The 60,948-nt window shown below is 44.8% G+C and overlaps 1 protein-coding gene and 1 pseudogene across 1 annotated transcript; both read right to left on the bottom strand.

Annotated features, from left to right (window-relative positions):
- Window positions 1–1,442: 1,442 nt before the first annotated feature.
- LOC115467914 (gastrula zinc finger protein XlCGF26.1-like) lies at window positions 1,443–30,776 on the bottom strand. The gene is made up of 2 exons (XM_030203347.1): window positions 30,511–30,776; window positions 1,443–3,698 (listed from the first exon to the last, which is right to left on the bottom strand). The coding sequence occupies exons 1-2, from the start codon at window positions 30,774–30,776 to the stop codon at window positions 2,060–2,062; spliced, it is 1,905 nt and encodes a 634-aa protein (XP_030059207.1). The 3' UTR covers window positions 1,443–2,059.
- A 20,519-nt stretch (window positions 30,777–51,295) lies between these two features.
- On the bottom strand, window positions 51,296–52,686 carry LOC115456467 (annotated as a pseudogene).
- Window positions 52,687–60,948: the final 8,262 nt, after the last annotated feature.

Below are 60,948 nucleotides of genomic sequence, written 5' to 3'. Positions count from 1 at the left end.
AAAGTAATTTGTTGTAAGAATTCAACTTTACAATACAATGTCATAAACATACTGGGATAGCTATGGATGTTTAACATTTAGAAAATCTATTATGAATGAGAAATTGTACATGAAGCAAAGAGAACGTTAATGGTAAATTGAGTAATAACCACTTTAGGTAATAATTAATTGTTGAGATATGATCGTTCTTTGTGAAGGTTTGTTTGAATAGGAACGATTTGAGGATTTTGCAGAATCTAGTATATTCCTGTATTTTTCTTATTGTGGGTGGTAAGGAGTTCCACCATTTGGTTCTTAGGTAAGTGAAGTCTGCAGAGTGGACAGTTTTGTAGATCAAATACCAAATCTGATAATATATAATATCTGAGTATACTATGAGCGTACTGTCAACATCCTCATCTAGGGAAAACTTGTACAAAATAATGTGCTTTCAAAGTAGTTTTCTGGAAGCCAAATAAGATGATGTATTGCAAACTGAATCCGGTAGAGCATTCCATAAAGTTGGTCCAGACTCTCGATAGATGGTAAGCTTAATAAACCTAGATGAGGGTACTTCCAGCAATCCTTTAGTAGCAGATTGTAATGGGATCAATGGGTTGTAATTTTGGATTACGATCCAAGGGTGCCAGTGGGTGAACAAACCAAAATATCCATCCAGCAAAAAGGGATAGTCAGAAACAAGGCCCGGTGATTTGACCCAGGAGAATCCCCCACAGCGGCTGCTGAAGACGTCACATCTTTTTCTTCGGAGTCTTCACAGCCTCCTCTATAGTCTGCTGTTGTCGAAGTGGTGGAGCAACCTGGTCTGAGGGGAACAAAGATGTCTCTCCCGAATGCTGGGACTCTCCCTGCGTCCAGTGCTGAGCTGGGATCTCACCCTCATTTCCTGCCCTCTGCGGGAGCACAAATGAATCCAATTTCAGTTGACCAAGAGGGGTAGAGGTGGCTTCAGGGGAATAAAACCTCACCTTACCCTTATGCTTAGAAGGCACGATAGAGCAGATTCTCCTGTGTCCTCTCAGCCATATTGCTCTGCCCCCCCCCCCCCCCCCATGTAATTTTTCACCTTTGCAGCTGCTCCTCTAAGTTTTTTTTCGCCCTTTTTCTCATTTTATCATAGTCTCCTTTTTGAAAGTTAAATGCTAACATATTGGATTTCCTGTGTGTACTTACTACAGAGCTTATATCAAATCTGATCATGTTATGATCACTGTTATCAAGCGGCCCCAGCACCATTACCTCCTGAACCAGATCATGCTCCACTAAGCACTAGGTCTAGAATTGTTCCTCCTCTTGTTGGTTCCTGAACCAGCTGCTCCATAAAGCAGTCCTTGACGTCATCAAAATAAAAATTGGCACACGTCCATTTTGGGCCTGACACCTTACCGCCACCCATTGACTTAGTGGTAGGGTCTCAAGCGTTAACCGGGTAGTAATGGTGTACGTGCGTAGAATGACGATTACTGCCTGGTTTCCGCCATGCACCAAAAACAGAAATAATTTTCTGACGTGCGTAATAGTCACTACTGATTTTTTTCTCTCAGCCATTGCAGCTTTTTAGTCGTTTCTTCCTCCACTCCTAGAAATTTACATATACCTTCCTGTGTGGATCATTCAGTGGTTTCTACTACTACTACTTATCATTTCTATAGGTTCTTGAGGTTTACGTTCTAACAGAAGCTTTTATTACACTCAGTGCATGTAAATGGCTTCACTCCGCTGTGGATTCTCTGGTGTATTGCCATGTATTTCTTTGTGACGCTTTTGCCACAGTCAGTGCATAGAAATTGTTTTCCTCCTGAATGCATTCTCTGGTGTATGGCGAGTGTTTCACTGTCAATGAAGCTCTTTCCACACTCACTACATGTAAATGACTTCACTCTCATGTGAATGTTATGGTGCCTTGTCAGGTTTCCCTTCTCAGTGAAGCTTTTACCACACTCAGAACATTTAAATGGCTTCACTCCTGTGTGGATTCTCTGGTGTTGTATCATGTATTCCTTCAACCTGAAGCATTTGCCACACTCAGTACATGGAAATGGTTTTACTCTTTTACTCCTCAATGGCTATTCTGGTGCATAGTGAGTGTTTCCTTGTCAATGAAGGTCTTATCACACTCAGTACATGCAAATGGCTTCACTCCTGTGTGAACTCTGTGGTGCCTTGCAAGATGTCCCTTCTCAGTGAAGGTTTTACCACACTCAGAACATCTAAATGGCTTCACTCCTGTGTGGATTCTCTGGTGTTTTGTGAGGTTTACCTTCTGACTGAAGCTTTTATTACACTCACTGCAGATGAATGGTTTCATGCCTGTGTGGATTCTCTGGTGTCTTCTGAGTGCTTCTTTCACAGTAAAGCTTCTACCACACTCAGTACATGCAAAAGGCTTCACTCCAGTGTGGATTCTCTGGTGTATTGTGAGGTATTGCTTCTGACTGAAGCTTTTATTACACTCAGTGCAGATGAATGGTTTCATTCCTGTGTGGATTCTCTGATGTACTGTGAGGTATTGCTTCTGACTGAAGCTTTTATAACACTCGCTGCAGTTGAATGGTTTAATTCCTGTGTGGATTCTCTGGTGCATTGTGAGGCTTGTTTTCTGACTGAAGCTTTTGTTACACTCAGTGCAAATAAATGGTTTGATGCCTTTGTGGATGCTCCAGTGTGTTCTGAGTGCTTCTTTCACAGCAAAGCTTCTACCACACTCAGTACATGCAAAAGGCTTTACTCCAGTGTGGATTCTCTGGTGTATTGTGAGGTTTACATTCTGATTAAAGCTTTTATTACACTCAGTGCAGATGAACGGTTTCACTCCTGTATGGATTCTCTGGTGTTTTGTAAGCTGTCCCTTCTGACTGAAGCTTTTATTACACTCAGTGCAAATAAATGGTTTGATGCCTGTGTGGATTCTCCAGTGTGTTCTGAGTGCTTCTTTCACAGTAAAGCTTCTACCACACTCAGTACATGCAAAAGGCTTCACTCCAGTGTGGATTCTCTGGTGTATTATCATGTATTTCTTTGTGAAGCTTTTTCCACAGTCAGTGCATAGAAATTGTTTTACTCCTGAATGAATACTCTGGTGCATGGTGAGTGTTTGTTTGTCACTGAAGCTTTTACCACACTCACTACATGTAAATGGCTTCACTCCTGTGTGAACTTGGTGGTGCCTTGTGAGATTTCCCTTATCAGTGAAGGTTTTACCACACTCAGAACATCTAAATGGCTTCACTCCAGCGTGGATTCTCTGGTGTTTTGTGAGGTGTCCCTTCTGACTGAAGCTTTTATTACACTCACTGCAGATGAATGGTTTCATTCCTGTGTGGATTCTCTGGTGTATTGTGAGGTATTGCTTCTGACTGAAGCTTTTATTACACTCACTGCAGATGAATGGTGTAATTCCTGTGTGGATTCTCTCGTGTTGTGTGAGGCTTATTTTATGAGAGAAGCTTTTATTACACTCAGTGCAGATGAATGGTTTCATTCCGGTGTGGATTCTCTGGTGTTCTGTGAGGTGTCCCTTCCGACTGAAACTTTTATTACACTCAGTGCAGATGAATGGTTTCACTCCTGTGTGGAATATCCGGTGTTTTATGAGGCTTGTTTTATGAGTGAAGCTTTTATTACACTCAGTGCAGATAAACAGTTTCACTCCTGTGTGGATTCTCTGGTGGTTGGTGAGGTATTCCTTCCGACTGAAGCTTTTATTACACTCAGTGCAGATGAATGGTTTCATTCCTCTGTGGATTCTCTGGTGTTTTGTGAGGTATTTCTTCTGATTGAAGCTTTTATTACACTCAGTGCAGATGAATGGTTTAATTCCTGTGTGGATTCTCTGGTGGTTGGTGAGGTATTCCTTCTGACTGAAGCTTTTATTACACTCAGTGCAGATGAATGGTTTCATTCCTGTGTGAATTCTCTGGTGTCTGGTGAGGTTTCCCTTCTGATTGAAACTTTTATTACACTCAGTACAGTTAAATGGTTTAATTCCTTTGTGGATTCTCTTGTGCATTGGGAGGTTTCCTTTCCAGCAAGCACTTGTACTACTGTCAGCAGAAGTACACAAGCTTTCATTTTGCTCAATTTTCTGGTAGTTTGAGAGGTCTGTCTTTCTGCAAAAGACTTTTTCAGATTTAGTAGTAGTCATTGATTCTTCACCAGTCTGAGCTGTTTTATGATCTGTGAATGTTTCTCTATGGCTGAATTTTTTCTTACATTCAGCACTTGAAACTAGTATCTCTTCTGGGTGGAATTTTGCATTTCTTATGACATTTTCTTCCTGACTGAAGCTTTTGTCACGACTAGAACATGCAGATAATCTCTCATCAGTGTCATTTTTCTGGTATTTTGTAACGTTCCCTTTATTGATAAAGGTTTTCTCATCTACTGTAGTTGTACACACTCTAGTTTCTGTATTATTGTTCTCATGTTTCTCTCTCTTCCTACTGAAATCTTTCCCACACTCAGAACCTATACAGTGTGTCTCTCTTATGCATGTTTTCTGCTGTTGCTGTAGTTCTCTCTTTTGATTGAAGGTTTTCCCACAGTCCGTACCTGTATATGGTCTCTCTTCAGTATCGGATCTCTGATGTGATTTCAGAGTTAAATGATTATTAAGGAATATCTCACATCCATCACACAAACATTTCTGAACTCTCATTGGGTTTGTCTGTTCTTCCACTGTTTGTGTGATATTACTGGTACAATGTTCACACGGAGCTGAGCTTCCTGTTGAAGGTTTTTGTTTATTTTGATTTTTTCCCTTTTCTCCCCAGTCAGAACAGGACGAAGTCTCTTCTTTCTCTCTTTCTGAGAACATCTTTTCCTCTTCAGGCTTCTCACTGAGCTTCCATTTATGTGTCTCTGCATTACTGTTCTTAGGGTCATCTTTTTCTAAATAAATAAAAAAAAGAGCATTGTATAGTACTGTAGGAGAACAGCAGTTTAACGAGTTCAATAAAAAATCTGTATAAATAAATTGTAAATTTTCCACCCCCTCCCTGTTGGGAATACATTTCCAAGCTAATCACTACCAGGGACGAATACAGAATATATGATTATATTCAAGTTGATATTTAAAAGCACCTTTTGGTCTTTGTACATAGATATCGTTTAGCCCTTTAACTGCTCTTTATCAGACAGGCTGCGAGATGCAAGGCTAAACCTTCAGGGTACTTGTTCCCCAGATAAACTAAGTTGGGAGTTACCTGATCCTGAAGTTCACATGAAGAGATTCACAATTAGCCAATCATACATTTGTTACAGAAGCTTAGTTATTGTAAATATGAGAATAGACATCTGATTGCAAACTTGCCAATAATAAGTTATATTTTACTTAAAGCAAGTTCTATTCTTTACCGTCTATGTTCAGGCTAATTTAGTAAGTATATTTTTATGTTCATTTTCTATTATGTATTTTTTCTCTCGCTAGGAGGGAAAAGGAAGGGGAAATGGGACTTGATAGACCGCCTTTCTGAGGTTTTTGCAACTACATTCAAAGCGGTTTACATATATTCAGGTACTTATTTTGTACCAGGGCAATGGAGGGTTAAGTGACTTGCCCAGAGTCACAAGGAGCTGCAGTGGGAATCGAACTCAGTTCCCCAGGATCAAAGTCCACTGCACTAACCACTAGGCTACTCCTAGGAAAAGGCTTCTGATGTTCAGTATACTTAAAGCTTTTGCTTATCGCAATGTCAGCTGCCGAACCAACTTCTTCATTAAACTAAAAACCTAATGAAGACGTTGGTTCGGCAGCTGACATTGCGATAAGCGAAAGTCATTAAGCATACCGAACATCAGGAGCCTTTTCTTCCTAGCGAGAGAAAAAGTACATAATAAAAAATAAACGTAAAAATATACTTACTAAATTAGCCTGAACATAGAAGGTAAAGAATAGAACTTGCTTTAAGTAAAATAGAACTGTTTCATGGTCAACTTCTCAGCCTAGTCTATAAACAATAATAAGTTATACAAGCAAGAGTCTCTTTCTTCCTGTGAGAGGAACTAGACCAGCCTGGAAGCAAATCGTTTCTCAGTGCCAGCAAAGTTCCTGTTTCTGAGGTAAAAAATCATTCCTTTTATTCTTTTATCTAACTGTGTGTACGTGACAATTCTCACGTCTCTGCGGTGCCCCCCTTATCTAAAAACAACATCTGGCTATATTTGTTCCTGCAAAACCAATCTCACGACCCACAGGCACAAATCTGCACGATAGCCCTAGGGCTTGTTTCACCTCCTTCTTCACCCCTCCCTGTTGCTGTGCTTGCAAGTGGAATGTTAGATAAGAACTTCTGCTGGAATTCTGCCTATGAACTCCTGATGACCTTACCTTGATGTATTACAGAGTTGGGGAGACTCTGCTTCACAGATAGAAGGGCAGGAATCTTAGGAGTTACACAGTAGTCCACCATTTTATGGATTGCAAATTTATACAATATGCTGAGCTGGGCTAAGCTCCATCGAGTCTCCAACAGTGACCGATCTGGTCACAAGTGCCAGGCAGATCCCAAAAAGCAGATCTATTTCTCATGATTCATTTTCCAGTGATGAACAATGGAACCCCCAAGTCTATTTATGGGCTTTTCCTCCAGAAACTTTCAAACCTCTGTTGAATCCCTCTATATTATCTGCTTTGACCACATCCTCCAGCAACTGAGTCCACAGTTTAATTATGCGTTGCAGGCAAATGGCAGATGATGTTTAATGTGAGCAAGTGCAAAGTGATGCATGTGGGAAAGAGGAACCCGAACTATAGCTATGTAATGCAAGGTTCTGCGTTAGGAGTCACCGACCAAGAAAGGGATCTCGGCAAATGGCTGTAGGGAGGAGGAATCGCCCTCCAGCACGAAATGCAAGAGAGACAGTGGAGAAAGATGATGCCACCTGAAGCTGATAAGGACTGAACAAAGATTTTGAATAAGTTTTCACTGTAGTAAGTGGGAGTGAAGATGAAACAAGTTGAAAAGTTATATATGTGCTGTTGGGGTAAATGCATATATGAGTTTTAAATAGAAGGGAAGAGGTAAAGCAACATAAATAAGGGAGGGATTGCATATTTGATTAAGGGACCGGGTGGTCAAGCTCAGAAGATGACGTGCTTCCTTAAGGGGAATACTGGCACGAAAGAGTGGTTGCCAGTTGATGGGGAGATTGGGGGGGGTGGGAGGTGGGGGGAACGGGGGAGGACTGAGTAATAGAGGAATACGTATTGGCTCATGGAATGTAAATGGGTTAAATAATCCGGGTAAGAGAAGTATAATTTTCAGAGAACTGCGCAGATTGAACTATGATATAATAATGTTGCAGGAAACACACATTAAGAAGAAAGATGAAGCACTTATTATGAACAAAGGGCTGGGGGAGGGGTATGCATTGGCTGATACGAGGGGAAATAAGACGGGAGGCTTAGTGATTTATGTGAAAGAACATTTGCAGTTTGTTAAAGAGGCTGTGTATAAAGATAGAGAAGGTCGTTGCCTTGCAGTCAGGGGGAAGGTCAATAACCGCAATATCACTTTAATAAATATGTATGCACCAAACAAAGGTCAAGGGAGATACTTTGATACCACTCGGGCAGAACTGATTCCCTTTGTAGAAGGAGTGGTAATGCTGGGGGGAGACTTCAACCATGCGGCGGGGAACATGGACCACTCCAATAAGACGGATGGGAGAGAGGGATATAATGGGCGCCAATTTCTCAGACTGATGCGCGAATTAGACGTCATAGACATATGGCGTTTACAGCATCCGGGACAACGCCAGTATACACACTATGCCCATGTACAGGACACATACGCCAGAATAGATGCAATTTGGGGTAGCCGGAACATATGGGGAGATGTAAAGGAGGCAGAGATAGAGAGTATACATGCCTCTGATCATGCAGCAGTGTGGGTCACACTAGATGGGTTGAATAAGCAAAGATCAGGACAAATCTGGAGACTCAATGAAACTTTATTAGATGGAGAATTAGATTGCCAGGAAATTAGGAACACTATAAAAGAATACTTAGAACTAAATGATACCGGGGAGGTAACAGATGGGACTATGTGGGATGCTTTAAAAGCAGTAGTGAGGGGGGTCTTAATAAAAAAGGGGGCTCACAAGAAGAAACAGAGAGCAGAGAGGGAGGTAGAAATACGGAGACAACTAGCGAAAATGGAAGCTATACATCAAAGAGAGGGGAAACCCCAACAATTAGCAGAACTTAAAAGATGGAGAGCGGAACTGCAGATGATCCAGATGAAAACCATGGAATTCCATAGACAATTAATGCAGCAGAAATTTTTCGAGTTCAGCAATAAAGCTGGGAAAATCTTAGCTAGGGGTTTGCGTGATAGAAGAGTTAAGAATACGATCACTAAAATTAAGGGCCCAAAAGATGTGATTTACCATCAAGATGAGGAAATTAGGACACAATTTATGGACTTTTATAAAAAGCTATATAAAAGGGAATCAACAGAATCGGTAGAAAACATCAGGGACTATATACAGGGACTTGGATTACAAAAGGTGTCGGTACAACAGAGAGATGAGATGGAAGCAGCAATAACATTGGAGGAAGTGCTGGGAGTTATCAGAGGCCTAAAGGGTGGGAAATCACCAGGGCTAGATGGTTATACTGCTAAATATTATAAAATCTTCCAACAGGAACTGGGACCCCTCTTAGTCAGGCTGGGGAATGCTAGCTTTGAGGGGAGGGGATTCCCGACCAGCATGCAGGAGGCAGGGATATCGGTTTTGTTAAAACCTGGGAGAGATCCGACTTTATGTGGGTCGTTTAGACCAATATCCCTGCTGAATGTGGATGTCAAAATCTTGGCCAAAATAATGGCAAACCGGCTGAGTGGGATATTACCATCTTTTATACACGAGGACCAATCTGGCTTCATTAAACATAGGCAAGTGGCAGACAACATTAGAAGGACCCTTAATTTAATCTGGGGGGCACAAAAGAGGGGAGATTCTATGACTTTATTAACAATAGACGCCGAAAAGGCGTTTGATAGGGTCGAATGGAATTACTTATGGGAGGTAATGTTAGCAATGGGATTTGGCAACACTTTTGTAGGCTGGGTGAAAAAGCTATATGACCAACCAAAGGCAAGGATTAAAGTGAATGGGGGGTGGTCAGATCCAGTGAACATACAAAGGGGGACCAGACAGGGATGCCCCCTATCCCCGCTGTTATTTGCAATATCCATTGAACCACTGGCCCAACGAATAAGAACATTGAAGGAAGTGCAGGGGGTCCGAATGGGAGGAAAAGAGCATAAAATAGCTTTATTTGCGGATGATTTGCTGTTCTACATTGGCAAACCACAGGTGACGTTGCCGGTGCTAATAAAGGAATTAAATCTTTTTGGGTCACTGTCAGGTTTTCGGGTAAACTTTGATAAATCTGAACTCATGGGAATAACTGCCACTGATCAGGAAATAGAACAACTTGGGAAGAGACATGGTTTTCGCTGGACAGGCAGAAATTTTCGCTATTTGGGCATAAATGTACCCCGGGATCTAAACTCATTATACTTATTGAATTACACACCGCTTATAGCAGCTATTCGAACGGATCTGCAAAAGTGGAAGGGAGGATTTTTGTCATGGTGGGGTCGTATAGCGGTGGTTAAGATGAATATCCTTCCTCGGCTGTTATTCTTATTCCAAACACTGCCAATAGCTGTCTCTAAAGGGGAATTACAGAAACTTCAGACAGAAATTGGGGAGTTCATATGGGCAGGACACCCAGCCAGATTATCACGGAATATAATGTGGAGAGCAGTAGAAATAGGGGGGAGAGGAATCCCTAATATTACTTGGTATTACTGGGCAGCCCAACTGCGACAGATTGAGGTTTGGAACAGAGTTGACTTTTCTCCGGTTACCCAGTTAGAACAGATATTTGTACAGGAAGGTAGGCTGGATGCACTGCTCTGGGGGTCTATCCCTGAACATATGTATAAAACACTAACATTGAATCCCTTCGTTTCACATTTGTTAATATTATGGGGTAAGCTTAAAAAGAAACTCAGGGGACCACATAATAGATCCACATACGCTTGGCTCACACAAGAACCGGGGTTTCCTGGGGGGCAGGAAAACAAGATAATTGCCTCATGGTATGATAAAGGTTTGATTAGGTTTCGTGAGTTTACAAGAGAGGGCAGAATTAAAAACTTTGAAGAGATTAGTAAGGAATATGATCTTCCTGAGACAGAAATCTATGCATATCTTCAAGTTAGAAATTATATGGTGACAGCAAAATGGAATAAGGGCAACTGGATAGATAATGAAAAGTTTGAAAACCTATGGGGGTCTCTTTCTGGTGGAGGAAAAGGGATCTCTAAATTATATGAACATATCAGGGGCACTACCTTTGAAAAATTACCTTATATGAAAGTTTGGGAACAGGATCTTGAACAAGAATTCACTGGGAGAGAATGGAAGAAAATGTGTATAGAGGTAAAAAAAGCATCTATCTGTGTATTGGTGAAGGAAAACGCTTATAAAGTAATGAGTCGCTGGTATTATACACCTGACAGATTAAAAGCAATGTTCCCTAATGCATCAGATAAATGCTGGCGCTGTGAAGAAGGGAAAGGAACATATTATCACATATGGTGGACATGCCCCATTATACAAGAATTTTGGGAAATGATTACAGGATTAATTACCCAAGCAATAGGGATTCAGTTCATTTGTGATCCCAAATGGTGTTTGTTGGGCTACGGGAATAAGGGAGGGAAGGCATGGCAAACTCGAATAAAGCGAATGTGCTTAGCAGCAGCCAAAACAACAATAGCACTGAAATGGAAACAAAGAATAGGCCCCACGAGACGGGATTGGGACAATAAATTGTACTTCTTGATGGGAATGGAAAAAATGACTGATAGGCGAAAGGGAAAATATAGACCCAATGCGGAAGAATGGGTACGATTAGGTGAGCTAATGGGGGGAGGGGGGGGAGGAAAGGGGGGGAGGGGGGGTTGGGGAATAATGGGGTAAGGGGAAAAATAAAAGGATGTTAACAAAGATTGAATGTTGCAGATGAGTTATGTATAGTAATAATGTTTAAGAGTGTAATACATTGTTGGAATATTAATAAAAAGTTTAACAAATAAAAAAAAAAAAAAAGAAAGGGATCTCGGCGTCGTTGTTGATGATACACTGAAATGCTGCTCAGTGTGCTGCTGCGGCTAAGAAAGCAAATAGAATGTTAAGCATTATTAGGAAAGGAATGGAAAACAAAAATAAGGACGTTATAATGCCTTTGTATTGGTCCATGGTGTGACCGCACCTGAATATTTTGTTCAATTCTGGTCGCTGCACCTCAAAAAAGATATAGTGGAATTAGAAAAGATACAAAGAAGGGTGACGAAAATGATAAAAGGGATGGGACGACTTCCCTATGAGGAAAAGCTGAAGCGTCTAGGGCTCTTCAGCTTAGAGAAGAGACGGCTGAGGGGAGATATGATAGAGATCTATAAAATAATGAGTGGAGTGGAATGGGTAGACGTGAATTGTTTGTTTACTCTTTCCAAAAATACTAGGACTAGGGGGCATGCAATGAAGCTACAAAGTAGTAAATTTAATACGAATCGGAGAAAACTTTTCTTCACTCAACATGTAATTAAACTGGAATTCGTTGCCACAGAATGTGGTAAAGGCGGTTACCTTAACGGGGTTTAAAAAGGGTCTGGCTGGCTTCCTAAAGGAAAAGTCCATAGACCATTATTAAATTGGCTTGGGAAAATCCACTGCTTATTTCTGGGATAAGCATCATAAAATGTATTAAGCTTTGCTGGGATCTTGCCAGGTATTTGTGACCTGGATTGGCCACTGTTGGAAACAGGATGCTGGGCTTGATGGACCTTTGGTCTGTCCCAGTGTGGCAATACTTATGTCTGTTCTCTTAGGCTGCTGCAGTTGGCATTATGATGTTGTGGTTGTCCGTCTGAGTAAGTGGAACAGACGTTTCAGCCAACGTGCTCTGGCTTTCTTCACGGTGACTGAAATGTCAGTTCTTCTTACTCAAGCGCAGCAAGACCCAGATAACTACAATAATAACCCTTTTAACGATTTTTCAATCTGCTGTTCTTTACTTGGTTTTGAGATAAGAAACAGACAATGCATCTACTGTAACTGTTCCTAAACCAATAAAGCTACTAGCTTTGGCTCCGATAGCCCCCTACAGTAGAAGATGAAACAACCACTGACCCAGCAAAGCCTCAACCTCCCCTTCCCCTCCCCAAACATAGAATCATGAATGCAGACAAGGGCCAAATGGCACATCCAGTTTGCCTTTCCTGAGAAACCACTAACTCTTCCTTTTCCTAACAGATCCCACGTGCCTGTCCCATGCTTTCTTAAATTGACAAGTCTTCGTTCCCACGACCTCCACCACCCTTTCCGTAAACGAATGCTTTCGTAGATTCCTCCTAAGCCTATTTCTTTTAACTTCATTGTATGCTCCCTCATTCCAGAGTTTTCCTTCATTTGAAAAAAATCTCACTGCCTCCTGTATATCGACGCCACTGAGTTATTTAAACATCTCTATCATATCCCCTCTCTCTCGCCTCTCTTCCAGCATGTTGAGGTTCATGAGCCTGTCTCTCTATGTTTTATGACGGAGACCACTTACCAATTTTGTAGCCGCCCTCTGGACAGACTCCATCCTGTTTATATCCTTCTGTAGGTGTGGTCTCCAGAATTGCATCCCTCTCCTTATGCACCCAAGCATCCTTCTGGCTTTGACCGTCGCCTTTTCTACCAGTTTGGCTACCTTATCATCAGACACAATTTCCCCCAAGTCCCGCCGAGTGAGCAATTGTAAAAAACAAAGTATAGGATACCCTAAGAATGCCAGAGTCATAGTTATTGAAGGTATTACAGACAGGAATCTAAACAATACTCCAATAAAACTTAAGAACATTAGAAACAGGCCCACCCCAGATACTCATGTCATCTCGTCATCACTCATTATCAATCACAGTGGCTTCCTGTAGTGAGACTCACCCAGATTTTAAGAATCCCTTACCTAGAGACATCAGGATCTCAAAGTTCTCCTTCATCACCTCCCTCCAAAGCTCCTTCTGCTCCTCATCTAAATACTCCCACTCCTCCTGGGAGAAAGAGACAGAGACGTCCTCAAATGTCACCCGCATCTGAAACACAAACCAGAAACACAGTCAGGGACATGGGGAGGTGCTCAGAATGCATTAGATTTCAGCTCCTGCCTTTGTTTTGGGGGTTATAACTGCAGATTTTTTTAAAATTCAGCTTTATCTGTCTTTTTGTGTAGAATTCCCCTGGCATTAACACCCAGCTCTTCTGTTCTCCAGGACTGACTCCGCCTAAGCCGTCTCACAGCTCAGGGTTGATTACCCCATCCCCTCAGTATTCTCATTCTCCAACTAGTATGAACCCCTCCCTAAGAAGGTTTACCCCCCCTTCCACCCAGCAGTTTTCTCTGCCCCGACCTCTACTTCTTTTTTTTACTCATTCCAAGAATCCCATCTCCCCATTCCTCCCAGAGCACACAAATCCAATACCTCTGTCAATCTGCAGCCCCCCCCCCCCCCCAAGCAGTAAAAACACCCAGAGCTCTCTCTCATACTGAACACACTGGTTCTCTTTCTGAAATCCCTCTTGCCCCCAGCACATATACTTCCACAGCTCTCTCAGAATACCCCCCAACCCACACCCTCCACTGTTCTCTCAACATCCTCAGCACTCACAGTATCATAGCCATCCCAACCCCCACCCCCCCAGACACACTGCATATACACTCTCCCCACAGCTCTTTTGGGCCGATGATCAGAAGCAAACGCAGGTGTTAGAGGCTGCTACCTCCCCATGATCAGAGCAACCGAGCGCGTGAAACAACGCGCTTGCAGGCTCTGGGCGCAACTAGCATGCAAAACAGGGCTCTTAGCATAAGTGGCATGCAATACATGCTAAACCTATTCATCCCCAATGATCAGCGACCAGCACGCTAAAGATTGGCTTGCTGGTTGCGGCAAACCCTACACCATTGGGGAGGAATGGTGAACCCTGTCCGGCATGCATTTGCATGCTAGCAGGTCCCCATTCCCCCCAATGCAGCAGCCCCCCGCCCAGCAACTGGGGGCTGGAGATCCAGCGAACCTCCGGTCCCCCGACACCGGTTCGGGGGAGGGGGGAGCTGGAGATCCAGCAGGTCTCCAGCACCCCCCCAGCATCCCTCAGATGTCCCTGGTGGTCCAGTGGGTCGTGGGTCAATCACTCTCCCCTCCACCTGGTGGTCTAGTGGCCCTTCCCTACCCCCCTACCTTCAGTTGGAGGAGGGAGGTGGCCTCCTCTGGGATGCGCTGGGCTTCACACCGCGCCGATGGAAGAGGAGGGAGACCACCTTAAACAAGTGCGGGAGGATTGTCTACCCCATGATCAGAGAGAATTGCGTGCTTAAATTTGTATGCAATTATCTCTGATCATAGGTCCAGTAAAGCCCCCTGCTCTTCCAGCACTATTTTTAGAGCGCTGTTTGGAACAGCACGGGGCTATTGATCATCTGCCCATTTGTGAATATTGCCAATACATATCACCAGCTGTCTCCCTCCCTCCCATACTGAACTCCTCCCGTCCTATGGAATCCCCAAGGTTCAGCCACGTTTCACCCCTGACACCCCCAGCTTTTCCTCTTTGTCCCTCCTGCAGCACCCCCTCCTCAGCTTGCCCTTTTCATCTCCTCTCTCCCTCCACCCCTAGTATGCACCTGCCCTCTCGCTGCACCACCTAACTTAAACATAGTAACATAGTAGATGATGGCAGAAAAAGACCTGCATGGTTCATCCAGTCTGCCCAACAAGATAAACTACTACTACTACTACTTGACATTTCTAAAGCGCTACTAGGGTTACGCAGCACTGTACAATTTAACATAGAAGGACACATAAACTCATATGTGTATACCTTACCTTGATTTGTACCTGCCTTTTTCAGGACACAGACCGTACAAGTCTGCCCAGCAGTATTTCCCGCCTCCCAACCACCAGTCCCGCCTCCCATCACCGGCTCTGACACAGACCTTATAAGTCTGCTCTCCACTATCCTCGCCTCCCAACCACCAACCTCTCTTCCCCCACCTGCTCCGCCACCCAATTTTGGCTAAGCTTCTGAGGATCCATTCCTACTGCACAGGATTCCTTTATGCATATCCCACACATGTTTGAATTCCGTTACCGTTTTCATCTCCACCACCTCCCGCGGGAGGGCATTCCAAGCATCCACCACCCTCTCCGTGAAAAAATACTTCCTGACATCTTTTTTGAGTCTGCCCCCCTTCAATCTCATTTCATGTCCTCTCGTTCTACCGCCTTCCCATCTCCGGAAAAGATTTATTTGCGGATTAATACCTTTCAAGTATTTGAACGTCTGTATCATATCACCCCTGTTCCTCCTTTCCTCCAGGGTATACATGTTCAGGTCAGCAAGTCTTTGCTCATACGTCTTGGAACGCAAATCCCATACCATTCTCGTAGCTTTTCTTTGCACCGCTTCCATTTTTTTAACATCCTTCGCAAGGTACGGCCTCCAAAACTGAACACAATACTTCAGGTGGGGCCTCACCAACGACTTCTACAGGGGCATCAACACTTCCTTTCTTCTGCTGATCACACCTCTCTCTATACAGCCTAGCAACCTTCTCGCTACAGCCACCGCCTTGTCACACTGTTTCGTCGCCTTCAGATCCTCGGATACTATCACCCCAAGATCCCTCTCCCCCTCAGTACCTATCAGACTCTCCCCGCCTAACACATACGTCTCTCGTGGGTTTCTACTCCCTAAATGCATCACTTTGCATTTCTTCGCATTGAATTTTAATTGCCAAACCTTAGACCATTCTTCTAGCTTCCTCAGATCCCTTTTCATGCTTTCCACTCCCTCCAGGGCGTCCACTCTGTTGCAAATCTTAGTATCATCCGCAAATAGGCAAACTTTACCTTCTAACCCTTCGGCAATGTCACTCACAAATATATTGAACAGAATCGGCCCCAGCACCGATTCCTGAGGCACTCCACTACTCACCTTTCCCTCCTCCGAGCGAATTCCATTTACCACCACCCTCTGTCGTCTGTCCGTCAACCAGTTCCTAATCCAGTTCACCACTTCGGGACCTATCTTCAGCCCATCTAGTTTATTTAAGAGCCTCCTGTGGGGAACCGTGTCAAAAGCTTTGCTAAAATCTAAGTAGATTAAGTCTATAGCATGTCGATGATTCAATTCTCCAGTTACCCAATCAAAGAATTCAATGAGATTCATTTGGCACGATTTCCCTCTGGTAAAACCATGTTGTCTCGGATCTTGCAACTTATTGGCTTCTAGGAAATTCACTATCCTTTCCTTCAGCATGGCTTCCATTACTTTTCCAATAACCGAAGTGAGGCTTACCGGCCTGTAGTTTCAAGCTTCTTCCCTATCACCACTTTTGTGAAGAGGTACCACCTCCGCCATTCTCCAGTCTCTCGGAACCTCTCCCTTCTCCAAGGATTTATTAAACAAATCTTTAAGAGGACCCGCCAGAACCTCTCTGAGCTCCCTCAATATTCTGGGGTGGATCCCGTCCGGTCCCATGGCTTTGTCCACCTTTAGCTTTCCAAGTTGTTGATACACACTCTCTTCCGTGAACGGTGCTATATCCATTCCATTCTCAGGTGTACTTTTGCCAGTCCCTCGCGGTCCTTCTCCAGGATTTTCTTCAGTGAAAACCGAACAAAAGTATCTATTTAGCAAATTGGCTTTTTCTTCATCATTATCTACATAGCGGTTCGCTGTATCTTTTAGTCTCACAATTCCCTTTTTAGTCATTCTTCTTTCACTAATATACCTGAAGAAATTTTTGTCGCCCCTCCTTACATTTCTAGCCATTTGTTCTTCCGCTTGCGCCTTCGCCAGACGTACCTCTCTCTTGGCTTCTTTCAGTTTCATCCGGTATTCCTCCCCGTGTTCCTCTTCTTGAGATTTTCTATATTTCTGGAACGCTAACTCTTTAGCCTTTATTTTCTCAGCCACTTGCTTGAAGAACCATATTGGTTTCCTTTTTCTCTTGCTTTTATTTACTCTCCTTACATAAAGGTCTGTGGCCCTATTTATTACTTCTTTCAGCCTGGACCACTGCCCTTCCGCTTCATGTACGTCCTCCCAGCCCATCATCTCCTTCCTCAGGTATTCCCCCATTTTAGTAAAGTCAGCACGCTTGAAATCCAGGACTTTGAGTTTAGAGTGGCCGCCCTCCACTTCAGCCGTTATATCAAACCAAACCGTTTGATGGTCACTGCTTCCCAGGTGTGCACCCACTCGGACATTTGACACACTATCCCTATTTGTGAGCACCAGATCCAGCATCGCTCCCTCCCTCGTGGGTTCTGTCACCATCTGTTTGAGCAGAGCACTTTGGAAAGCATCCACGATCTCTCTACTTCTTTCCGATTTGGCAAAACTTGTCCTACTACTACTACTACTATACCTTTCATGTCCCTTCTTTCCCAATGCTCTACACAGATGAAGAAGCAAGAAGATTGATGCCGGCTAGATCCTACGCCTCTGTCACAATGACTTTGACTGCTGAATTTGAACTGTGAGCTTCTACGGAGTCCCCCAAGGCTCAAATTCAGCAGTCAAAGCCAGTGCAGCAAAGGAACAGGACACAGACGTTTCAACATGCAGATGCTCTCCTCCTTCTGTTTGTGATGAGGATTCTAGGTCAGTTCCGCCTGGACAGTTCCCATCGGACTGTTCCCACCCACCAATTCCCACCACACCGGAGAGGACAATTTCCACGAACTCAAAGAATACAAAACATATAAGGCAAGTAATCTCCCTCTCTTTTCTCTTCCAGATCATACCCTCACACCCCCCCCCCCCCCCCACAACATTATCTTTTACACATCCTTTTCCCTTCCACACATGCAGTTAATGAGGGGGGGGGGGGACAAATGCCCCCCACACCCCCCAAACTAGGTTTCAACCTCATTCATGTTTAATCCGGGATCTAATTGTCATAAACAAATAAGTAAATAAATAAATAGTTAAATTCAAACTGTAGTTCATGTCGGGGAGGGGGGAAATGACCCCACACACCCTCAGACTAGATTTCAACCTTTCAGTCCCTCAAAATGACACGCTGATTACGATTTATAACAAACTAGTAAAAAAGGCCCATTTCTGATACAAATGAAATGGGCGCTAGCAAGGTTTTCCTCGGCTCCCCTGCAGCCACTCATGTCCAGCGAACCTCCTCTCTCCCCTGCCCCCCCTCCTGCCACCCATGTCCAGCGACCCTCCTCTCTCCCCTGCCCCCCCTCCAGCCACTCATGTCCAGCGACCCTCCTCTCTCCCCTGCCCCCCCTCCAGCCACCCATGTCCAGCGATCCTACTCTCTCCCCTGCCCCCCCTGCAGCCACCCATGTCCAGTGACCCTCCTCTCTCCCCTGCCCCCCTCCAGCCACCCATGTCCAGCGACCCTCCTCTCTCCCCTGCCCCCCCTCCAGCCACTCATGTCCAGCGACCCTCCTCTCTCCCCTGCCCCCCCTCCAGCCACCCATGTCCAGCGATCCTACTCTCTCCCCTGCCCCCCCTGCAGCCACCCATGTCCAGCGACTCTCCTCTCTCCCCTGCCCCCCCTCCAGCCATCCATGTCCAGCGACCCTCCTCTGGACATGGATCACCTGTGAGGCATGTTTTTTTTTCCCCTCCTGGGTTCTGAAGTTGACATCATAATGGCTGTGGTGATGTCAGCCTGATCTACACAGCCTACCAGACCACCTCCGAGTGTGGCACAGTCCCAGGCACAGAACGTTGGAGGTGAGAATTATTATATAGGATGACTACTCTACCTATGAAAAGTTATTCTGTCCTCTGTGCACATCCGTTTGCTGCTCTAACTTCCTCGTTCCAGACCTGATCTAAGAAAGAAGCGACGATCGGTTAAAAAAAAAAAAGGCTAGAGAGGGTGAGAAATGACTGGGGAGGGGGGGAGGAGGGGGAGTCCTTGGTGGGAACTCGCATGATACCATGATGAGCCCCAGGAAGGTAAGGGGCAAGAAATTAAATGGAAGAAGGAGAGTGGTTCCACAGGAGAGCAGGTGCATACTTGGGGGTGGGGGGAGAAGGGCTCAGTGTACGACTTCTGCAGAGTCACCATTGGCATCTGTTTTAAATGGCTTATCTTCAATACTGTTAGGTGTGTTTTTTGCATGGAGTTGATGGAGACCTTTATATGCCTGTTTTTTGGCTGAGCTCTGTGGTTTATAATTGCCAGGTTTCTTTAGCACATATTTTTTAATGATTTGCATCACCATTTGTAGCTGTGTTAGTACAATTTATATATTTATGATCTATGTTAAACATTTTTCTGTATTCATGGACGAAGAGCCTGGTAGTGTGAAACATTTCCCTGCCAAGCTTTTAACTATTTATGTATTTATTATTTTATGGGTAGTGAATACATTTCGGATAGTTTTATTTTTAACCTCTATGATCTGCTGTCTTGTCTTTTATTTATAAACAAAAAAACAGCACCACGGGCCTTTAAAATGGAACAAAGTTCTTTAATGAATGAGCCCTGACCCGACACGGGCCGTGTTTCGGTGACTAGCACCTGCGTCAGGGGTCACAGTGATGACGTGGAAAACTTGGGGAATAACTCGAATATTTTCATCTACAATATTCCTTACCCCACGTCTCATGTAGTAAAAGCTACAAAGCACCAAGGCACTTTCATTTTGATACAGAAAGTGAAAGTGCCTTGGTGCTTTGTAGCTTTTACTACATGAGACGTGGGGTAAGGAATATTGTAGATGAAAATATTCGAGTTATTCCCCAAGTTTTCCACGTCATCACTGTGACCCCTGACGCAGGTGCTAGTCACCGAAACACGGCCCGTGTCGGGTCAAGGCTCATTCATTAAAGAACTTTGTTCCATTTTAAAGGCCCGTGGTGCTGTTTTTTTGTTTGGACTTTAGTTTGTACTTTGTTCCCTCTCTTTTGTTATACCCTTGTCTTTTATTTATAACATACTGTACGATAAGCATTGCCATGCTGCAACAGATCAGAGGTCCATCAAGCCCAGTATCCTGTCTCCAACAGTGGCCAATCCAGGTCATAGGTACCTGGCAAGATCCCAAAACAGTAACACAGAATGATGCCCCAAAGTCCTTGCATTTTTGGAAAGAATAAACAAGCGATACTTCCACTATTCATGATGTATTGTAAGCCACATTGAGCCTGCAAAGAGGTGGGAAAATGTGGGATACAAATGCAATAAATAACTAAATAACTAACTAACTAACTAAATAAATAAATAAAATCTCTGTTCCACAAGAAAAGAAACTGCATAAAGGGGAAAGGGACAGGATTTCATATACGACCTTTCTGTGGTTACAATCAAAGCACTTTACATATTAAATAAAGGAGGAGCAGCTGCTGTGTGAGAAGGGAATCAGGAAGAAAAACTGCAGGGAATAAAGAGCCCCAGGAATGGATTGAGCAGTACCAGTGAGGGGAGGAGAATCAGGAAGAAGAGTCTGAGGGGCTACAGCAGGGAATGGATTGAGCAGTGCCAGGCTCATTTCTTCTTGTGTGTGTGTGGCATTGCCTGGCACTGCATCCCCTGCTGCCCACCTCCTGCCAGTCTCCTACCTGCTCAGCACAAACCCCAAGAGCCATCCTTCTGCCCTTCATCCCTGGGGGCAGATCTGGGCTTTGTTGGGTCAGTGCTGGGAAATGGGAATCACGAATCAGAGAAGCAGGAAAGAACCCCTGGACCATTAGGACCGCCCTAGGTGGAACCTGACAAATCACAGTGTCAGAGGGGCGGGATCTTGTCCTCTCCTCTGCCTCATGAGTCTTGCGACCAATCAATGGAAGGGGCGTGGTCTCCCTCTCATGCTGTGTTCTATCTCAATCTAACCTCCTTGTGAGTGACATCATAGAGTCTCTCTCATGCTGTGTTCTCAATCTAACCTCCTTGTTCTCAATCTACCCTCCTTGTGAGTGACATCATAGAGTCACTTCCTGGGCTGCAGCACCAAGTCCCTCTTTATCTTGAAACACATCAGCTGCTGCCACCTGTGGCCGGATGTTTCACTCAGATGCTGCAGAGAAAACAGCTTCCAGGGCTGCACCAAGAGGACAATAACAGAAATGAGTGTCTGTGTGTGTTTAGTCTGACATTGCATGTGTCTGTGTACCTGCCTGTGAGTGTGCATAGTGTAGTGTTTTTGCAAAGAATGACCCCCATCCTAAAGCCTGAAATTCCCTCCTGTCTTTTGCCTCCCCAGATACATAAGTACATAAGCACTGCCACACTGGGAAAAGACCAAAGGTCCATCAAGCCCAGCACTCTGTCTCTGACAGCGGCCAATCCAGGCTACTACTACTACTACTATTTAGCATTTCTATAGCGCTACAAGGCATACGCAGCGCTGCACAAACATAGAAGAAAGACAGTCCCTGCTCAAAGAGCTTACAATCTAATAGACAAAAAATAAATAAAGTAAGCAAATCAAATCAATTAATGTGAACGGGAAGGAAGAGAGGAGGGTAGGTGGAGGCGAGTGGTTACAAGTGGTTACGAGTCAAAAGCAATGTTAAAGAGGTGGGCTTTCAGTCTAGATTTAAAGGTGGCCAAGGATGGGGCAAGACGTAGGGGCTCAGGAAGTTTATTCCAGGCGTAGGGTGCGGCGAGACAGAAGGCGCGAAGTCTGGAGTTGGCAGTAGTGGAGAAGGGAACAGCGGAGTGCACGGGAAGGGGTGTAGGGAAGGACGAGTGTGGAGAGATACTGGGGAGCAGCAGAGTGAGTACATTTATAGGTTAGTAGAAGAAGTTTGAACAGGATGCGAAAACGGATAGGGAGCCAGTGAAGGGTCTTGAGGAGAGGGGTAGTATGAGTAAAGCGACCCTGGCGGAAGATGAGATGGGCAGCAGAGTTTTGAACCGACTGGAGGGGAGAAGTGACTAAGTGGGAGGCCAGCAAGAAGCAGATTGCAGTAGTCTAAACGAGAGGTGACAAGGGTGTGGATGAGGGTTTTGGTATAGTGCTCGGAAAGAAAGGGGCGGATTTTACGGATGTTGTAAAGAAAGAAACGACAGGTCTTGGCGGTCTGCTGGATATGAGCAGAGAAGGAGAGAGAAGAGTCAAAGATGACCCCAAGGTTTCGAGCTGAGGAGACAGGGAGAATGAGAGAACCTGGCAAAAACCCAAAATTTAATAACGATCAATGGACTTTTCCTTCAGGAATCTGTCCAGACCCCCTTTAAACTCAGCAAGGCCAGCTGCCGTCACTACCTTCTCCGGCAATGAGTTCCAGAGTCTATGTGCTGAGTAAAGAAAAACTTTCTCCAATTTGTTTTAAACCCACCACATTCTAATTTCATCTTGTGTCCCCTGGTTCTATTATTGTTAGAAAGTGTGAACAAACACTTCACATCTATCCGCTCTACCCCACTCATTATTTTGTAGACCTCTATCATATCACCCCTCAGCCGCCTTTTCTCCAAGCTAAAGAGTCCTAGCCTTCTTAACCTCTCCTCATAAGGTAGTTGTCCTATCCCTTTTATCATTTTCGTCGCCCTTCTCCAATTCCTTAATATCTTTTTTGAGATGAGGCGACCAGAACTGAACACAATACTCCAGGTGCGGTCGCACCATGGAGCGATATAACAGCATTATAACATCCTCATGCTTGTTTTCCATCCCTTTTCTAATAATACTCAACATTCTGTTCGCCTTCTTAGCCGTCGCAGCACACTGAGCTGAAGATTTCAACATCCTAGCCACAATGACTCCCAGATCCCTTTCTTGGTCCGTAACTCCTAAAACAGAACCTTGCATGACATAGCCGTAATTCGGTCCATCACTCACTCCAGCTGCAGTTCTCTCTCCCTCTAACTCCTTGCAAGGCCCCTAGTTCTGTGTAATCGCAAATTCATCTCTCCTATGCAGCACCACCAAACCCCTCCTTCTCCCTCCCCTCAGGAACACAATGACGTCAAAAAGCTGAACCCAATTAGGTTAGACTCCCTTTCCCTCTCCTCAGCACAGTCGTCATCCCAGTTCACCCAAAATAAAGCAGCCAAATTTATGAGCAGCTCTATCCAAGTTGTCATTCTTTAGTGTTATAGGGAAGTCGTCCCATCCCCTTTATCATTTTCGTCACCCTTCTCTGTATAGAACATTTTTAATAAACCATAAGTTTTCATAATATCAATATGCAGGTGATAGATTCTAATGCAACGGAGGGAATGCTTGCAAATTAATCTCATGTATATTGTTTAAGACTACAAAATCCTTGACAACTATTGCTCAAATATTTCTTTATTAGAAATTGTAAATCCACACATAATGATATACTAAACCCAACAACTCATCATACAAACCATTCCAACTACTCATACTGCCCAACCGCATCACATACATTCATCCAACAATACCCACATGAATCAACATAAACTTCCAACAATTATAGATTTAAGATATTAAATGGTACAGACTGCAAAAATAGGGAGACCACATATCTCCAATCCGAAAGCTACATAATTCTTTCGACAATGTTCTCACATATGTGCAAATCAAGTCCATAGATCATATTGTTCCTTAGATTTTCTCACACACCAGTCGAATGATGACACAACCGTTGTTCCTGTTGTTTAACATTCAAATATAATGACGTAATCACGTCCTGGTTGTGTAAATCGATTCACAAAATTCTAAGTTTCCACTTGCAACTCACTGTTTTCCACAAATATATTCTAATCAATGTGATTCTTCCACCATGATTGCTCAGTGATTGTTGGAATGGTTTGTATGATGAGTTGTTGGGTTTAGTACATCATTATGTGTGGATTTACAATTTATAATAAAGAAATATTTCAGCAGTAGTTGTCAGAGATTTTGTAGTCTTGCACAGTGAGAGTTACAGCTATTTTGAAAAGTATTTATCCCTGTGTATGCATTTGTATGCATATTGTTTATGGATATCCTAAAAACCTGACTGGTTTAGTGTGTCCCAAAGACCTGGCCGAGAACCACTGGCTTAATGGGATAGTGAGGAAACAACATTTTTCCTAAGGCCAATGTTGTTAGCTGCCAAATGCTGGAAGATGGTGCCAAATGTTATTTCATCGTGTAACCAATTATTTAAAACTAGTAAAAAAAAGGCCCATTTCTCAAACCAATGAAATGGGCGCTAGCAAGGTTATCATCTAATGGCAATTATATTTTTAAGGGAACTGTTAGGAAGAATGTGCTGTGATGATAAAGAATAATTGGGAAGGGTATATAATGAGTAATATGGTCCAGGGGTATGACATGTGGATTGTTTTCTTTTTTTGTTTGTTTTTTAATTTGTGTTTTGTTTTAATTTTTATTTACAGTATATTTCCAAAAAGTTAAAGAGTACACAGAAATTTATAAAATTTTTATTAGAAATATAATGCTTGTTTACATTTGCAAGATTTCTTTATAAACAATATTTTGACTACTTGACCTAATTGACTTACCTGCACGAAACATCAAAAGTTCATCAAGTACCTTCTTAAACCTCCACTACCCCAATTGTAGAGGACTCAAATACAAATCACTACACGCATCTACCTTCACATACATCTGCACAAAATCATGGAATAAACTACCGAATGCTATAAAAACAACGCATGACTTGACAACCTTCCGGAAGTTATTGAAGACGCACCTGTTCGAAGAGACTTACAATACAAATCCTCCTTAATGACTTGATTCCATTCTACATCTAAACCAACTAATACTGATCCCTTCTAATTTGATTATGTTAATCACATTATCACTATTGGTCATTATATCTTACCTGTTTTATTTTGTGTTATGTAAATAATTCTACTGACCTATCTACCTAATGTCTTACACAGTAATATGTTAAATTAGACCATACCTCTTACTCTGTTTATGATTATACCTTTTGCAACATAGTGTAAGCCACATTGAACCTGCAAATAGGTGGGAAAATGTGGGGTACAAATGCAACAAACAAATAAATAAATATTATTAGTGAAAACTTTGTTACATTGAGGGAAAAGCTTTCCTTGTTCAGGACCATCTTTGACTTTTACAATTGCATCAGAAGAGTTTCGAACTCTTGAAAATGCTACATACAGTTGCCCACGTGTAAACACTGGTTCTGGGAGGAAAATGCCAACTTTTTCAAATGTTTGTCCTTGTGACTTGTTAATTGTCATTGCAAAAGCCAATTTCACAGGAAATTGTTTTCGACGTAATGTAAATGGGACGGCAGTGTTAGTTCAATACGTGGGATAAAAACTGTACTCCCTGCAGTTTATCCTGTGATTACTTGACTAATAATGAGGTTAGTTTTCAAGTCTTTCACTATTAAGCGAGTTCCGTTACATAAACCTCGCTTGGTATTTAAATTCCTGAGTAGGATAATTATGGCTCCAATTTTTAAATGCAGTTTATGGCAAGGCATGCCAGTTGGAGTTTGTTCATGAAGGAATTCTACAGGATATAACTGATGTTCCTCATCATTGGAGTCTTGAATGGAGTCCGAACTTACATAGTAACATAATAGATGACGGCAGAAAAAGACCTGCACGGTCCATCCAGTCTGCCCAACAAGACAAACATATGTGTATACCTTACCTTGATTTGTACCTGCCTTATTCAGGGCACAGACCGTACAAGTCTGCCCAGCAGTACTTCCCGCCTCCCAACCACCAGTCCCGCCTCCCATCACCGGCTCTGGCACAGACCGTATAAGTCTGCCCTCCACTATCCTCGCCTCCCAACCACCCACCCCTCTTCCCCCCACCTGCTCCGCCACCCAATTTCAGCTAAGCTTCTGAGGATCCATTCCTTCTGCACAGGATTCCTTTATGCATATCCCACGCATGTTTGAATTCCATTACCGTTTTCATCTCCACCACCTCCCGCGGGAGGGCATTCCAAGCATCCACCACCCTCTCTGTGAAAAAATACTTCCTGACATCTTTCCTGAGGCTGCCCCCCTTCAACCTCATTTCATGTCCTCTCGTTCTACCGCCTTCCCATCTCTGGAAAAGATTTGTTTGCGGATTAATACCTTTCAAATATTTGAACATCTGTATCATATCACCCCTGTTCCTCCTTTCCTCCAGGGTATACATGTTCAGGTCAGCAAGTCTCTCTTCATACGTCTTGGAACGCAAATCCCGTACCATTCTCGTAGCTTTTCTTTGCACCGCTTCCATTTTTTTAACATCCTTCGCAACTTAAATAATTGTCTCACCTTCTAAAATATTTAGAACAGCCTCATTTATCTTGTCAACATGTGCATTTTTTGGGCAAATAATAGCCTTTTAAGCAAAGTTATGAACAGTATCTGCCGTAATTTTTTTCTCCAAAAACGGCATTAACTATATCACCGTCACAAATGTGCTTCTGTGGGATTTCAATAATATCTTTGAAACCATCTGGACATGGAAGATTTCCGTCTGCTAAAGTAATAAGCCAGTTGTTGTAACCTGGGTCTACAGAGCGGACATTGTTGTTTAATTTTAGTATTTCAATTTTTTTCCATAGTTTATTTAACTTAATGCTGGCTTCAATAATGTGAGCTCGATCACTGTGTGGTACCACTGGTAGAGTTTGTCGAAAATCTCCACCAAGGAGAAGAACTTTCCCGTCAAATGGTTTCTGATTGTTCATGATGTCTTTGAGGATTCTATCTACAGCAGTAAGTGCCATACTGGGTGCCATAGTTGACTCATCCCAAATAAGGATTTTAGCATCTCTAATGATGGAAGCATCATTTGATGTTAATCTGATACTTGATGTTGACGTTTCCAGTAGAGGAACAGGTAACTTAAACTGTAAACGATAAGTTCATCCTCCTGGAAGGAGATTTGCAGCAATTCCTGTAGAAGCAACAGGTAGTGCAATTCCTCCATCTCCTCGGATGGAGCTCAGGTTAATATTATACGTATACGTTTTTCCACTTCCAGCAGGACCATCTAGGAAGAAGCACGTGTGGGTTATGTTTTTTGTATTGCAGGCAGAAAGTATAGTATGAAATGCTTCTCTTTGCTCATTATTTACTTTTTCTACCATTTGTTCAGCTTTCTGCTTTTCATCTCCAACATTGAAGGCAAGTTTAGGATCTTCTATTCTGTGGATGACTGTTGGTAAACCAAAGTGTTCAAGTTTTTTGCCATGTGTAGTCAGAACGGTTTGGATTTTCTGAAGGCACAATTGTTCACAAATCGAGCAATCACCTTTGCAACCATGGATGTGTTGAAAATCTTGTGTCATATTAAGTTTATATTTTTGGAAAATTTGGAAAGCATTTGATGGTACGGCAAAAACACAAATGTATGCAAAAAGGTGTCTGATTTGCTGTGGCATGCTGCATGTGAGTGCATCCATCGTCTACAGTGTTCTCCCACAGTTCTTCATCGTCAATGAGCCCCATTTTCTTGGCTGCATCTTGAAATGTATTATAAAGAACACATGCAACTGTTTTTAAGTCTTCAAAGGACTTAGCCTCTGGTTTGTGTAGTAGAATTAGCCTTAAACAGTAACACTCAGGGTCCGCTGAAAAATGAACTGCATACATTCTCCCAATTCTTTTGTCATGTCCTGCTTTTCTACGTTTCCACTTTCGTTCTCTTTTGTCGAAAGTATAGTACATAGGAATATCTACATACAAAATGGTCTTTGGAGGATTGTCTTCTGCATTAAGTTTAAACCACGCTGTTAAAGTGGTGTCACCTTCTGCTCAGTGTGCTGCTGCGGCTAAGAAAGCAAATAGAATGTTAGGTATTATTAGGAAAGGAATGGAAAACAAAAATGAGGATGTTATAATGCCTTTGTATCACTCCATGGTGCGACCGCACCTCGAATATTGTGTTCAATTCTGGTCGCCGCATCTCAAAAAAGATATAGTGGAATTAGAAAAGGTGCAGAGAAGGGCGACGGAAATGATAAAGGAGATGGGACGACTTCCCTATGAGCTAGGGCTCTTCAGCTTGGAGAAAAGGCGGCTGAGGGGAGATATGATAGAGGTCTATAAAACAATGAGTGGAGTTGAACGGGTAGTTGTGAAGCGTCTGCTCACGTTTTCCAAAAATGCTAGGACTAGGGGGCATGCGATGAAGCTACAATGTAGTAAATTTAAAACAAATCGGAGAAAATGTTTCTTCACTCAACGTGTAATTAAACTCTGGAATTCGTTGCCAGAGCATGTGGTAAAGGCGGTTAGCTTAGCGGAGTTTAAAAAAGGTTTGGACGGCTTCCTAAAGGAAAAGTCCCTAGACCATTATTAAATGGACTAGGGAAAATCCACTATTTCTGGGATAAGCAGTATAAAATGTTTTGTACATTTTTAGGATCTTGCCAGGTATTTGTGATCTGGATTGGCCACTGTTGGAAACAGGACACTGGGCTCGATGGACCTTTGGTCTTTCCTAGTATGGCAATACTTATGTACTTATGGTTCTGGCTCTTTGTACTTCAGCTTCAACTTCGTTAGGGTGAAAACAATGCTTTGTTGATCTGGTAAGTGTACTTCCAATCTCTGGATAGTATGTGATTGGTGATACATTTCAAAACCGTTTAATCGCCATGCAGCTTCAGGAGCACTAACATATCTAGAGTCAGTAAACGTTTTAATTTCATCATGTTGTAAAGTTTGGTGCTCTGTAATAACCACATTGGCACAATCGTGTCCTTTATAGACATATTTAAAGAGGTACTTGACACTTTTAATAGATGCACATACTTCCGGATTTATATGGGAATTGTACTTTAAAAGTAAGTAAGGGTTATAAGGGACTACCCAACTGTTATTAATGAATTTTCCATTTAAGAGTGTACCGACGCCGTTATCCCTTCTGCGGTATTTAGGATATCCGTCACAGTTCTAAACAGTTTCATTTTGGAATGGTTTTGTTATCAATAGAAATCAAACAAAATAAAACATGGAAAAGAAAATAAGATGATACCTTTTTTATTGGACATAACTTAATACATTTCTTGATTAGCTTTTGAAGGTTGCCCTTCTTCATCAGATCGGAAATAAGCAAATGTGCTAGCTGACAGTGTATATAAGTGAAAACATTCAAGCATTACTATGACAGTCTGACAGGGTGGGAGGATGGGGGTGGGTAGGAGGTATGCATGGGGACATCAAAGCATATCATTGATATTCTAACAGGATGGGTGTGGATAGGTGAGGGGTGGGGTGATCAACAGAGACATACAGCTTTATGGTTTATAATGGGCTAGGAACCCCAGGTCCTTGTTAAGTCCTTTCTGTTGGGTGTTAAAATATTCAATCATTCTGACTTCAAAGGTCTTACGTTCTTGTATGGTTTTAAAGTTACCTTTCAGTATTCTCACTGTGAAATCACTGGTACAGTGTCCTGGTTCTGTGAAGTGCTATCCCACCGGGGTGGGGGCCCTATATAAAACTTTTACAGCATTCTCTTTAAAAGGGATAGAAATGGAAATCTTTGATAGAGCGAGTTCCATAAAGTTCCAATCATCATCACCCAATGTCAAACCCAGCTCCCGATGCCAACGCAAGCAATGATCCACCGGGGGCTGCACCTTCATACGCTGGTAAGAATACAAACAAGTAATAAAACCCCTGGTTCCCTTAGAGTCCTCACATAAATCTTCCAAAAAAGAATCCTCTCGAAGAATCCTAGCCCTAATATCAGCACTAGAGAGAAAATGCTTCGCTTGTATGTATGCAAAAGTATCCGCTGGTGGAAGCATATATTTTTCAGCCAACACATTAAAGGGGATAATCGCATCTTCTTCAAAAAACTGATCCCATGTCTTCAGACCAGCCGAAAACCAATTCATAAATGGCCCTGGCTCAAAGCCAGGTGGAAAGAGGGGGTTATTAGTTATTGGACTAAGCTTAGAAAAGATCCAATCCGGCTTAACATAGAGACCATCCCAATAATGAAGAGTTGACAGAATAGAAGGACACAAGGTCCAGCCCAACGAACGGTTACTACGAGGAATCCACATCAAGGAACGCAGAGGGCATGAGCCTACCGAATTCTGTTCCAGACAGATCCATTGTTTATGGGAACTAGCATGGAACCATTCTATTGCAGCTCGAGCCTGGGCCGCCTGAAGACCAGTGCAAATTAGGGACGCCTGAACCCCCCTTTTTTGATCCCTATATAGCAAACTTCTCGAGAGACGGGGCTTTTTATTCACCCAGATGAAACGAAAAAAGCGATCCTGGATACCCAACAAGAAGTTACGTGACAGACGAAGAGGGAGAACCTGGAAAAGGTAAAACAAACGAGGCAACACATTCATTTTCAATGGAGCAATCCGACCAAACCATGACAAATCAATAGAACTCCAAGTCTCTAAATCCTTATATATTTCCCGTAAAAGAGAAAGGTAATTAGCTGAAAATAAATCCAAGAAATTCTAGGTAAGGAGAATCCCCAAATATTTAATACCTCGAGTGACTCACCTGAAAGAAAAAACTTGCTGTAAGGCCTGTAGATTTGGATGGGGAATACCAATGGCCATAGCTTCCGATTTAGCCATATTAAGCTTAAAGCCCGACACTGCTGAATATTCTGCCAGAAGCTTAAGCAAGTTAGGCATAGAGATTAACGGTTTGGTTAAAGAAAGCAAGATGTCATCGGCAAACATTGCAAGCTTATACTCCTGACCACCCACTTCAACGCCCGAGATATCAATATTAGACCCAATTGCAATAGCGAGAGGTTCCATAACCAAAGCGAATAGCATTGGCGAGAGGGCAACCCTGCCTCGTCCCCCTAAACAAGGAGAACATTGAAGAATTCCCACCATTAATGCTGTTGCGATCCTCGGTAGTGAGCCCTTGTGCCCCGACAGAGCACGGTACAGAAGAGTTATGCCGCACTCGGTCAGGCAGCCGAACAACCCCAGCTTCACCTGGGAGCAACCACCGTTCCCTGGGGGTTGAGCCCCCAGGTGCAGGTGGCCACCAGGACTTCCGGTCACGAACGGGGTCAGACGGCCGTGGCAGGTAGAGGAGGCAGGAACAGGGCCGAGCAGCTCCCACTACACAAAACCAGACAGGCAGCAAAGCAGGGAAGGGTCGGGTCCAGTCCAAGGGCAGGCAGCAAGGCAAAACAGGATCAGGCCCAATCCGAGATCAGGGCAGGCAGCAAGGCAAAGCAGGGTCAGGTCCGATCCAAGGTCAGGCCAGGCAGCAAAACAAACGGCGTCAGGTCCAAAAATCAGGCAGAGAGAAACACAATCCAAAGCACCAGACCTCTTACAATGAAAGAAGCCGAAGCAAAGATAATGGCACTGTCCTGCTCTTAAGTAGGCCTCCCATCAGACGATCCCAGCCCCAGCTGCTAGGCGAGGACTCTCATTGGGCACGCCCATGAGGAAGCTTTTCAAGATGGCTGCTTCTCAGATGATCCACTCAAGATGGCTGCCTCTCAGATGATCCTCCCAAGATGCCCGCCGCCAGGAGTACAATGTAGGAGTGTAACAGTACCCCCTCCGGAAGACCCCCCCTCACTGGCTTGGTCCGGGTTTAGCAGGATGATGAGCGTGGAATTCGTGGATCAGGTCTGGGACATGTACATTACCCGCCGGCTCCCATGAATTGTCCTCCAGACCAAAATGCTTCCAAGCGAATAAATAAAACAACCGTCCTCCACCGCGTTTGGAGTCCAGTATCCGGTCCACCTCATACTCTGGGTCGGGCTCGCTCTCAGGCACGGCCGCTCTCCGAGGTTCTGGATGCCATTTGGACCCGTGGAAAGGTTTGAGCAGGTGTCACGATGGTGACTGTTTCCTTGTCTGTGCTCACCTCACCCTCTGGTGGCCAGAACCGGTGGCTGCTATGGCCTGTCACACGTTCCAGACTTCAGCCCAGTTTGGTCCGGATCTTCTGGGCTGCCAGACTTGCTTTTCTTGTTTGTGCCTGAACAGCACCCATAGCAGTCTTGTGATTCCTGCAGCTGAACTTCAGCTGCTGATGGGCTTTATTAGCCACTTGGAAACTTCTGTGTTTGCCTTTGCATCATCTAAGATCCCTGGTATGTTGGTGTGCTCTGTGCACTTCTGCCTAGTCTGGTTTCTTGTCCGGTTCTAGTTAGTCTGTGTGTAGTTTAGCTTAGGTTTGCTTATTCCCTAGTCTTGTTTCTGGTCTATATTCCTTGTCTAGTTCCTGTTTGTCAGTGTGTCTTCCTTAGTGGCTGCGTGGCAGCTTTCAGTCCTGACTCTTGTCTGTCAGTGTTTTTCAGTGGCTGCCTGGCAGCTTTCAGTTCCTGTCCTTTAGCGTGTCCATTTCCTGCCTCGTGTAGTATTGTCTGTCTGTGAGTCCTAACCCAGTTTCCTGCCTTGCTGCCCATGTATATTCCTTTCCCCTCTGACCCTCAGTCGCTGTTCAGCCTAGTTGGTATCCAGTTCCTGCCTAGTCCGGTAAGTCATGCCGGCCGCCTGCACCCAGGGGCTCAACTCCTGGGGAAGGGCTGTCAAGTGCAGGTGAAGTCTAGCTGTTTCTGTTCTGCCTTGTCTCTGGTGTGGGGTGGTTTTGCCTGCCACTGCCTCTCCTCGGCAGTGGTCCAAGGGCTCACGAACCTAGTTTCTGCCTTGAAAACCTAACAGAATGCAAAGGCCATGAGCTCGGCAAGATCACCCTACCCGCTGGGCTTCCAGCATAGAACGTTTGCCCCTGTTGGCAATCCGGGTCACCACCCGGGTTTTGCTCCTGTTTTCCTTGTGAAGTTTGGTTCTGGCTTTATTATTGTTCCTGATCTTTTCATGACACTTGAGGAATATCGTAAAAAACTTTTGTCTGATCCAATCTTGAAGAAGCGGCCTGAAGCTTCAGCGGAGAGGAAGCGTATCCGGCAGCTTGGGCTCATTGTAAACCCAGTTTCTGTCATTGATCCTAGGACCCCGCTCCGGGAATACCGCCGCCTACTTGTCTCCGACCCAGCCCTGCAGGATATTCGGGAAGCTGCCGTGAAAAGAAAGCGTCTTGCGAATCCCGAGTTATTATTATTATTTATTACATTTGTATCCCATATTATCCCACCTATTTGCAGGCTCAACGTGGCTTACATAGTTTTATTACATTGTCGTTCCCGGATATCAGATACAGTTAGTGATGTGCAGAGATTACATAACGGAAGAAAGAAGGGAGTAATTAGGGTAGGTGTAGAAGGTGGGCTTTCATAACTGAGTTGGTTGGTGAGCTGGACTAGTGAGGTTATATATTCTCATTGTAGGCCTTATTGAAGAAGTATGTCTTCAAAGATTTGCGAAAGATAGTTGTTTCGTTGATTGTTTTCAGGTCTGTAGGTAGTGCATTCCATAGCTGCGTGCCCATGTAAGAGAAGGTAGTGGCATGCATCAGCTTGTACTTTAGTCCTTTACAGCTGGGGAAGTGCAAGTTGAGAAATTTGCGGGATGATTTTGTGGCGTTTCTGGGAGGTAGATCCATGAGGTTTAGCATGTAACTTGGGGCCTCTGCGTGAATGATTTTGTGTACAATCGTGCAGATCTTGAACACAATGCGTTCCTTAAGTGGGAGCCAGTGTAGTTTCTCTCTTAGGGGTTTTGCACTTTCATATTTGGTTTTTCCAAATATGAGTCTGGCGGCAGTGTTTTGAGCTGTTTGGAGTTTTTTTTATAATCTGTTCTTTGCAGCCTGCGTATAGTGCATTGCAGTAGTCCAGATGACTTATTACCATTGACTGTACCAGGGTGCGGAAGATGTGTCTCGGGAAGAAAGGTTTTACTCTTTTGAGTTTCCACATGGAGTAAAACATCTTTTTCGTCGTGTTCTTCACGTGGGTATCAAGAGTGAAGTTTTGATCAATGGTGACTCCAAGAATTTTCAAGTTTTGTGAGATAGGAAGAGAACAGTATGGTGTGATTATGGTGGAGAAGTTTTTTGTGTTATGTTGTGAGGTAAGTACAAGACACTGTGTTTTTTCTGCGTTTAGTTTTAGTTGGAATGCATCTGCCCAGGTATGCATTATTTGGAAGCTTTGGTTGATCTCGTCAGTAATTTCATTTAGGTCATGTTTGAACGGGATGTAAATTGTGACGTCATCTGCGTATATGTAGGGGTTGAGGTTTTGATTGGCTAGAAGTTTGGCTAAAGGTATCATCATTAGGTTGAATAGAGTTGGTGAGAGGGGGATCCTTGGGGGACTCCACATTCAGGTATCCATGGGAGTGATCTGTCCACGTTCGTTGTGACTTGGTATGATCTTGTGGTCAGGAATCCTTTGAACCATTTGAGAACTGTGCTTCCTACTCCGAAGTATTCTAGTATATGTAATAATATTCCATGATTAACCATGTCAAAGGCACTGGACATGTCGAATTGTAGGAGGAGTATGTTGTTTCCAGTTGCAATTGTTTGTTTGAATGAGTTCATTGCGGACACTAGAACAGTTTCGGTGCTGTGATTTGTCCGAAATCCTGATTGAGACTCGTGTAGAATTGAGTGTTTAGTTAAGTATTCAGTAAGTTGTTTTGTTACAATGCCCTCCATGAGTTTGGTTATAAGTGGAATAGATGCTACTGGGCGGTAATTGGTTAGATCCATTGTGCTTTTCTTAGCATCTTTCGGCAGAGGAGTAAGTAGGATGTTTCCGTTTTCCGTGGGAAAGAGCCCATTTTGAAGCCTGTGATTTACGTGGTTTGTGAGGTCTGTTTTGAATTGTTTGGGTGTGGATCTTATCAGGCTAGTAGGGCAAATGTCTAATTTACATTGCGATTTGGCGTATTTTCCGAGCCAGTATGAGATTTCATTTGGTGAGAGTGTCTCAAAGTTGGTCCATGATCGATCTGCTGGGCATTCCCCGGGTTTTGGGTCTAAACATTCAAGGATATTTGTGTAATCCATTATATTGGTGGGTATCATGAGTCGGAGCTTTATGATTTTTTCGTTGAAGTAGTTTGCAAGGTTGGTTGCCGATGGGGTGTCTGTGTTGTTGGAGGTGACCGTAGTAGTATTTAGGAGATTGTTTACTAGTGAAAAGAGTTTGTGTGTATCCTTGTAGTTTGATCCTATCTTGGTTTTGTAATATGTCCTTTTAGTTTGTCTGATAGTGTATTTGTATTTTCTTTGTAGTTGTTTCCAATCTTTGAGTGTGTGTTCATCTTTTTTCTTGGTCCATGCTCTTTCTAATCTTCTGACCTGTGTTTTTATTTCTTTCAATTCTTCATTGAACCATGGTATTGAGTTTTTTTCTATGTGAGGTTCTTGTTTGAAGTGGTGCTATGTTGTCTAGTATTGTTCTGCATCTGTTATCCCATTCTTGGAGAAATTGGGGTGAGTCTGTAGGCGTTGTACATTCGTCGGTGTAGAATTGTTGCCAGAAAATTAGTGGGTCTATTTTCCCTCTTGTGGTATAGGTTTGTTGTTTTTGTTGTCTTTTTTGTTCTCCAGTGGAGGGAGAGGTTTGCACTGTAGATGGTGACCGTGGCAAGTAGGTTTTTCGTGCCATTGTTTGATTTTTTGGATAAGCATGTTGTGTGTGGGTTGTGTGGGTGGTTTGTGAATTGTGAAAGTAGTGTTGTGTATATTAGGTGTTATGGGTGCGTGGTGGGTTAGGGAGAGACAGTAGGTAGTTAGGAATAATAGTTTGCTGAAATTCATATCGGTATTAGTTAGAATTACAGTTCGAGATGCAGTATACAGTTATGAGATGCATTATGAGCATTTAAAAGGTACTTAGCAAGTTATAAATCATGCTTCAGTGTGGTATTATGGGATGCTTAGCAAACATTTAACAGGCTTTTAAATTACAATCTTAGATGCGATACAGTTTTAGATGCAGTATTATGTTATGCAATACAGTTTTAGATGCAGTATTATATTATGAGGTGCCTGGTATGCAATTAGAAAGCACTACAGATTGTGCTTCAGTGTAATGCTATGGAATACCTGGCCAACATTTAAAGGCATTTAAAATTATATATCTTACTTCAGTATAATGCTATGGAATACCTTGTAAACATTTAAAAGTCCCCTTTCCCTCATGTGGTGTCAGGTCCTGAACTAGGTGTCTATTGTCGGTTTCTCGTGGTTCCAGGCTTACCAGCAGTCCATCCTAAGGGACGCTGTTAGCCGAATTGCTGCTGAGTCCAAGTCGAGTTTCAGGCCCAGCAAAGCTGCTGAGTCCAAGCCAAGTTCCAGCTCCAGCCAAGTTGTTGAGGCCACGCCGAGTTCCAGTTCCAGCCAAGCTGCTGAGTCCACGCTGAGTTCCAGTTCCAGCCAAGATGCTGAGTCCATGCCGAGTTCCAGTTCCAGCCAAGTTGCTGAGTCCAAGCCAAGTTCCAGTTCCAGTTCCAGCCGAGATGCGGAGTCCACGCCGAGTTCCAGTTCCGGCCACAATGTTGAGTCCACACCGAGTTCCGGTTCCAGCCGAGATGCTGAGTCCACACTGAGTTCCAGTTCCAGCCAAGATGCTGAGTCCATGCCGAGTTCCAGTTCCAGCCAAGCTGCTGAGTCCAAGCCGAGTTCCAGTCTCAGCCCAGATGCTGAGTCTGAGCTGAGTTCCAGTTGCAGCCCTGATGCTGAGTCCAAGCTGAGTTCCAGTCTCAGCCCAGATGCTGAGTCCGAGCTGAGTTCCAGTTCCAGCCGAGCTGCTGAGTTCATGCCGAGTTCCAGTTCCAGCCGAGCTGCTGAGTCCACGCTGAGTTCCAGCCAAGTTGCCGAGTCCACGCCAAGTTCTAGGTCCAGCCAAGCTGCAGAGTCCACGCCGAGTTCCAGTTCCAGCTGAGATGCTGAGTTCACGCCGAGTTCCAGTTCCAGCCAAGATGCTGAGTCCACGCCGAGTTCCCATTCCAGCTGAGATGCTGAGTTCACGCCAAGTTCCAGTTCCAGCCGAGATGCTGAGTCCATGCAGAGTTCCAGTTCCAGCCAAGACGCTGAGTCTACTCTGAGTTCCAGTTCCAGCCAAGAGGCAGAGTCCAAGCCGAGTTCCAGCCAAGATGCTGAGTCTACTCTGAGTTCCAGCGCCAGCCGAGATGCTGAGTCCAGCCTGAGTTCCAGTCCGACTTCCAGTTCAAATTCCAGTCCTGATTCAAGTCCTGATGCCAGTCCAAGTTCCAGTCTGAGTTCCCGTCCTGATTCCAGTCCGAGGTCCAGTCCTGATTCCAGTCCGGGTTCCAGTCTTGACTCCTGTTCAAGCTCCAGCCCAGCTCCCCCTGGTCATGTTTTGAAGCTCCTCCGTAGGTTTCACCATTGTTACTCATGGAGACCTGAATTCCCCGTGAAGGTCAGGGAGGCCTTGAGGGGGAGGTACTGTCATGATGGTGACTGTTTCCTTGTCTGTGCTCACCTCACCCTCTAGTGGCCAGAACCGGTGGCTGCTATGGACTGTCACACATTCCAGACTTCAGCCCAGTTCGGTCCGGATCTTCCGGGCTGCCAGACTTGCTTTCTTGTTTGTGCCTGAACAGCACCCATAGCAGCCTTGTGATTCCTGCAGCTGAACTTCAGCTGATGGGCTTTATTAGCCACCTGGAAACTTCTGTGTTTGCCTTTGCATCGTCTAAGGTCCCTGGTATGTTGGTGTGCTCTGTGCACTTCTGCCTAGTCTGGTTTCTTGTCTGAGTTTCTTGTCCGGTTCTAGTTAGTCTGTGTGTAGTTTAGCTTAGGTTTGCTTATTCCATAGTCTTGTTTCTGGTCTGTATTCCTTGTCTAGTTCCTGTTTGTCAGTGTGTCTTCTTTAGTGGCTGCATGGCAGCTTTCAGTCCTGACTCTTGTCTGTCAGTGTTTTTCAGTGGCTGCTTGGCAGCTTTCAGTTCCTGTCCTTTAGCTTGTCCATTTCCTACCTCGTGTAGTATTGTCTGTCTGTGAGTCCTAGCCCAGTTTCCTGCCTTGCTGCCCATGTATATTCCTTTCCCCTCTGATCCTCAGTCCCAGTTCAGCCTAGTTGGTATCCAGTTGGTATCCTGCCCAGTCCGGTAAGTCCTGCCGGCCGCCTGCACCCAGGGGCTCAACTCCTGGGGAAGGGCGGTCAAGTGCAGGTGAAGTCTAGCTGTTTCTGTCAGAGTTCTGCCTTGTCTCTGGTGTGGGGTGGTTTTGCCTGCCACTGCCGCTCCTCGGCAGTGGTCCAAGGGCTCACAAACCTAGTTTCTGCCTTGAAAACCTAACAGCAGGGATATATGGAAAGCGTTATGGACGCGGAGACTGTTAGGTAATCGAAGTCGATATGTCACTGCTCCCACACGGGATTGAACAGAGAAAGGCCCAATAAATCTCAGAGCAAATCTGAGGGACGGCAAACGGAGCCTTAGATGTCTGGTGCTCAACCATACCTTCTCCCCTGGTTGAAATATTGTCGCAGCTCGCCTCTTGAAATCAAACGTGCGTTTGGCTCTCACCGCTGCCCGTTGCAGTTGCTCCTGTACCTTCCTCCAGGTGTCCTGGAAGGTGATGACCATAGACTGCACCTGAAAAGGGACTTGAGTAGGCGAGATAGGTGGTGGTAGACGAGGATGCCGTCCGTAAATGGTGAGGTCTGAGAGGCAGAATGTAGACTGTTGTTATAGGCAAACTCAGCCCATGGTAACAAGGTAACCCAGTCGTCCTGGCGGTTCGTGTAAGCCCATAGGAAAGTCTTCACGGTCTGGTTGACTCTTTTAGCCATGCCGTTAGTCTGCGGATGGTAAGCCGATGAGAAGAGGATAGTTACCCCGAAGACAGAGCATAATGCTCTCCAGAAACGGGAGGTGAACTGTGAGCCTCTGTCACTGATAATCCTCCGAGGTAATCCATAGAGGCGAAAAATGTGCAAAATGAAATTAGCAGCAAGGGTAGTAACGGTAGGTAGGGATCTCATTGGAATAAAGTGGGCCATCCGGAAAAAACGATCGATTACCACCCATATGACCGTGTTCCCTTGGGATGGGGGCAGATCTGTGATGAAATCCATGGATAAATCTTGCCAGGGCTGTTGTGGTACCGGCAAGGGCTGCATCAGCCCCCAAGGTTTGCTGTGTGATGATTTGTTCTGTGCACAGACAGGATAGGTGGTGATGTAGTGGAGAATGTCCTGCGCCATCCGGGGCCACCGGTAATAACGCGAGACCAGGTGCAGGGTCTTCCGAAAACTGAAATACCCCGAAAATGCGGAGGAGTGTCCCCAGCACAGCACCTTCCTACGTAGACGTGTCGGAACTGCCGTTCTGCATGAAGTGGTGGCTCCCGGAATGGAAAGAATGCAGGCTGGATTGAGCATAGGGTATGGTTCCTCCTGATCTTCGGAAGCATCAAAAACTCGGGATAATGCATCAGCCTGTATGTTCTTCTCTGCCGGATGGAATACCAGGCGAAAGTTGAAGCGGGCGAAGAACAGAGATCACCGGGCCTGGTGCGGATTTAACCTCTTAGCATTCTGTAAGTACAGGAGGTTCTTGTGATCAGTTATCACCGTAACCGGGTGCGCTGCTCCCTCCAGCAAGTAACGCCATTATTGGAAGGCTAACTTGAGAACCAGCAGTTCCCGGTCTCGTGTAATTCCGCTCAGCAGGAGTACATTTTCGGGAAAAGAAAGAGCAAGGATGTATTTTACCCGAAGTTAGTGTTTGGGACAACACTGCCCCAGCCCCCAGGGAGGAGGCGTCCACCTCTACCAAAAAAGGTTTAGTCGGATCCGGGCTGTGGAGAACTGGGACAGACAAGAAGGCGTCCTTCAACGTAGAAAAGGCGGCAAGTGCTTCAGGAGGCCAGTTTTTAACATCTGCTCCCTTTTTTGTGAGAGCAGTCAGAGGTGCAGTGACCAGCGAGTAGTTCTGAATAAACTGCCGGTAATAATTGGCAAACCCCAGGAATCTTTGCAAGGCTTGGAGTCCCTGGGGTACCGGCCAGCCTGCAGCTTGGCAGGATCCATCTGTAGCCCGGGAGCTGAGACGATGTATCCCAGGAAAGGGAGCATCTGCTGGTGGAAGGAGCACTTCTCAAGTTTCGCAAACAGGCGGTGCTCTCGGAGTCGTTGAAGGACGGTGCGGACCTGGAGGAGATGCTGCTGTAGAGACGTGGAAAAAATCAGAATATCATCAAGATAAACAATGATGGAGGTATATAGCAGGTCGTGGAAGATGAAGTTGACAAAGTTCTGAAATACCGCAGGGGCGTTGCACAGGCCGAAGGGCATAACGAGGTATTCAAAATGCCCTTCGTGGGTATTAAACGCTGTTTTCCATTCATCTCCCTCCCGAATCCACACCAAGTTGTAGGCTCCTCGCAAGTCCAGTTTCGTGAATATTTTGGCCCCCTGTAGCCGGTCATACAGTTCCGGGATCAGAGGGAGTGGGTACCGGTTCTTGACAGTAATCTTGCTCAACCCCCAGTAAACAATACAGGGCCATAGGGACCCATCCTTCTTGGTGACAAAAAAGAATCCTGCCCCTGCGGGAGAGGTGGAGGCTCTAATGAAGCCCTTCTGCAAATTCTCCTGGACGTACGTGCGCATGGCCCGAGACTCCTCTCTGGAAAGGGTATACAACCGTCCCCTAGGCGGGCTAGTACCTGGGAGCAAGTCAATGGGACAATCAAACGACCGATGTGGGGGCAGGATGCCGGCCTCCTGCGCACTGAAGACATCCGGAAACTGCCAATACTCCTCTGGTAGGCTGGCCTGCATAGCTTGTGAAACCCTGGGGAGAGCGGTGCAAGCCTTAATGGGTGGCCTGACTTGAGGAAGACATTCTTGGAAACAGTAAGGACTCCATTGTCCGATCTCCTCCGTGGACCAGTCGATAGAGGGTGCATGAAGACAGAGCCAAGGCAGTCCCAAGATTACCAGGTGAATGGCTCGAGGAAGCACTAGGAACTGGATCACTTCTTGGTGCAGAGCCCCCACTTGCATACGTAGGGGTGAGGTGATTTGTGTAATGGGCCGAGGAAGCATGTCGCCCTGAATGGAGGTGACCTGGAGGGCTGATTGACAAGGTACGGTCGGACCTCCCAACTGAGACAGGAGCCCAGCATCGATAAAGTTTCCCCCGGATCCTGAGTCCAACAGGGCAATAGTCCGAACCCTGAATCCTCGCCCCTGTAGCAGGATAGGAACGGACAAGTTGTCAGGAAGGGAAGATGACTGACCCAGCGCCACTCCCTTCATGGGGCCTGGGCCGGGGTGTTTCCCGACTTGTTTTGACTGGATCCAGCAAAATGTCCAGATTGCCCACAATACATACACAAACGATTCTTCCGGCAATGCGCTCTCTCTGCCTCGAGAGTCGGTGTCGTTCCACCACCATGGGTTCTTCCTCAGTCTTCCTCGGCGGAGGCTCTTGGTGACCCGGATCGGGGTGGTCAGAATGTGGGTCTCTGGCCCGGGCGTTGCATGGCCCGCTCCTGAGCTCTCTCCTGGAAACGGATGTCAATCCGGGTGCAGACGGCAATAAGCGCATCCAGGGTTGTGGGAAGCTCCCTTCCGGCTAATTCATCTTTTATTCTGCTTTTCAGACCCTGCCAGAAGATGGCCGTTAAGGCCTCCTGGTTCCACCGGAGTTCTGCGGCGAGGGTTCGGAACCGTACAGCATAGGCCCCTACAGACCCCGCCCCCTGCTGGATTCGTAGCAATTCCCCCGCCGCGGAGGAGGGGCGACCGGGAACATCAAAGACCAACTGGAATTGCCACAAAAATCCCCCCAAATCAGAAAGCATGGGGTCTCTCTGCTCCCACAGCGGAGACGCCCAGGCTAAGGCAGGACCCGAGAGCAGCGAGATGATATAGGTGATCTTCACCCCATCGGACGGGAAGGATCTAGGTTGTAATTCAAATAACATTTCACACTGGTTTAAGAACCCTCGACACGCTGCGGGTGTCCCGTCGAAATGGGGTGGTTCCGGGAGCCACAAGCCAGGGGTAGGAGACTCAGCCCTAGGGCCAGGAGCGCTGGCGGAAGGCTGATTCTGGAGGGCGGGCTTCTGAGCGCAAACATCCTGTAGAATACTGGACAACCGATTCAGCTGGGCCTGTTGCTGCTGCAATACCTGAGCCAGGCCAGTCACCTCGGTTTTGCCCGGCGAGCTCATGGCTTTGGCTTACTGTTGCAATCCTCGGTAGTGAGCCCTTGTGCCCCAACATAGCACAGTACAGAACAGTTATGCCACACTCGGTTGGGCAGCCGAACAACCCCAGCTTCACCTGGGAGCGACCACCATTCCCCGGGGGTTGAGCCCCAGGTGCAGGTGGCCACCAGGACTTCCGGTCACGAATGGGGTCAGATGGCCACCAGCCGTGGCAGGTAGAGGAGGCAGGAACAGGGCTGAGCAGCTCCCACTACACAAAACCAGACAGGCAGCAAAGCAGGGCAGGGTCGGGTCCAGTCCAAGGTCAGGGCCAATCCGAGATCAGGGCAGGCAGCAAGGCAAAACAGAGTCAGGTCCAATCTGAGATCAGGGCAGGCAGCAAGGCAAAACAGAGTCAGGTCCAATCCGAGATCAGGGCAGGCAGCAAGGCAAAACAGGGTCAGGTCCAATCTGAGATCAGGGCAGGCAGCAAGGCAAACCAGGGTCAGGTCCAATCTGAGATCAGGGCAGGCAGCAAGGCAAACCAGGGTCAGGTCCGATCCAAGGTCAGGGCAGGCAGCAAAGCAAACCAGGGTCAGGTCCAAAAATCAGGCAGAGAGAAACACAATCCAAAGCACCAGACCTCTTACAATGAAAGAAGCAGAAGCAAAGATGATGGCACTGTCCTGCTCTTAAGTAGGCCTCCCATCAGAGGATCCCGGCCCCAGCTGCTAGGCGAGGACTCTCATTGGACACGCCCACGAAGCTTCTCAGGTGATCCACTGAAGATGGCTGCCTCTGAGATGATCTACTCAAGATGGCTGCCTCTCAGATGATCCTCCCAAGATGGCCGCCACAAGGTGTACAAGGTAGGAGTGCAACAATGCGCACACACGCTCTAGGAGAGTTGTAAAGTGCTTGGGTCCAGTCCCTAAACCTCGATCCAAACCCCATTCTCTCCATAACACTGAACATAAAGGGCCAATGAACACGATCGAAAGCCTTCTCCACGTCAAGGCCCAAAAGGCACATCGGGATTTTAAAATTTGCAGCTACATGAAGCAAATTCACCATTCTACGTACATTATCTTTTGCTTGCCTTTGTGGAACAAACCCAACTTGGTTGGGATGTATTAAATCAGGAAGGACCTTGGCTAATCGATTTGCCAAAACCTTAGCTAAAATCTTCACATCCGAATTGAGAATGGAAATGGGTCTGTACGAAGCGCAATCCGCCTTGTCTTTTGCCAGGTTTCGGAATCACAGCTATTCAAGCTCAATGGGTCTGTACGAAACGCAATCCTACTACTACTACTATTTAACATTTCTAAAGCGCTACTAGGGTTACGCAGCGCTGTACAGTTTAACAAAGAAGGACGGCCCCTGCTCAAAGGAGCTTACAATCTAAAGGACAACATGTGCAGTCAGCTTACAATCTAATGGACAACATGTGCAGACAGTCAATTGGGGCAGTCTAGATTTCCTGGATAGAGGTAAAATGACTAGGTGCCGAAGGTGACATTGAAGAGATGGGCTTTGAGTAAGGATTTGAAGATGGGCAGGGAGGGGGCTCTGCGTATGGGCTCAGGGAGTTTGTTCCGAGCATAGTGAGAGGCAAGGCAGAAAGGGCGGAGCCTGGAGTTGGCGATGGCGGAGAAGGGAGCAGAGAGGAGGGATTTGTCCTGTGAGCGGAGGTTTTGGGTAGAAGCGAAAGGGGAGATAAGGGTAGAGAGGTAGTGAGGGGCTGCAGATTGAGTGCATTTGTAGGTTAGTAGGAAAAGTTTGAACTGTATGCGGTACCTGATTGGAAGCCAGTGAAGTGACTTGAGGAGAGGGGTGATATGAGCATATCGGTCCAGGCGGAAGATAAGACGTGCAGCAGAGTTCTGAACGGATTGAAGGGGGGATAGGTGGCTAAGTGGGAGGCCAGTGAGGAGTAGGTTGCAATAGTCCGCCTTGTCTTTTGCCAGGTTTCGGAATCACAGCTATTCAAGCTCGAATACCATTAAGAATTTCCACCAGGAGAGGAGCCAACTCTCCTCTAAACATCCTATAAAAATCATTCGGTAAGCCATCTAAGCCTGGGGCTTTCTCAGTGGGCAAATCCTTAAGAACTTTAACAACTTCATCTACCTGGATAACACCATCCAACATAGAACGCTGCTCCTCTGTCAAGGAAGGTAAATTCTGTGAGGATAAGAAGGACCCAATAGAGTCTGGGCGAATTGTAGAATCAGCGGAGTATAAAGATTGATAGAAGGACTGAAACCTCTGGTGAATCAAAGAAGATTTAAACAACATAGTATTCTTACCATCTCCAATCCGAAGATTTGTACGATGAAATCTACGCTGCCTCACTTAAGGACCAATAAACGACCCAGTTTATTATGATTAAAGTACTGAGTAAGCTGTTGTTGACCCCGAATAAATTGCAATTGATCTGTGTAGATATTATCTAATCGCAGCCGGAGAGCCTGAATCTTCCTCAGGATAGCCGTCGAAGGTGAGAACTTATGAGTATTCTCCAAGTTAGATAGTTGAAACATACAGTCAGCTATCTCCTTTCGCCAGGCCCGAGCCTGACCACTAGCCTGTTGTAAGAAAAAACCCAGAGAGACTGCCTTCAACGCATCCCAAACAATCCCCATAGACGGTCCAGAGGCTAAATTTGTGTCTAAATACTCCTTCAAAAGTGTGCGATATTTGGCTACAACACTATCATCCCTTAACAAGGAAACATTCAAAGTCCCCCTGCTATCTCGGTCCTCCTCACAAAAGGACGACAACTGAACCCAAACCGGAGAATGGTCCAAGATAGTAATGGGGATAATTCCAGAAAGACAACTACCCTGAGCCAACAATACGTCCATTAGTACATAATCAATACAAGAATAGGAGTCGTGTGAATTTGAGTAAAAGGAATAGTCTCAAACCCTTGGATAGTGCAATCTCCACACATCACACACTGCTAGCGTCTTTACCAAGTCTCCCAGAGCTTTATAATTTATGTTCAAGAAGTTTTTATTGACGATCAGCAGAGTACACAAAACTGACATGTCTCATGTTAACATTAACATTAGTTTCATTTCGTATACATCAGCGAGTCTCTCCTACTGCTTCATCAAGCTTTGTATTTTCTCCCTCCCAACCCCTTATCCCACAACTTCCCATCAACGTTAACTACTTACTTCAGGACATTATTAAACTAAAACAGCACTTAAGGATACATAGAAAACCATTTTGCCTAACAGAATGGCAATACGCTACAATCTTGTCAACACAGATGCCTTAATATGCCTTGTTTATTAACGGTTACAACAATCCACTCTGTTGTGTGATGCTGTTTCTTCAGAGCAGTTCTCTTCCTCTTTTGTTAAACAAATATCCTTCCCTTCCAGGTCTCTCAACCCCATTATGCCTTATACCTGCACATTTATATTGCTATATTCAATCAGTGGAATTGCTGCCTGAATAACTTGATCCCAGGACCTCTTATTAGAGGTAGATTATTTTCAATTTTATAATCTTCCAGTTTCTAACCTCTGGTTCATATACATAGTCCCTTGTAAATGCCTAGTCTGCCCCCCATCCCTCCCGTCTCCCCCCCTCCCCCCCTTTCCCTTTGCCAATTCTGAATACCTCAGGAGTCTGTTATGACTTAGCTCCATTTAACTTCATGCAATGCTGACCCTGTCTGGTCTCTGGGTACTTAAAAATTCAATAGTAAACTTCTCCCTCTAGGGGTCAAGGTGTCCCACAAGGGTTCCCATTGGGCCTGGAACTTCTTGCCCTGCCTGCTATCAAGATCTCTAATTTCACACCTGTCCACTCTCATTTGTTTTATAAGCTGTGCTCTCCATAGCTGCATTGGTGGTTCTTCGTTCATTCTCCAGTACTGTAAGATAGTCGTGAGCCCAAAATACGTTGCTATTCTAATGAAAGCCTTAAAACCCTCCAGGGGGGCTCGTGAGTAAGTGAATACGTTAAATAATATCAGTGGATCTCGACTGACAGTGCAATTCCACATCCCTTCTATCCCTCTGAGTATCTTGCACCAAAACCGGTCCACATGCCTGCAATGCCAACATATGCCCCAAAGTGGCAGAAGTGCCACGGCATTTTGGACAATCCCCGCTCTCTGCAAACCCCGCCCGATAAGCTCTGTGGGGGGATATGTGTGTCCGTAGTAACCATCTGTATAGTCTCTCTCTCTGCGGTACGGAGAGCCTCCATCTATACACTGATTTTAAAAACATTGCACATGTGTCCACCGAGATGTCACATCCGAGATCTCCAGACCACTCTGAGGCCAACGTAACTATATCTAACTCCGCCGTCATATCTTTTAATTGTTGATGGTGAAACCTCAGTGGCACCGGCAGTTAAGCTCCCAGAGTATAGTCTTCCGATATAACCTTTACAACATCTTCTGTTAAATCAGTCCACTCTAATGTAGCTATATAATGTTTTAACTGATAATATGCAAAATAGTGGTTAGCTGAAATCTTATATATTTTTTGTAACTCAAGGTAGGAATACATTTTGCCTTCTTCATTCACTACATGTGTGAGGTACACTATTCCCTTCATGGCCCATTGATCAAATACGCTTTTCCCCTGACCTGGCGGAAAGGCTGGGTTATTACAGATAGACAGCCACGGGGATACTGTGGCCGAAAAGAAACGGCGCCGGCATAGCCATCGCCATGTCTCTCTTAGGGCCCGTAGTACTGGGTGTATTTTGTATGCGTCTTTAGGTAGAGTCCCTCTAGTGTGCAACAAGTGACTAAAGTGTATTCCTGGAAATCTAGAGGTCTCCATTTCTGTTAGAGAACACTCTGAGGACCCCCTGTACCAGTCATTGATATGCCTCATGGAGCAGGCAATCGTCATGAATTTGATATTCAACAGACCCATGCCCCCCCCTCCCTGGGTGACACAATCAGCCGATACGAAATTCTTGGCCTCCTCCCTCGCCATAGATAGGTTTGCACCATCCGCCGTATCCTCTCCTCATCTTTACGTTTCAGAAATGAGCTTTATAATTTATAACATCAAACTTCGACGCCCCTCCAGACCTATCCAAGGACGGGTCCAAAGATGCATTAAAGTCACCTCCCAAGACCAATTTACCATAGTGATCAGATTGTACAGCTTTACCAAGCTTCGCAAAAAAATTTCCCCGGAGATTCGTTGGGCACATATACAGCAATCAAAGAGAAAGCAAAATTATTCAATAGAACCTGTAGACATAAAAATCTACCCGCAGGATCCCACCGAACTTTAACCACTTGAACCTGTAATGACGAATGAATTAGGAAAGCAACCCCCCGCTTCCTCAATGCATCAGCAGCGGAAGCACAAAAGACATGTGGGTAATGATGATGAGCTAATAACTTTTCATGTTCCCGCTTTAAATGAGTCTCCTGGAGGAATACAACATGCGCTTTTTGGAACGCTAGTTCCTTAAATAGTTTCTGACACTTTTATGGAGAATTCAGACCTTTGACATTATATGTCAATAACTTTAAGTCCATACTCATTTAGTCAACAATATATGTGAGCCAAAGAACAAGAAGTAAGGTGACAAGCCCAATCCAAAGAAAGAAGAAAGGCGGCAGAGTGGGAGAGAAAGACAAAGAAAGAACCCCCCTCCCCCTTCCAAACCCGAGCAAAGACACCCCCCCGTCCCCCATCCTCATCTCCCCACCCTCATCCCCACACCAACCAAATAGCCACCAGACAGAAACCCCAACACCTGTCTGGGAAAACAAGAGGAAGAGCCCACCACAAACATAGCACCACCCGAACCACCTCCCAGCCACCCCCACCCAAGCACAATCATCCCACCTATTCCTAAAGCCACCCAAACCCCCAAACACATCACCCCACCTTCACGCACACGTTCGCATCAGCGTCGCCCCCTTTACATATACCTGCTACATTCTCAAATGGCAAATAATCAATAATCATTTAACAGAGTAATACAATTAGCCCTTATACAAAAACAGACTACTGAACTAGGCATATAGAGCCAATAACTATTTACGTGTTCTTAGACTTGCTGACAACTCGCTTCCATTGTTAGAGTTTGCCTCTAGCAGTAGAACTCATATCAACCGGAGGCGCTTCAGCCCTCGTCAGACCCGTCTCCTTTAAGATCTTCCAAACTTCAGGTAGAAGGCGAAGCTGATGCAGCTTCCCCCCCCCCCCAGCTGTAAAACAAAGTGCAAAGGGGAAAGCCCACCAGTATGGAATCTTGTTCTGGAGCAAAACATCTAATGTAGGCTTCATTGCACGCCGTTGAATCAAAGTAAATTGAGATAAGTCCTGGAACATCATGACTTTCACCTCGTTATACACCACACTGTTCAGCTGGTGAGCCCGCTGGTTATATGCCACACTGTTCAGCTGGTGAGCATCTGTTCCTTTACAGCATAAGATCCAAAGCAAATTATAATGTCCCGGGGTCAGTTGTTCGCCGGTTTACCAAGCGATCTGTGAGCTCTATTACAAAATCCTCTGATCCCAGCAATTTCCCACAGATCAACCGAGCAATCACAGGCACTTCTTCTTTATCACCCGATTCAGGGACCCCCTGCAAAAGGAAATTATTACACCACCCGCGGTTTTCCAGGTCATCCAATTTGTGTTGCATTTCATCATATGAAGCCATTAAATTCGTAAAACGGGCATCCGTCGCGTTTAGTTCATCCTGGGCCTCAACACGTGTCTCAAGCTCCTCCACGCAGCCACCAAGTTCCCGCAAATCCGCACAGAGTATGTTCATACGCTCCAGTATCTCTTCTTTGGACGCCTTGATCTCGTCTCTAATCTCAATAAGGCATTCAGTTAAATCTTTTGACAACCCCCGAGATGCCTTCACAGAACATGCCTCGGTTGTAGACAGCGCCAAGTCAGAGCGCGAAATACACTCGGATGCAACATGGTGCCTCATAGCCTTTCCAGCCGACCTGCCAGGCAGCCGCGAGCTCTCTTTGCGTAGCGCCGACATAGCAACAGATCAAACAGCCGGTTCCACTCGGGTAGTATTAAATTTAACTCAAACAGGGTTAAAGCCAAGATTCAAGGTATATGGAAGCTAATATCACTAATTAATAGTGGGGGTGCCACGGAGCTATGGATTCAGGCAGCCATCCGTGCTCGTGACGTCACTTCCTCCAATTTGAAACAATTTTAACGTTAAGGCGTAGGAGAGGAAAGGAAATGGGATTTGATATTCTGCCTTTCTGCGATTACTCTGTGTACCGCTGGGTAACACTAACATCTTCATAACCTGTTTTATAACTGCGCATGCAGGTTAGAACTGTACAGGGTTCTTGAAACTTTACAAGAGCACTGTCTTTATCATAATACAGGCTCTGTGATTTTTCTGAGCAAAGAGGGTGAGTGGAATCCTCCTTTGGGTGACTAAGTAAATTAAAGAGCGAGATCTGTAGGAGTAAGCATATCGCAGAGTTTGTCTTGGCCGATCCTAAAGCATATGGGTACAGGTTATCCAGCGGGGAGACCTGAAAGTAAAAGGAAACACACGATCCAAAGGTTCCAGTAAGTGAACAAAACAAAATATCCATCCATCAAAAAGGGATAAGTCAGAAACAAGGACAAGTGCCTTGACCCAGGAGAATCCCCCACAGCGGCTGCTGAAGACGTCATATCTTTCTTCGGAGTCTTCACAGCCTCCTCTATAGTCTGCTGTTGTCAAAGTGGTGGAGCAACCTGGTCTGAAGGGGACAAAGATGTCTCTCCCAAAAGCTAGGACTCTCCCTGTGTCCAGTGCTGAGCTGGGATCTCACCCTCATTTCCTGCCCGCTGCGGGAGCACAAATGAATCCAACTTCAGTTGACCAAGAGGGGTAGAGGTGGCTTCAGGGGAATAAAACCTCACCTTACCCTTATGCTTAGAAGGCACGATAGAGCAGATTCTCATGTGTCCACTCAGCCATATTGCTCTGCCCCCCCCATGTAATTTTTTGACCTTTGCAGCTGCTCCTCTAAGTTTTTTTTTTTCACCCTTCTCATTTTATCATAGTCTCCTTTTTGAAAGTTAAATGCTAACATATTGGATTTCCTGTGTGTACTTACTACAGAGTTTATATCAAATCTGATCAGGTTATGATCACTGTTATCAAGCGGCCCCAGCACCATTACCTCCTGAACCAGATCATGCTCCACTAAGCACTAGGTCAAGAATTGTTCCTCCTCTTGTTGGTTCCTGAACCAGCTGCTCCATAAAGCAGTCCTTGACTTCATCAAAATAAAAATTGGCGCACGTCCATTTTGGGCCTGAGACCTTACTGCCACCCATTGACTTAGTAGTAGGGTCTCAAGCATTAACCGGGTGGTAATGGTCTACGTGCGTAGAATGACTACCCCCCCAGTTTCTGCCATGCACCCAAAATAGAAATAATTTTCTGATACGCGTAGTGGACACGTAAAAATCAAAATTACTGCCCAGGCCACGCGGTAGCCGGATGATGACTCCAAATTGACGCACATTGGGTGCTCGTAGGCGACTACGCAGCTTAGTAAAAGGGCCCCCTAGTTTTTGCAGGTGTTTAAGAGGCCAGTCTGAAATACCAAAACAATATGAGAGTGCAGGAAGTCTCCTATAATAGTCATTACTGATTTTTTTCTCTCGGCCATTTCAGCTTTCTAGTTGTTTCTTCCTCCACTCCCAGATATTTTTATGTACCTTCCCGTGTGGATCATTCGGTGGTTTCTGAGGTTTACCTTCTAACAGAAGCTTTTATTACACTCAGTGCATGTAAATGGCTTCACTCCTGTGTGAATTCTCTGGTGCATTATCATGTATTTCTTCAACCTCGGTGCAGATAAATGGTTTCATTCCTGTGTGGCTTCTCCAGTGTCTGTTGAGTGTTTCTTTTTTAGTAAAGCTTTTACCACACTCAGTACATGCAAAAGGCTTCACTCCTCTGTGGATTCTGTGGTGTATTGTCATGTATTTCTTTGTGAAGCTTTTGCTACAGTCAGTGCATAGAAATAGTTTTCCTCCTGAATGCATTCTCTGGTGTATGGCAAGTGTTTCACTGTCATTGAAGCTCTTACCACTCTCACTACATGTAAATGACTCCACTCCCATGTGAAAGCTATGTGCCTTGTCAGGTCTCAGTGAAGCTTTTACCACACTCAGAACATTTAAATGCCTTCACTCCGGTGTGGATTCTCTGATGTTGTATCATGTATTTCTTCAACCTGAAGCATTTGCCACACTCAGTACATGGAAATGGTTTTATTCCTCAATGGCTATTCTGGTGCACAGTGAGTGTTTCCTTGTCAACGAAGGTCTTACCACACTCAGTACATGTAAATGACTTCACTCCTGTGTGAACTCTGTAGTGCCTTGCGAGATGTCCCTTCTCAGTGAAAGTTTTACCACACTCAGAACATATAAATGGCTTCACTCCTGCGTGGATTCTCTGGTGTTTTGTGAGGTTTCCCTTCTGACTAAAGCTTTTATTACACTCAGTGCAGATAAACGGTTTCAATCCTGTGTGGATTCTCTGGTGTATTGTGAGGCTTGTTTTCTGACTGAAGCTTTTATTACACTCAGTGCAGATGAATGGTTTCATTCCTGTGTGGATTCTCTGATGTATTGTGAGGTGTCTCTTCTGACTGAAGCTTTTATTACACTCAGTGCAGATAAACGGTTTCAATCCTGTGTGGATTCTCTGGTGTATTGTGAGGCTTGTTTTCTGACTGAAGCTTTTATTACACTCACTGCAGATGAACAGTTTCATTCCTGTGTGGATTCTCTGGTGTATTGTGAGGTATTGCATCTGATTGAAGCTTTTATTACACTTACTGCAGATGAATGGTTTCAGTCCTGTGTGGATTCTCTGGTGCGTTGTGAGGCTTGTTTTCTGACTGAAGCTTTTGTTACACTCAGTGCAAATAAATGGTTTGATGCCTTTGTGGATTCTCCAGTGTCTTCTGAGTGCTTCTTTCACAGTAAAGCTTCTACCACACTCAGTACATGCAAAAGGCTTCACTCCAGTGTGGATTCTCTGGTGTATTGTGAGGTATTGCTTCTGACTGAAGCTTTTATTACACTCAGTGCAGATGAATGGTTTCATTCCTGTGTGGATTCTCTGATGTACTGTGAGGTATTGCTTCTGACTGAAGCTTTTATAACACTCGCTGCAGTTGAATGGTTTAATTCCTGTGTGGATTCTCTGGTGCATTGTGAGGCTTGTTTTCTGACTGAAGCTTTTGTTACACTCAGTGCAAATAAATGGTTTGATGCCTGTGTGGATTCTCCAGTGGGTTCTGAGTGCTTCTTTCACAGTAAAGCTTCTACCACACTCAGTACATGCAAAGGGCTTTACTCCAGTGTGGATTCTCTGGTGTTTTGTGAGGTTTACCTTCTGATTGAAGCTTTTATTACACTCAGTGCAGATGAATGGTTTCATTCCTGTGTGGATTCTCTGGTGTTCTGTGAGGTGTACCTTCTGACTGAAGCGTCTATTACACTCAGTGCAAATGAATGGTTTAATTCCCATGTGAATTCTCTGGTGTTTTGTGAGGCTTGTTTTCTGACTGAAGCTTTTATTACACTCAGTGCAGATGAATGGTTTCATTCCTGTGTGGATTCTCTGGTGTTCTGAGAGGCTTGTTTTCTGACTGAAGCTTTTATTAGAGTCAGTGCTGATGAATGGTTTCATTCCTGTGTGGATTCTCTGGTGTTTTGTGAGGTGTACCTTCTGCCTGAAGCTTTTATTACACTCAGTGCAGATGAACGGTTTCACTCCTGTGTGGATTCTTTGGTGTTTTGTGAGGTGTCCCTTCCGACTGAAGCTTTTATTACACTCAGTGCAGATAAACGGTTTCACTCCGGTGTGGATTCTCTGGTGTCTGGTGAGGTGTCCCTTCTGACTGAAGCTTTTATTACACTCAGTACAGTTAAGTAGTTTCATTCCTTTGTGGATTCTCTTATACATTGGGAGGTTTCTTTCCCAGCAAGCACTTATACCACTGTCAGCAGAAGTACACAAGCTCTCATTTTTCTGCAATTTCTGGTAGTCTGAGAGGTCTGTCTTTCTGCAAAAGACTTTTTCAGGTTTAGTAGTAGTCATTGATTGTTCACCAGCCTGAGGTGTTTTATGATCTGTGAATGCTTCTCTATGGCTGAATTTTTTCTTACATTCAGCACTTGAAACTAGTATCTCTTCTGGGTGGAATTTTGCATTTCTTATGACATTTTCTTCCTGACTGAAGCTTTTGTCACGACTAGAACATGCAGATAATCTCTCATCAGTGTCATTTTTCTGGTATTTTGTAACGCTTCCTTTATTGATAAAAGTTTTCTCCTCTACCGTAGTTGTACACACTCTAGTTTCTTTATTATTGTTCTCATGTTTCTCTTTCTTCCTACTGAAGTCTTTCCCACACTCAGAACCTATACAGTGTGTCTCTCTTATGCATGTTTTCTGCTGTTGCTGTAGTTCTCTCTTTTGACTGAAGGTTTTCCCACAGTCCGTACCTGTATATGGTCTCTCTTCAGTATCGGATCTCTGATGTGATTTCAGAGTTAAATGATCATTAAGGAATATCTTACATCCATCACACAAACATTTCTGAACTCTCATCTGGTTTGTCTGTTCTTCCACTGTTTGTGTGATATTACTGGTACAATGTTCACACGGAGCTGAGCTTCCTGTTGAAGGTTTTTGTTTATTTTGATTTTTTCCCTTTTCTCCCCAGTCAGAACAGGACGAAGTCTCTTCTTTCTCTCTTTCTGAGAACATCTTTTCCTCTTCAGGCTTCTCACTGAGCTTCCATTTATGTGTCTCTGCATTACTGTTCTTAGGGTCATCTTTTTCTAAATAAATAAAAAAAGAGCATTGTATAATACTGTAGGAGAACAGCAGTTTAACGAGTTCAATAAAAAATCTGTATAAATAAATTGTAAATTTTCCACCCCCTCCCTGTTGGGAATACATTTCCAAGCTAATCACTACCAGGGACAAATACAGAATATATGATTACTAGTAAAAAAAAGGCCTGTTTCTCACACACATGAAACAAGCGCTAGCAAGGTTATCATGTAATGGTGATTATGTTTTTAAGGGAACCGTTAGGAGAAATGTTCTGTCATGATAAGTAATAAATTGGGAAGGGTGTATAATGAGTAATATGCTCCAAGGTTATGAGATACGGATTGTTTTATATATGTTTTTATCTTTCTTTTTTTGTGATTTTTATTTATAGTATTTTTTAAAAGATAAAGAGTACGCAGACTCCATCCATGTCCAGCATGTCTCATCTCTTCCCTCCCCTCAATCCATGTCCAGCATTTCTCCTCTCTTCCCTCCCCTCCATCCATGTGCATCTCCTTCCTGACTTCCCTCCCCTCCATCCATGTCCAGTAACTCTCCATTCTCCCCTGCCCTCTCCTCCATCCATCCAGCCAGCCATATCCAGCAAATGTCCTCTCTCCCCTGCCTCCTCCATTCATCCATCCATGTTCAGCAATTCTCCTGCCCTCCCCTCCATCCATCCATGTCCAGCAACTCTCCATTCTCCCATGCCCTCTCCTCCATCCACCCATATCCAGCAAATTTCCTCTCTCCCCTGCTCCCATTCATCCATCCATGTCCAGCAACTCTCCTTCTCCCATGCCCTCTCCTCCATCCACCCATATCCAGCAAATTTCCTTTCTTCCCTGCCTCCTCCATTCATCCATCCATGTTCAGCAATTCTCCTCTCTCTCCTGCCCTCCCCTCCATCCATCCATGTCCAGCAACTCTCCATTCTCCCCTGCCCTCTCCTCCATCCAACCATAACCAGCAAATTTCCTCTCTCCCCTGCCCCCTCCATCCATCCATGTCCAGCAATTCTCCTCTCTCCCCTCCCCTCCTGTCCAGCAATCTCTTCTCTCCCCCTGCCCAGCGATCTCTTCTCTCCCTGCCCTCCTCTCCAATTCCAGCCACCTCTTCTCTCCCCCTGCCATTCCATCCATGTCCATCAATTCTCCTCTGCCCTGCCCTTCCCTTCCTCCCCTCGATGTCCCGCGATTCTCTCCTCCTGACATCATCTCGCTGCCAGCGTTCCCTTCTCCCTCATTGTTCTGCCCTCTGCCATTACGTTTTGATGTGAGGGCGGGGCAATGAGTGGGGATGGATGTTACGAACCCAGGCATCCAGACGTAGAATGTTGTGAGGTGCAAATTATTATATAGGATATTCAAGCTGATATTTAAAAGCACCTTTTGGTCTTTGTACATAGATATCGTTTAGCCCTATAACTGCTCTTTGTCAGACAGGCTGCAAGATGCAAGGCTAAACCTTCAGGGTGCTTGTTCCCCAGATAAACTAATTTGGGCGTTACCTGATCCTGAAGTTCCCATGAAGAGATTCACAATTAGCCAATCATACATTTGTTACAGAAGCTTAGTTATTGTAAATATGAGAATAGACATCTGATTGCAAACTTGCCAATAATAAGTTATATTTTACTTAAAGCAAGTTCTATTCTTTACTGTCTATGTTCAGGCTAATTTAGTAAGTACAGTGCACTCCATTTAAGTGCACATCGGATAAGCGCATGCTCTGTTTAACTGCATGCCGTACTTCGGTCCCGTTTTTGGTGCCATCAATTTCTATGGGGGCAAACTTCGGTTTAGCGCACCACTGATAAGTGCAAGATTCGCTTATATGCATGGTTTAAGACCACTCCTCCGCAGGGAAGACTCCGCATAAGCGCGCACACGGAATATGGAAGCCGATTGGTGCATGACAACCAACAAAATTTCAAATTTACCGCCTCTTTAACTGCCACAGGCAGAATAAGTGAAAGAGTATACACTGGGGTCTTCATCATCGTCGTGGCGGAACTGTAAGACTTTAACACTGGCTGAACAAATAAAAGTTCTTAAAAAATTAGAAAACAAACAAAGTCAAGCATCTATTGCTAAAGAATATGGTGTCAATCCCAGTCAAATTTCACGTATCTTGAAGTAGAAAGACCAGCTTCTGGAAAACTGGCAAAACAATACAAATCCACAACGGAAACAAAAACAGGCGGGAAAAGCTGAGGAGGTAGAAGATGCCCTTCTTGGTTTTCTCGAGTCAGGAGCAGAGTTTCCTTTCAGTGGTCCACTGCTTATGGAGAAAGCTAACCAGCTAGCTGAAAGTCTTGGACTAACTGATTTCAAAGCCACTGTTGGATGGTTGGAAAGATGGAAGGAGAGGAACAACATAATATTCAAGAAACAGCATGGTGAGAAACAAGACGCTGATGACTTTGGTGCTGAAAATTGGGTTGTTTCAGTTCTTCCTACCATCTTGAACGAGTTTGCACCTCGTGACATTTTCAGTGCTGACGAAAACGGTCTCTACTGGCAAGCGATTCCTGATGGAACACTTGCATTCAAACATGCCAAAACTACTGGAGGTAAAACGTCAAAGGACCGACTGACGATCCTCCTTTGCTGCAATATGGATGGGAGTGAGAAGTTGGAACCCCTCGTCAATGGAAAGAGCAAACAGCCCCATTGCTTCAAGAAAGTTAAGAGACTTCCTGTGTCATATGAGGCTAACGCAAATTCATGGATGACTGGGGAAATTTGGAAGCAGTGGCTAAAGAAGTTAGACACTAGAATGCGGGCACAAAAGCGTCAGATTGTGTTGCTTTGTGATAATTGTGCTGCACCCAGGGATGATGTCAGGCTGTCTAATGTCAAGGTAGCCAATTTCAAACAACATTATCGGGCTCTTGTGCTACGTCGTCTGATGAGCGTTATGGATGACCAGACTGGCAAGGATAAACGTACGGTTGAACTGGCTCATAATCTATCACTGTTGGATTCCCTACATATGCAGAAAGAAGCCTGGAATCAAGTTACACAGGCAACCATTGTGAACTGCTACAAGCGGGCAAGCTTTGTTAAGGATGTGGAGAGGGACGAAACAGATGCAGCTGTTGCAAATGCGTCAGATGAAGCGGTTATTGACATCCCAGCTGGTGTTACGGAAGAGGAGTTTCATGGCTACGTAGCTGTTGATTACGATCTACAAACAGCTGACGACAGCGAGATATGCGCCTACACGGAGGCAGCAATGGCTGATGATGAAACAGATGAAGAAATGAGCAGCGAGGCACATGTTGATGAAATTCAACAACCTCCTCCTGTCACTTTTGCAAGAGCGCTGAAGAGTTTCAACACTGTGCGGGCCTATCTGGAGGCCACTGGATGTCAGTGCTATGACAGTTTTTACCATCTGGCAGACGTAGTTTATGGAACGCACAGACCCAATAGTGTACAGAGAACTATAACTGATTACTTCAAGTAAGCCTGACGTCAGTTAACACAGACTGTATACTGTACTTATAATAATAAACAGTACTGTACATATGTCTATCAGATGTCAAGCTTCTTTGGGTCACAACGGTTAAGTGCACGCTCCGGTTAACTGCATGCATTTCTTTGGTCCCAGACCCTTGCACTTAAGTGGATTGCACTGTATATTTTTATGTTTATTTTTTATTATGTATTTTTTCTCTTGCTAGGAGGAAAAGGCTTCTGATGTTCGATATGCTTAAAGCTTTTGCTTATCGCTATGTCAGCTGCTGAACCAACTTCTTCATTAAACTAAAAACCTAATGAAGAAGTTGGTTCGGCAGCTGACATAGTGATAAGTGAAAGTCATTAAGCATACCGAACATCAGGATCCTTTTCCTCCTAGACAGAGAAAAAGTACATAATAAAAAATAAAGAATAAAAATATACTTACTAAGTTAGCCTGAACATAGAAGGTAAAGAACAGAACTTGCTTTAAGTAAAATAGAACTGTTTCATGGTCAACTTCTCAGCCTAGTCTATAAACAATAATAAGTTATACAAGCAAAAAGAGTCTCTTTCTTCCTGTGACAGGAACTAGACCAGCCTGGAAGCAAATCATTTCTCAGTGCCAGCAAAGTTCCTGTTTCTGAGATAACAAAACATTCCTTTTATTCGTTTATCTGTGTGTACGTGACAATTCTCACGTCTTTGCGGTGCCCCCCTTATCTAAAAACAACATCTGGCTATATTTGTTCCTGTAAAACCAATCTCAGGACCCATAGCCACAAATCTGCACGATAGCCCTAGGGCTTGTTTCACCTCCTCCTTCACCCCTCCCTGTTGCTGTACTTGCAAGTAGAATGTTAGATAACCCTTCTGCTGGAATTCTGCCTATGAACTCCTGATGACCTTACCTTGATGTATTACAGAGTTGGGGAGACTCTGCTTCACAGAGAGAAGGGCAGGAATCTTAGGAGTTACACAGTAGTCCACCATTTTATGGATTGCAAATTTATACAATATGCTGAGCTGGGCAGCATATTGTAAGCCCCATCGAGTCTCCAACAGTGTCCGACCTGGTCACAAGTGCCAGGCAGATCCCAAAAAGCAGATCTATTTCTCATGATTCATTTTCCAGTAATGAGCAATGGAACCCCCAAGTCTATTTATGGGCTTTTCCTCCAGAAACTTTCAAACCTCTTTTGAATCCCTCTATATTAGCTGCTTTGACTACATCCTCCAGCAACTGAGTCCACAGTTTAATTATGCGCTGCAGGTAAATGACAGATGATGTTTAATGTGAGCAAGTGCAAAGTGATGCATGTGGGAAAGAGGAACCCGAACTACAGCTACGTAATGCAAGGTTCTGCGTTAGGAGTCACCTACCAAGAAAGGGATCTTGGCGTCATTGTTGATGATACATTGAAATGCTCTGCTCAGTGTGCTGCAGCGGCTAAGAAAGCAAATAGAATGTTAGGTATTATTAGGAAAGGAATGAAAAACAAAAATGAGGACGTTATAATGCCTTTGTATCGGTCCATGGTGCGACCACACCTCGCAAAGTTTGTTCAATTCTGGTCGCTGCATCTCAAAAAAGATACAGTGGAATTAGAAAAGATACAGAGAAGGGCGACGAAAATGATAAAGGGGATGGGATGACTTCCTTATGAGGAAAGGCTGACATGTCTAGGTCTCTTCAGCTTGGAGAAGAGACAGCTGAGGGGAGATATGATAGAGATCTATAAAATAATGAGTGGAGTGGAGTGGAATGGATAGACGTGAATCTGTTTACTCTTTCCAAAAATAATAGGACTAGGGGGCATGCAATGAAGCTACAAAGTAGTAAATTTAATATGAATCTGAGAAAACTCTGGAATTCGTTGCCAGAGAATGTGGTAAAGGTGGTTAGCTTAGCAGGGTTTAAAAAGGGTCTGGCCGGCTGCCTAAAGGAAAAGTCCATAGACCATTATTAAATTGGCTTGGGAAAATCCACTGCTTATTTCTGGGATAAGCATCATAAAATGTATTAAGCTTTGCTGGGATCTTGCCAGGTATTTGTGACCTGGATTGGCCACTGTTGGAAACAGGATGCTGGGCTTGATGGACCTTTGGTCTGTCCCAGTGTGGCAATACTTATGTCTGTTCTCTTAGGCTGCTGCAGTTGGCATTATGATGTTGTGGTTGTCCGTCTGAGTAAGTGGAACAGACGTTTCAGCCAACATGCTGTGGCTTTCTTCACGGTGGCTGAAATGTCGTTTTTTCTTACTCAAACGCAGCAAGACCCAGATAACTACAATAATAACCTTTTCAACGATTTTTCAATCTGCTGTTCTTTACTTGTTTTTCAACTGAAAACAATGACAACAACAAAGGCAGAGATAACCAATAAAGCTACTAGCTTTGGCTCCGATAGCCCCCTACAGTATAAGATGAAACAACCACTGACCCAGCAAAGCCTCAACCTCCCCTTCCCCTCCCCCTCCCCAAACATAGAATCATGATGGCAGAAAAGGGCCAAATGGCCCATCCAGTCTGCCTTTCCTGAGAAACCACTAACTCCTCCTTGTCCTAAGAGATCCCACGTGCCTGTCCCATGCTTTCTTTTTATTTTTCACTTAAAAAATTTTTTATAACAAATCTGTAACAATCAATTTCACATAGAGCACATCCCGCTCACATTTGCCCACGCAGGGGCCCATAAATACTAAACTACTACATCTGGAACTAACTTATCCTCTATGTGTACTGTTCCAAAACTCATAACCTCAAAATAGTCCCATAAACAGTATCTACTACCCGTCTAAACCGTGCACACCTAATATACCTCAACCCCTCCCCCACCCCTCTACCCATCTCCAACCCCAACTCAACTGAAGAGCGCCCCCTGGTTCTTTGGGCCACTCTCTCTCCCCCTCCCCCCTCTCCTATAATACTCCAGGACCCTAAATACATGTCAATCTCTGTTGTAATCTAGCCCACCCACCCTTATGCCACCGTGCCGTTAGATGCTCCATTTGTATTAACTGACCCAGTTTACATTTCCAATCACCCAATGTCGGGGGGTCTACCCTCTTCCAATACTGTGCTATTAAGCACTTAGCTGCTGCCAACCCCAGGCGTAACCATTTACGCTCCTCCCATGAATCCCTCTCATTATATAAGCCCAAGAGGCACACCAAAGAACGATCCAGTCAACTTTACCAACGCTTTCTGCCACCCAATCTCCGCTAAGCTTCTGAGGATCCATTCCTTCTGAACAGGATTCCTTTGTTTATCCCACTCATGCTTGAATTCCGTTACCGTTTTCATTTCCACCACCTCCCGCGGAGGGCATTCCAAGCATCCACTACTCTTTCCGTGAAAAAATACTTCCTGACATTTTTCTTGAGTCTGCCCCTCTTCAATCTCATTTCATGTCCTCTAGTTCTACCGTCTTCCCATCTCTGGGAAGCGGAACCTTCAATCTCCCACCCCAACTCAAGAACGCCCCCTGATTCTTTGGGTCACTCTCTCTCTCCCTCCTCTACCTTCGATAAGCCGTTAGTTGCTCCATTTGTATTAACTGACCCAATTTGCATTTCCA

This window comes from Microcaecilia unicolor, chromosome 1 (assembly GCF_901765095.1).
Source record: "Microcaecilia unicolor chromosome 1, aMicUni1.1, whole genome shotgun sequence".
NCBI lineage: Eukaryota > Metazoa > Chordata > Amphibia > Gymnophiona > Siphonopidae > Microcaecilia > Microcaecilia unicolor.
Note: the sequence above shows the minus strand (reverse complement) of the source record. Positions and strands in the feature narration are given on the sequence as shown.

Bases quoted from the DNA above. Each gene is read 5' to 3' on its own strand.
- LOC115467914 (XM_030203347.1), bottom strand. From the start codon at position 30,776: ATGGAACCTCTCGCTATTGCAATTGGGTCTAATATTGATATCTCGGGC. The intron at 3,699-30,510 runs GTGAGTCACTCG...GTGTAATAAAAG, and splicing joins CAGCAAGTTTTTTCTTTCAG to CTTCAGTCGGAAGGAATACC.